The sequence below is a fragment of the Bombina bombina genome, chromosome 5 (assembly GCF_027579735.1).
Source record: "Bombina bombina isolate aBomBom1 chromosome 5, aBomBom1.pri, whole genome shotgun sequence".
Lineage (NCBI taxonomy): Eukaryota > Metazoa > Chordata > Amphibia > Anura > Bombinatoridae > Bombina > Bombina bombina.
Genome location: NC_069503.1, coordinates 402,987,306 through 403,059,394, shown reverse-complemented (window position 1 = coordinate 403,059,394; position 72,089 = coordinate 402,987,306).

The following is a 72,089-nucleotide window of genomic DNA, read 5'->3' as shown; positions in this document are numbered from 1 at the left end:
TGTACATCTTATGTGGGCTATTCATAATAATGCTTTTGGCACCCTAACCTTATTTTCAGTTCCTTGAAGCTCCGCAACTAGCCGATACCTCCGGGAAGGGAATTCCCCAGCACCACTCCTACGTCACTTCCGGTAGCTACCGCATCAAAGTGACACATCGCTATAGAGCAGCACGGAGCTTGGGCAATCCGTCCCGGAATCCAGCCACCAACCTATGAAACCAGGTACTTGTTAGCCACTTGGCACCTAACTACCTATCTCTTAAAACGCTTGAAGACAAGTTGAATTAACACTTTGTACTGACACTTTGCACAATGAGCAGCCAGACATAACGGCTGGTAATTAGAGCTGGTTTGTATTTCCTAACTTATTGCTACTTGGCATTTGCAATTCCTGCAGAAGCTACTTCTCCTTTAATGAACTCACTGGCTAAATGAGCTATTAAAAAGGACTGTAATTTTTCTGAATATCAAACTATCGGCGAGATTACGAGTCTTGCGTTAGCCTTAAAAAGCAGCGTTGAGAGGTCCCAACGCTGCTTTTTAACGCCCGCTGGTATTACGAGTCTGGCAGGTACAGGTGTACCGCTCATTTTTTTTCCGCGACTCGAGCTTACCGCAAATCCCCTTACGTCAATTGCGTATCCTATCTTTTCAATGGGACTTGCATAACGTCGGTATTACGAGTCTTGGAAGAAGTGAGTGGAAGACCCTCTCCTGTCAATACTCCTACCGCATTTAAAAGTCAGTAGTTAAGAGTTTTATGGGCTAACGCCATAACATAAAGCTCTTAACTAAAGTGATAAAAAGTACACTAACACCTATAAACTACCTACTAACCCCTAAACCGAGCCCCCCCCCCCCACATTGCAAACATTTAAATAAAGTTTTTAACCCCCAATCTGCTGACCGGACATCGCCGCCACTTTAATAAATATATTAACCCCTAAACCGCTGCACTCCCGTCTCGCAAACACTAGTTAAATTTTATTAACCCCTAATCTGCTATCCCTAACATCGCCGACACCTACCTACATTTATTAACCCCTAATCTGCTGCCCCCAACGTCGCCACTACTATATTAAATTTATTAACCCCTAAACCTAAGTCTAACCCTAAGTCTAAAACTAAATAAAATAACTATCATTAACTAAATTATTCCTATTTAAAACTAAATACCTATAAAATAAACCCTAAGCTAGCTACAATATAACTAATAGTTACATTGTATCTATCTTAGGTTTTATTTTTATTTCACAGGCAAGTTTGTATTTATTTTAACTATGTACAATAGTTATTAAATAGTTATTAACTATTTAATAACTTCATAGTTAAAATAAGTACAAATTTACCTGTAAAATAAATTCTAACCTAAATTACAATTACACCTAACACTACACTATCATTAAATTAATTTACTAAATTACCTACAATTAACTACAATTAAATAAAATAAACTAAAGTACAAACCTCCCCCACTAAATTACAGAAAAAAAAAAAAATTACAAAAATTTTAAACTAATTACACCTAATCTAATCCCCCTAATGAAATAAAAAAGCCCCCCCCCAAAATAATAAAAATCCCTACCCTAGCATTGCCCCAAAGTAATCAGCTGATTTACAAGAACATTGAAGGATATATATTATGCCCTTGTCTGTGCACCTAATAATATCTTTGATCTCATATATTTTACCATTACTGGTTTATGTGTAAGATTTCATTTTCTTGTTAAATGAACATGCCTTACAGCTATAACACAGTTATAGTTTTTGTCCTCTAAGGTCTATTGTCTGTTTTCCCTTACTTTTCCCCTATATTCACTAGGGGTTAGTATGTTTCTAAGATTTGGGGCCTTCCTATATATATATTTGGGATTGTCTGAAATGTGTTTTCCCAGAATAGCATTAGATTTAACCAGGTGCCAATATTTACATATAACCTGCTCCACATTCTTATAGTTACAATTACAGTTGGTTATAAATGGTACTACCAACTTCTCATCAGTATTCTGTTGAACCTTTTGTTTTCCTAACATGTCTTTTCATCCCTTTTCATTACCTAATTTTAAGCTTTTTAAATTAATGACATATATATACATATCATATATATTAATGACATATATGCATATCAAAAAAATTTAACTTTTTAACCATCTTGAAAAAGCCTGTTGAAAGGTAAAACGCGCTGATGGAACTGAACTGAGTAACTTATCTTGATTATATAAAGTCCAAGGGACGCTCTGCGCAGAGTTAGATAATATACTCTCAAGTTTAGCAAACTATTCCCTGCACAGTTGGGCTGTTTAACAGAAGACGTGATTCTGGAATGCTGATTGGATGCCAAGTCCCACGTGACTTCTTTCACATAACGTACAGGAAACACGGAACTACAAAGGATTATATCTGAGCCCAAGCGGCGAGAAGAACTATACCGCATCCTCCCATTGCGAGTGTAAAGTTTGGCGAGACACAGGTATACCCAGACCAGGGAGAAAGGTTTGTGGAGGTGTAGGCTTTGCGGTCTATGGACTGTAACATACGATACCCATTGTATGCCATACAGATTGGGACTCAATACCACAATAGTATATATCCTTGTCCTGCTGTGAAATTGAGCAGCCTTGTCAGTTCGTTTATACCGGACATTCTCTCACTGGAACTGTACATTCACTTATAATGGGTAGTCTACAAGATTCAAGCACCTGTTATATGTTCTTAAGTGCTTTGTTTTTATTACTTTTGAGCCTTTTAAGTGGAATTTTTTAGTGCTAAAACATGCTGATTATTCATAATTGATATGTTCTAGTGACCGGTCACTTATTTGTTGTATTGTAAAATTTTTAATCATATTAACTGTTTTTTTTATATATACTTTATATTGTCTGCCTTTACTATATAGTTTTATTATAATTGGATTTATACTAATTACTCCCGCAGCTGCTTAGCACTTCTCAGATACATTTTCTTTGGGCCTAATCGATTTTAGTCTAAGGGGGACTTTTCTAGTTTCTGAGAGGCTGTCGGGTAGCTAAGTGAGCTCAAGAGTTTAATAACTGTTTTTTTATCTATCTTACTAGGTATTTCACAACTTTTCCCTAATTTCTTATATATTGCACATATTTTCTCCTTTCTTGTAATTTGCTTCCCCCCATGAGACTTTTTTTTTGATGGTCACGTTGTGCCTTGTGAACCGATCATAATCTAAGCCATACAGATCGCTATTTTTAATTTAGCTGTAATAAGGCAAACACATGTATATGTTATCACTTGTTCTAATGGTGTATATAACATATGTTCATAAATTGACAAAACCCCCATTAAAAAATTATACTTTTTATAATAAACTTACTCAAATTCTCGCTCTTTAAGGGTACTGTAAATGTTCTCCCCACTATGTCTTGCAGCTAAACTCTCCATGTAAACACTGTATCTTGTGATTTAATGTTTACATTGGAGCGGCTGAGGGAATGATCTGCATATTCTTAGGAGGGCAAATTTACTAATACATATAAAGGGGGTGGGACCGCTCTATTCATCACTTCACCACATAAAAGAAATTTCAAGATGGAGTAGTGAAAACATTAATAAGGAGTCATTTATATTTAAAAAAAAATTAAATGGATTGTTTCTGTGTAACATTTAACAGGTAATGAGCGAAAAACAAATGATTAGTTGATTCGTTCATGCTGTTTGGGGAACAAATGATGTTGTTTTGTTAATAAGCTCCATTGTTTGCAATGGTATACATTTACCTTATATTTTTCTATTGTCCCCTGTCCAATTCTGCCATAGTATTACTAATAACTGATATAAGGGACAGCGGCTTAGGGACTAAATGCTGGATTTTAGTCATATAGGAGGTGTATCTTCTTTTAACATTGAAAAATAGGTTATTTTAATTGTTGGAATCCTATAATGTAAGTTTTTTGTTAATATTAATTGTCTATATTAGCTGTTCCAATGGAAATAACAGTTATGAAGCCAAATCCAATATTTGTCTGAACCAAATGCCTGCATGGACGATATTCAGCCAAACTGAATGTTTCAAAAAATTTCAGAAACAAATCTTTTGGACAAAACAACAGCATTTCTGCTGTTGCGTTCTGGTAGTGTTAAGGGATATTCCACATTTCAAAAGACACTGGTATTCTGCAGGTATTGCTTAGCTCATATAAATATATATCAAAAACTTTTTGTGTTCATGGGTGGAGCTGGCTCCTGCAATGTTCATAGAAAGAATGAACAGGGCCTATAAACAATAAAGGAATTTCAAATGTTAATGTAGCCTGAATGGATCATAATGTTTGAAGATACAAGCACATTGAGGTATATTAAATGGACAAAGTCAATGTTAAACTTTCATAGAGCATGCAATTAAAAAAAAATCCAGTTTACTTTTATTATAAAGTTTTACTATTTGTTAAGAAGCATACTACTTGCCTGCTACCTTAGTCAGTTTAATTTTGATGTTTTATGTCCCTTTAGCTAAAAACTATCTTCAGACTCTCCAAGCTCTTCATACCCACCAGCTAACTGTATAGATTAACTAAAGAACTGGAGAGACTGTAGTGGAAAATATTTTATTATAATACACTCAACTAGTTAATTGCATGTGGGAGATTACCTGCCAAAGTTTCCAAGATAGTATCTTTGACCAAATGATAGTGGCTAAGTTATGGCAGAGTCTAAAAAGGTGGGGTAGATTCATAGGTTCTCCATGGGCAGACAGTGACTATCCTGCAAAATGCGGGCCAATTGAGAGCTCTTTGTGTGTCTGTGTATGTGAGTACATGAATACAGGGTTATGTGGACACTAACCCTCCTTTTACAGAAACACTTTTGTTAACATATGAGGTAATCCCCTGGTGGAGGGTTTCTAAGAACCCTCATTTTATTAATTTTCCTGACATCTGTAGTTTTTTAATATGCTGGAAGCTTTTGTCTGTTTTTGCTGCAGGGTAATTCAGATTAGGCTATTGCAACATAAGTACATTATTATATTTGTACTTCACAATGTATTTTCCGTTTTATATTTCTTAAAATTAAAAATAGATGTTTCTTTTTATTTTCATTTTATACATTTCTATACAATGTGTTATCTGCAATTTTTCAATGGACCTGTACATCATTATTTAAAATTTAATCTGTATATTTTAAACATTTAATTACAAATAACTGTCTTCAATTGAATATTGCATGTTAGTGATAGTGAAACAAAATATTATTTTATTACTATAATCCAAAGAATACAACCCCCACAAAAGGTAAGGGGTTGGAATAATTTATTCAAGCATGCCTTTGTAAAGTAAATAAGATTCAGCTATTGGTGGAATGAAGTAATGAGGTGTGAAATAGCTTTCCCTAAATTTGAATAACAATTAGAAGCTGGAATTGCTTCATTAAAGCAGCAAGATATTTTATTATACTGCTATAATAAATTGACAATGTGAAGTTACTAAATTAAGCTATAGATTTTTAGTATCTCCAATGTTTGTATAAACCTATATAAGCATAAACCATATTACTAAACTGTGCAACATAACTTTGCAGATCAGCGGTACTGATCTCTCAATCTGAAAATGTAAAAAAGTAAAAATTCCTCACTCAGACAACAGTTTGGATTGTTAAACCTTGTGGATTCCATGCAAAATAAACATCTGACAAACAACTGATGGCTTTAACTTTTCAGCATCCTGCACCGCTGAAAAAGACAAATTCAAACTCCGTTTAAGAAAACACAAAATAAATGTTGTGTACTCAGCTCTGTTTAAGTCATATTTAACTCTGGTGTCGTAATCATATTCTTTGATCAGTTTCATTATCTTTCATACACTATATGGCTAAACTATGTGAACACCCATAAAATCCAGCACAAAGCCATGAAATCTCCATAGATAAACACTAGCAGTACAATGGGTCATACTGAAGAGCTCAGTGACTTTAAATGTGCCACTGTCAAATTTACCACAACACCCTCTGCACCCGCATACACGACGCCGACATCCGCAGCAAAGCCCTGGAATGGATCACCTCCTTCCTCACGGGCAGGACCCTGAAAGTCAGACTCCCACCCTTCTCCTCCAAACCCACACCAGTCAACTGCGGTATACCGCAAGGCTCTTTACTGAACCCCACCCTCTTCAACATCTACATGGCCCCTCTCGCTGCAATCATCCGACTCCATGACCTCAACATCATCTCCTACACCGTTGACACCCAATTAATCGTCTCACTCACCCGAGATCCCACCACCGCCAAAAAGAACATCCACGACTGACAGCAGTCGTCGCCTGGATGAATGACAACCGACTCAAACTGAACACAGACAAAACCTAAGTCCTCCTCCTCAGACCCAATAAATCCACATGGGATGACTCCTGGTGGCCCACAGCCCTCGGTCACCCTCCAAACCCAACCTACCATGCAGAAAATCTAGGCTTCATCCTGGACTCTTCACTCTCCATGGACCGACAAATCAATGCCATCACCTCAACATGCTTCCACATTCTCCACCTGCTATGAAAAATCTTCAAGTGGATCCCTACCAAAACCAAGAAAACAGTCACCCATGCCCTTGTCAGCAGCAGGTTGGACTACGGCAACGCACTCTATGCCGGCTCCACCATCAAACTCCAAAATAGACTCCAACATATCCAGAACGCCTCAGCCAGACTCATCCTCAACATCCCTCGCCAATGCCACATCACCGAACACCTAAGGAACCTTCACTGGCTCCCCATCAAAAAGAGAATCACCTTCAAGCTTCTTACCCATGCGTTCAAGGCCCTACACATCATCAGACCCGAATACATCAACCACTGCATACATTTCTACACCCCCGCCAGACAACTCCTATCAGCCAACCAAGCACTTGCAGTCATCCCCTGCATCAGCAAATCCACAGCGGGCGGAAGATACTTCTCCCACATGGCAACAAAGACATGGAACACCCTCCCACTGCAACTCAGACAATCCACCTCCTTTACAAAGTTCAGAAAGTACCTCAAAACCTGGCTCTTCGACTGAACAACCATCCCCTCCCCCACTCCTATCCACTTTCCTTAGCGCCTTAAGACCCTCACAGGTGATTTGTTTGCGCTCTATAAGCACCAGATTAGATAGATAGATAGATAGATAAAAAGAAAGAAAGAAAGAAATGATACCACTTATGCCTCAAGTCAGTTTGTGAAATGTCTGTCCTAACAGATCTGCCGCAATCAACTGTAGGTGCTATTAATGTCAAGTGGAAGCATTCTTTCAGCAACAATAGCCCAGCCATGAAAAGCTAGACCAAACATACTTACAGAGTGGGGCTGAAAAGTTCTGAAATGCATAGCACATAAAATATATCCTATCATATGTTGTTTCATGAAGTTCTCGATGCACAGTTCTTGTGCTGATGTTGCTTCTAGAAGCAGTTTGGCACTCTATATAGAGTGCCAAACTGCCTCTAGAAGCAACATCAGCACAAGAACTGTGCATCAAAAACTTCATGAAATGGTTTTCCATTGCCAAGCATACACAAACTTTACATTAATGTGTGCAATGTCAAGCATTGACTGGAGTGGTGTAAAGCATGCCATCACCGGACTCTAGAGCAGTGTAAATGTGTTCTCTGGAGTTATGAATGATGCTTCACTATCTGGTCTGATGGAAAAATCTGAGTGTTACGGATGCAAGGAGAATTCTACCTACTGTAGTAGTAGTGCCTACTATAAATTTTGGTGGAGGAGGGATAATGGTTTATACAATTGGGATTCCAATTCTGTAGCAGCATTTTGTGGAAGGCACTTTCAAGTTCTAGTATGTCTGTGCCCATCTGCACAAAGCAAGGCCCATGAACGCATGTTTTGACGAGTTTGATGTTAAGGAACTTAAATGACCTGTACCTTAGGGATAAATTGGAACTCAGACTGCAAGCCAGACCTTCTCATCCAACATCAGTGTCTGACCTCACAAATGCTCTTTGCCTGAAGGAGGCACAAATTAATACAGGCACAGTTCAAAATATTGTGGAAAGCCTTCTCAGAAGAGAGGTGGCTGTTACAGCCACAAAGGGGGGTTCATATTAACGCCTATAGTTTTGGAATCGGAAGTCCAACAAGCCCATATAGGTGTGATAGTCGGCTGTCCTCATACTTATGGCCATATATTAGATTTCTAACAACCACACAAGCATTTCAAATGTACTATACAGCAGATCTTTCTCTGTATTGCAGAGGTGAAGAGCTATAAAAATGCACTAAAAGCTAAACATTGCTTTAAAGTAACATTAAACACTCTTAGATTATAATATAAAATATTTAATTAAAAGTAGGTTAATAAAAAAATAGCAATACATTTTAATTTTGTCCACTTTTCCTATAATTTAATAGATACATGGAAACAAAAAAGTTTCTTCAATGAATTAGTTTGAAGTATAATGTAAAACCTAAAACTTTCCAAGTTACTATTATTACAAACTGTATTTTGTTCTCTTGGTATCCTTTGTAGAAGAGCATACCTAGATAGGCTTAGCAGTATGTGCTTACCTGGGGCACTTTATGGTAACAGTTTTACTTAAACAATATTATACATTTTTGAGCACTAAATGTACAACAGTGTTGGAACAATTTGGGCTAGATTACAAGTGGAGCGAAAAAATATTAGCTATTGTGCTCTAACGTTGGTTGAGTTTAATCAATAGTAATGAAAAGTAATATTTTATTGCTCAAGAGAAAGTCAAATGCACGTTAACATCTGGATGCCAGACTTCAATGGTAGCATGCTGAAAACTCATATCGGATAGTGCTCGAGCACTAAGCTGAAGGTGCACTAAAGCAAAGCTCAATTAGTGGAGTTCTTTACTTACTTTTATACTATGGTTTTGTATTGAAATATAAGTTAAACACTGCACAAGTACATACATATACCACATACATACACATATATATATATATATATATATATATATATATATATATACAAACATACACATATATAATACATGCACACTTAGATACACATTTGAGCCCATCCTAGTACCACATCTTGTCAATCAGTGCTTTAACCTTTTTACAATAGTAAACATTATTTCAAATTTAGGGCTAGATTACAAGTGGAGCACTAATTTATCACACGCCCGTAACTGGGCAAACTTGCACGTTTACGGGCAGACGATAAACAGCCACCCATTACTAGTGGTCAGATCTCTTGTTCATTTTCAAAATGTGTCCCAATTGCACCCAAAGTTAAGTGTAGTGTAGTTTTTTTTAGGCATTTATTGATGTCGTGCAGACATGATTACGTTACAGCGGATCATTTCCGTCCGACAAATAATAAATTGGTCCCTATATCTCAATGGTTTCCAATCTGTGTCAGTGCTTCAAATCATATTTTTTTTTTTTTAATTATAACCAGAGATGCTGTGAGAGTAACTCTTTTGGACTCATTTGGTTTTGTAAGGTGACATTGAGGCCAAATTATCAAATGTCTGTCGGACCAGGTCCGACAGACATCGCGAGTGCGGTGAGCAATACGCTCTCCGTATTCAGCATTGCACCAGCAGCTCTTGTGAGCTGCTAGTGCAACGCTGCCCCCTGCAGACTCGTTGCCAATCGGCCGCCAGCAGGGAAGTGTCAATCAATCCAATCATACTCTATTGGGTTGAATTGTGGCGATTCCTGTCCGTCTCATCAGAACAGGTGGACAGGGTTATGGAGCAGCGGTCTTTAGACCGCTGCTTCATAACTGCTGTGTCTGGTGAGTCTGAAGACTCGCCAGAAACACGGAGCCTCAAGCTCCATTCGGAGCTTGATAGATAGGCCCCTAAGTGTGCACTCATTAATCTCTAACTTGTTTGATATGTATATAGAACGAGGAAAAAGTAAAGCTGAGTCTTGGAGTGAGTTAACAGAGTTAATTAGGAGCAGGCTTCCATAAGACACAAGGTAAGCTCCTATCTAATGCGTTTCGCGCATGGGATTTGTATATCAGGGATTTAGAATGGGGGAATTATTGATTTTTTATCATAATGCAGATTCTTCAGCATAGGGAGTACAATAAATAAAGACAAAACAAAAAGGGCTTCAACATACAATATCCAAAATTACTCCTCATTATTTTATTTTAACAACTACTATAGCTCAAATGTAGACATATATACCTCCTAAAAACATGCTGAACTGTTTGATGTGTTAACGTTGAAAAAATGAAAAAACAGGAGTGAAATCTACTTAAAACCAGAGAGAAATATAAGTGAAATAGCTGAAATACAAGAATAATTTTCCTGTCAAATATGATACAAAAATCATCTCATTGTAACTGAATATAAAAGAAGGAAAATTAAAGGTCTGATTCTCACAGACCTGACCCTATTCTCAGACCACGCTAGCCTCATTTAGATACAATTTATAAATCCATATATCACAATATAACTAAATCATCCGCATTAGTATATTTCCAATAATTACTAATAATTTCTTGTTACCTACTATTACATACAAAAGTTCACTTTCTGTGATATGATATACTAATAACTTCTCGACCCCCATACTTATAAGATTATATATTTTTCCAACTAAATTCCCTAATTCCATATTGCACCATTCAGTAGCATTAGCTGCTCAGGATGTCCGATCTTACTACATTCTAATTTCAGTACGTAAATCTATTAAGAACATAGAAACACTTTAAAGGGACAGTTTCTCAAAAATATTCAGCCATATGAAAAAGCAGCATTTGATATTTTTATTGGCTGAATAAATGTGATGTAAAAGCTGTTTAAATTTCAATTAAAGGGGCATTCTAATAGAAAAAAAAGCATGCACTGATCGGTTAGAACATGTCATTTTTTGCATTACTGACCCTAGGTAACTATGGATTCAACCCCTGTAAATGGATTGAACCAACTTCACTAACTTATATATAATCTCAAACCTTTTACCACATAGTTTGTACCTCCAGGTATTTCCACCATGTTTGCAGGATTGTATACAACGAGAGAGTTTTAAAGTGACCTTCACGGAAAAATGATTTTCAGCTTAAAGAGTTATTGAAACTAAATGTTTAATACTAGAAAAGGCACTTCCCACACAATGCATTTATCTACACAAAGTTCTCAAAGACATCTTTCAAGGCATTTTAGTTTGTTATAACAGTAATGTTACAGTGATCTATTGCTCTTAGTTAATTATGGTCACTGCTAGAGTTCTGTAAAAAAGTAACAAAAATTTCTTCAAAGACAGATTAAAATAAGGAGTTTGTTCTTCTAATATTCAATGATACAGTTCTCCCCATTTTAAATAAACAGAATAATAGAAGAAAACATATTTTAATACTTAAGTTATAAATTCAACCACTACCCAATGCGTTTCTCAGCATGTCCAAACGCTGTTTCATTAGTGTTAACCTTAGTTAACCCTTAAATATATGAGCTCTACCAATCAATAATCACACCTTGGCGCCCACTTTTAACCACATATATGCACTTTAAACAAAGGGTTAAGGTTGATGGGTTTCCTCCCCTGTGAAGGAGGCACCCAGGTGTGATTATTGATTGGTAGAGCTCATATATTTAAGGGCTTACTAAGGTTAACATTATATGCCTGATGAAACAGTGTTTGGACACACAGAGAAATGCGTTGCATTATTTAAGGAGGGTGAGCTAGCAGACCCTACCTCTTATTTTGGTTCCTGTTTTTTACTATTTGTCATTTTAAATAAATTGATTTTATTCTGCTAAATTGGAACAATGTGTTACCTTATACTATGAATCACTCCCACTGAGAGGCCAGAGCTTTGAGGATTCAGCACTTCTGGAGCCTGGAGATCAGTTAGCTGGATTGCTGTAAAAACATCCAGCCTGCACCTGATAGCACTGTCTGTGTGCTCTGAAAAAATATGAGTACCTTGCACAAGGGGTCATTTGTGTTATTTTAATCTTCCAAACCGACACAATTTCAATATTTTGTTGAAGGAGCAGCAATGCATTATTGGAAACTAGCTACACAGATCAAGTAAATCAATAACAAGAGGAATATATGGGCAGCCTTCAATCATAAGATAGCTGCATCGCTAATCCTGAGCCTACCTAGGCATGCTTTTAAACAAAAGATACACAGAGAATAATGTAAATTAAAAGTAGAAGAAACTTGGAAATTTTTTAAAATTGCATGCTCTTTCTGAATCATGAAAGTTTAATTTTGACTTTATGAATAAATACGGGGGAACATATGCGCCCCACAATCTGATATGTAATGTGGACAGGTTCACAACATGATGATGTGAATCCTGTCCATTCACAGATTAATAAATCTTGCCCAATATATATATGTTTATATTTCAGTGCAACATTCAACTTCATGTAGAACTAACAAGAATTAGTGATGTCGCGAACTTAAAATTTTCGGTTCGCGAACGGCAGACTCGAACTTCCGGTATTGTTTGCGAACCCGCGAACCGCGCGAACCGCCATTGACTTCAATAGGCAGGCGAACTTTAAAACCTACAAGGACTCTTTCTGGCCACAATAGTGATGGAAAAGTTGTTTCAAGGGGACTAACACCTGGACTGTGGCATGCTGGAGGGGGATCCCTGGCAAAACTCCCCTGGAAAATTACATAGTTTATGCAGAGTCTGCTTTTAACCCATAAAGGGCCTAAATCACCTAACATTCCCAAATTGTTTGCAATAACGTGCTTTCAAACATCAGTTATGATGTCGTATCTATCAGGTAGTGTAAGGGTTACTGCCGCATCACAGTGACAGAGCAAACTCCAAGTGTAACGCACTTTTGGTGCTTGGGGGCACTAATTGGCTAGTTTGGGCCTGGCACACAGGCTGGCAGGCAGGAGGAAACTGCAATTCAATGGCACTAGGAGACTGAATATTTGCAGTCAAAAAAATTAGGATTTTAAATTTTTTATATACTGTTACAAGAATTATGATTGGTGCCACTAATTGGCTAGTTGGGCCTGGAAAACACGCTGGCAGGCAGGAGGGAAGTGCAATTCAATGGCACGAGCAAACTGATGAATCACAAGCAAACAATTTGTAATTTTAAAGATTAACAATACTGTAACAACAACTAGGATTGGTGGCACTAATTGCCTAGTTGGGCCTGGCACACAGGCTGGCAGGCAGGAGGGAACTGCAATTCAATGGCACTACTAAACTGCAGATTGACAGTAATAAAAGTGATGATTCACAATGTTTTCAATACTGTTACAACAACTATGATTGGTGGCACTAATTGGCTAGTTGGGCCTGGCACACAGGCTGGCAGATATGAGTCGTGGCTGGTAGGTAGGGCAGCAATTTAACACAGTATGCTGTGTAAGTGACAAATAAACACAGGCCTGATAGAAAATTAAGTTAGATTACACTAGCAAAATAATTAAAATTTTTATATTTTAATATTAAAATAATGTTAAGAAGTGCAATGCACATATGAGTGGTCGCACTGGCTGGCTGCTACGTAGGGCAGCAATTAACAACAGTATGCTGTGTAAGTCAGATAGACAGTTAGACACAGGCCTGATAGAAAATAAAATTAGATTACACTAGCATAATTATTTAAAGATTTTTTTGGGAAATTTAAAGAAAAAGGTTAAGCACCTAGATATGAGTCGTGGCTGATAGCCTTGGAAGGGCAGCTATTAAAAACAGTAGGCTCTCTAAGTCAGATACACACACGCCTGATAGAAAATACTTTCTGAAATGACAGATACCCAAGTTGAATGAGTTAAATAAAATATTAACAATGTTATGTATAGACTCCAGTAGGATCACTAGGATAAAAAAAGGCTTCCCAAGCTCTCCAGTGACCTTAAAGGGACAGTAAGTCGTAATTAGACATTCATGTTTTAGATAGAGCATACTATTTTCAACAACTTTCCAATTTACTTAATTTTTTTAATTTGCTTCCTTCTCTTGTTATCCTTTGCTGAAAGGTTTATCTAGGTAAAATCAGTAGTAGTAAATAACATAGGTTCTATCTGCTGATTGGTGGCAATATATATATATATATATATATATATATACATGCATACTGTATATATAAATATAAATACATACTGATTGTCATTGGCTTATCCATGTGTTCAGTTAGAAACCAGTAGTGTATTGCTGCACCTTCAACAAATGATACAAAGAGAATAAAACAAATTTGATAATAGAAGTAAACTGGAAAAAAATTATGTTCTACCTAAATCATGAAAGAAAATTTTTGGGTTTCATGTCCCTTTAAATTCTTTTTTAGAAATCAATTTATATAATAGGCTCCAGAGAGCAAAACAGGAAATAAAGAGATGCCATTCAAACACTTGTGAACCTTAGGGGCATGTGTGCAAATATAGTATAAAACAATGTGAAGGTATCACATCAAAATACACCACTAGCAATGCATTAAAAATAGTGAAATAAGAGAAAATGTGATTAAACAATAACATACATTTTTTTCTACTCAGAGAGGGAATCAAGCACTCTTTTTAATTTGTATCCAAAAAATATCAAACAGCCAGATTACGAGTTTTGCGTTATGAGTGGCTCACTACTAACTTGCAAGTTATTTCCACCGCTCACCTTTAATAGCGCTGCTATTACAGGTTTGCAAAAAAAACGGCATTTGTGGGCAATATGGCAGCATTGAGCTCCATACCGCACACAAATACCAGTGCTACTTTGAGCTGCTTTGACATGCTCGTGCACGATTTCCCCATAGACATCAATGGGGAGAGCTGGCTAAAAAAAAGCCTTACACTTGCAATGACGGAGCGTAAAGCTCCGTAATGTAGCCCCATTGATGTCTATGGGGAAAGAAAATGTATGTTTAAACCTAACACCCTAACATAAACCCTGAGTCTAAACACCCCTAATCTGCTGCCCCTGACATTGCCGACACTTACATTACACTTATTAACTCCTAATCTGCCGCCCCCAATGTCGCCACCACCTAAATAAATTTATTAACCCCTAATCTGCAGCCCCCAATGTCGCCGCCACCTAAATAAATTTATTAACCCCTAATCTTCCGCCCCCAATGTCGCTGCCACCTACATAAATGTATTAACCCCTAATCTGCCACACCCAACATCGCTGCTGCCACTACACTAAAGTTATTAACCCCTAAACCTCTGGCCTCCCACATCACTAACAGTAGATAAATATATTAACCCCTAAACCTAACCCTAAGTCTAACCCTAACCCTAACGTAACCCTAACCCTAACACCCCTAACTTTAACATAAGTAAAATAAATCTAAATAAAACTTACTATTAATAACTAAATAATTCCTATTTAAAACTAAATACTTACCTGTAAAATAAACCCTAAGCTAGCTACAATATAACTAATAGTTATATTGTAACTATCTTAGGTTTTATTTTTATTTCAAAGCTAAGTTTGTATTTATTTTAACTAGGTAGACTAGTTAGTAAATAGTTATTATCTATTTAATAGCTGCCTAGTTAAAATAAAGACAAATTTACCTGTAAAATAAAATTAAATAAATTAAATTAAAAAAATAAATTTATCTAAATTACAAAAAATAATAAACACTAAATTACACAAAATAAAAAAAGAAATTATCAAAAATAAAAATGAATTACTCCTAATCTAATAGCCCTATCAAAATAAAAAAGCCCCCCTAAAATAAAAAAACCCTAGCCTACACTAAACTGCCAATAGCCCTTAAAAGGGCCTTTTGCGGGGCATTGCCCCAAAGAAATCAGCTCTTTCACCTGTAAAAAAAAATACAAACAATCCCCCAACAGTAAAACCCACTACCCACACAACTAGGCCCCCCAAATAAAATCCTATCTAAATAAACCTAAGCTCCCCAATGCCCTGAAAAGGGCATTTGGATGGGCATTGCCCTTAGAAGGGCATTTAGCTCTTTTACGTTGCCCAAAACCCTAAGCTAAAAATAAAACCCACCCAATAAACCCTTAAAAAAAAAACTAGCACTAAGACTGGACATCCATCCTCATCCAGCCGGCAAAGTCTTCATCCAAATGGCAAGAAGTCCTCAACGAAGCCGGGAGAAGTCTTCATCCAAGAGGCAAGAAGTCGTCCTCCAGGCGGGCAGAAGTCTTCATCCAGACGGCATCTTCTATCTTCATCCTTCTGACGTGGAGCGGCTCCATCTTCAAGACATCCGGCGCAGAGCATCCTCTTCATACGGTCCCAGCTGTACACTGAAGGTTCCCTTTAATGGACGTCATCCGAGATGGCGTCCCTTTAATTCCAATTGGCTGATAGAATTCTATCAGCCAATCGGAATTGGAATTAAAGGGTAAAAAATCCTATTGGCTCACATTCTATTGGCTGTATCAATCTGCCAATAGGATTAAATGATTGGATCACCCAATAGGATTAAAGCTCAATACTATTGGCTGATTGCATCAGCCAATATGATTTTTTACCCTTTAATTCCAATTGGCTGATAGAATTCTATCAGCCAATCGGAATTCAAGGGACGCCATCTTGGATGACGTCCCTTAAAGGGAACCTTCAGTGTACGGCTGGGACCGTATGAAGAGGATGCTCCACGCCGGATGTCTTGAAGATGGAGCCGCTCTGCGCCGGAAGGATGAAGATAGAAGATGCCATCTGGATGAAGACTTCTGCCTGCCTGGAGGATGACTTCTTGCAGCTTGGATAAAGACTTCTCCCGGCTGGATGAGGATGGATGTCTGGTCTTCAAAAACTGTAAGTGGATCTTCGGGGGTTAGTGTTAGGTGTTTTTAAGGGTTTATTGGGTGGGTTTTATTTTTAGATTAGGGACTTTGGGCACCGTAAAAGAGCTAAATACCCTTTTAAGGGAAATGGCCATCCAAATGCCCTTTTCAGGGCAATGGGGAGCGTAGGTTTTTTAGGTAGGTTTTTATTTGGGCAGATTGGTTGTGTGGGTGATGGGTTTTACTGTTGGGGGGTTGTTTGTATTTTTTTTTTTTACAGGTAAAAGAGTTGATTTCTTAGGGGTGTTGCCCCACAAAAGGCCCTTTTAAGGTTTATTGGCAGTTTAGTGTAGGCTAGGGTTTTTTTATTTTAGGGGGGCTTTTTATTTTGATAGGGCTATTAGATTAGATTTGATTTAATTTAATTTATTTAATTTTATTGTAATGTTAGGTTTAACTGGAAGACAGGTTAGGTTTTATTTTACAGGTAAATTTGTATTTATTTTTTACTAGGTAGTTAGTAAATAGTTAATAACTATTTACTAACCAATAAACCTAGTTAAAATAAATACAAACTTACCTGTGGAAAAATAAAACCTAAGATAGCTACAATGTAACTATTAGTTATATTGTAGCTATCTTAGGTTTTCTTTTACAGGTAAGTATTTATTTTGAAATAGGAATAATGTAGTTATTAATTGTAATTTTTATTTGGAATTATTTTAATTATGTTAAATTTAGTGGGTGTTAGGGTTACGTTAGGGTTAGGTTTATGGGTTAATAACTTTACTATAGTGGCAGCGACGTTGGGGCAAAAGATTAGGGATTAATGAGTGTATTTAGCTGGCAGCGATTTTGGCAACAGATTAGGGGTTAATAAGTGTAATAATGTAGGTTGCGTCGATGTTAGGGACAGCAGATTAGGGGTTAATAAGTGTATGTAGGTGGCGACGACATTGGGGCACCAGATTAGGGGTTAATAATATTTAACTAGTGTTTGTGATGCAGGAGTGCAGCGGTTTAGGGGTTAATATGTTTATTATAGTGGCGGTGGTGTCCGTGGGTGTTAGTGTACTTTGTAACACTTTAGTTATGGGTTTTATGGTACAGCTTAGTAACGTAAAACTCATAACTACTGACTTTCAGGTGGCGATACAGATCTTGTAGTTATAGGCTGTACCGCTCACTTTTTGGCCAGACAGGCAAACTCGTAATACCGGCGTTATGGAAGTCCCATTGAAAAAGGAAGGTGCTGTAGTTATGTTGTGTGATGGCCAAAAAGGTGTGCGGTACAGCTATACCTACAACACCTGTAATACCAGCGGTAGTGAAAAAGAGCCATAACGCTGCTTTTTCACCATAACGCAAAACTCGTAATCTAGCCGAAAGTTAATTAATTAAGAAATATTTATACAAAAAACATTTATTTAAATTTTAAGTAAAATTCACTCCCCCAATATAGAAGTGAGAAAGTGCATGACATGAAAATAAGTATTTATGACAAATTAGTACATCTTAAGTGAATACAAACTGTAAAATTAATTCAGCTGCAGCAGCAAAAATGACAGTAAGTAATGGTATAATTAGATTGCTAGAAACAGCAACTTCTAGCCGACATTGGACCCCATTGTATGATTGGGTAGCGTCCAAGTGTGTATAACGCTGGATATGCATATCTAGCAAGAAATCACTGCTCAGTACTTAAATGAACAAGCAGAAACATATGAACGTATCACATTTAGATGTTCAAAAGTAATATGCAGTGACAAGAGAGTTGGAATCTCTCAGTCACCCAGCAGACTGACGTCCCGTGATGGGAAGCCAGTTTGCTGGGTGACCAAGAGATTCCAGCTTGCTTTGTTTGCACCATCTCTCAAGGGTGCTATTTTATACGTGAGTGCATTTTGACATCTTGTACCCATATCATTGTATATCTGGCAATACTAGGCCATGTGGTGCTTCTGTTTCTGTTTATTATCTACAGATTGCTGACTCTGGGATTTGGACCACATATCCCTCCACAAAGAGCTGCCTGGGCCTGGATACACAATTATATTGGACTCACTATATTGTGAATATTCTACTTTTTCACTTAATTTTTGCTTTTTAATTATTAATATTGATAATTTGATTGTAGGTATCTTTTTTTTGTATTACTAGTTTGTGATTGTATCCTCTATAGATCACTTGATTACAAGTTTTTGTATATTTGACCTTGGGTGCCCCCTATCTCTCCACATTGAAAAAAGAGTTGTAGTAAAATTGCCACAAACAGCAACACTCAACCAACATTAGACCCCACCAAAAAGTCGGTAGCGTCCACACAGAATGGCAAATGGGATCTATGCTATTTGAGCAGCAAGTTTCTACAGAACATTAAATGGCAAGTACACATGCAGTATAGACACAGTTGATTACAAACCTCACATTCAGGGCTAGATTACAAGTGAGGCACAAACAGTTTTACACAAGCAATATCATGTTCTGCGAACCCTTTTCATTACAAGTTGAGCAAAATCACGATTTCACTAGCACAAACACCATTTACACTTCAATCCTTACCGTAATCTCAGAGCTGTGGTTAATTGTTTTTTGAAACAAAAAAATTTAAAAAAACCATAAAAAATACATTTCAAAGTACACCTATACTCATATTAATACTGTCTAATAAAAATTATTTAAGAAAATATATTGCACAAAAAAGTTATAAGGGCTCAAAGATATGAGTAGGGATGGGCGATTGTGTTTATATTCGAATTTCAATGTTAGAATGAATGTTATTGTAGAAATTTGATTTACATAATAGAATGTTGAAAAGAACGAATATTCTTAAAAATTCTAATATCGAATGTTATTTACAGTTTTCGAATGTCACATTCAAATTCGAATATTACATTTATAAAACACAGTATTAGACTAGAAATACTAATTCGAATTCAAATGTCATATTCAAATTCGAATGTCACATTCATATTCGAATATTACATTTAGAAAACACAGCACTAGAAATATTATTTTGAATTTGAATGTGACATTCGAATTTGAATGTAGCATTCGAATTCGAATATTACATTTATTAAACACAGTTGTAAATTAGAAATACTATTTAGAATTTGAATGTCACATTCAAATTCGAATTATACATTTAAAAAACACAGTATTAGACTAGAAATACTATTTTGACTAATAGTTTTTAGCACTAAGACTGGTCAATTGTTATTGTTTTAATTGTATAACACAATAAATGTTTTAATATGCTTTAATATACTTTCACATCGTAGTCCTAATATATTCATATTTTTATTGAGAATTTTTTAGACCCTTTGCCCACTTTGAGGCGCTTCTTAGATTACACATTTTCTACACATTTTCTAGGAATTTATTAAACACAGTAGACTAGAAATACTATTTCGAATTTAAATCTTACATTCGAATTCGAATGTCACATTCAAAATTCGAATATTACATTTTGAAATTGAATGAATAAATAGCTAAACATTCTATTATTTGAACAAATATTTTCGAATTTTATTGAAAAATTGTAAAACGAAAATAGAATGTTAGAATGTTATATAAACATTCGAAATTCGTTTCGAATGAATGTATCAAATTTCGTTTTAAATTTCGAATTTTTAGAAACATTCGCCCATCCCTAGATAAGAGATCTTGGGTGTTAGAATAAAAAAGGCAGGCTAATGGCTTTGACATTGAGACACACTGTCAGGATTCTTGTTACTGTTCCTTTAAATCCTACTTGTCTTCCTCTAACATCATGATTGGCTGCTCCTCCTTTAAAACAGGTGTTTAGCCATCATACCTTGCTTAGTATTTTGAATAGATTCTCAGTTCTACTGAAATCCTGAGCCTTGGATATCATCTCTAAGAATTTCACATATTCACCTAAAGAAAAACATCTAACCGCTGCTCTCTTAGCAGGCCTACTACCTGATAACCTCTACACAATTTGGAGTCAACCAACTAACCTCTCTGCTCAGCTGATATTCATATGCTCATATTCTCAAGTCGCAAGTATCAGCATCTGTCTGTGCAAGTGGGGTACTGTACATCTTATGTGGGCTATTCATAATAATGCTTTTGGCACCCTAACCTTATTTTCAGTTCCTTGAAGCTCCGCATCTAGCCGATACCTCCAGGAAGGGAATTCCCCAGCACCGCTCCTACGTCACTTCCGGCAGCTACCGCATCAGACAACAACTAGACAAACTAGTTGTAACTGAGAGTACAACAAAGTTTTAAAGAGAGAATAAATCCACTTATGTATTATCAAACTTTTACTCTACTAAATTCATAAAGTGTTCAAAATAATAAAATCGTTCCCAATCATTCATACATTATAGTTTATTGATTCAGCTAAGGAACTCACACTCATACAGTAGCAAAAGCTGTGAATTAAAACCACTTGAACTCTGTGGTTTGCATAATAGCCATTAAGTAAATATGCCACTATTAAATATCCTCAATCCATTTAATTTAAAGTTAACTAGGCCCTTACAATCCGAGGGCTGTATTAATTTTTACATATAGCAATAAAGGATAAGAGGATATAATATTAACCACTTAGCAAATTAGTTTCCACAAGAGTCAGCAAAATTAAAAACGGACGACAGTTCCTTAGCTGAATCAATAAACTATAATGTATGAATGATTGGGAACGATTTTATTATTTTGAACACTTTATGAATTTAGTAGAGTAAAAGTTTGATAATACATAAGTGGATTTATTCTCTCTTTAAAATTTTGTTGTACTCTCAGTTACAACTAGTTTGTCTAGTTGTTGTCAGTTGTTTCAGTGAATAATCCACTCCAGGTTTTGCTTCTTTACAAATCTAAAATTCTAGTATTTTGAATATCATTTGCAATAAGTAAATTCATGTAAAACCTGGTACTATTTCTACAACTCTACTCCCCCCAACCCCTTATCTCTAAACAGCTACCGCATCAGAGCGACACATCGCTACAGAGCAGCACCGAGCTTTGACAATCCGTCCCGGAATCCAGCCACCAACCTATGAAACCAGGTACTCGTTAGCCACTTGGCACCTAACCACCTATCTCTTAAAACGCTTGAAGACAAGTTGAATTAACACTCTGTACTGACACTTTTCACAATGAGCAGCCAGACATAATGGCTGGTAATTAGAGCTTGTTTGTATTTCCTAACTTATTGCTACTTGGCATTTGCAATTCCTGCAGAAGCTACTTCTCCTTTAATGAACTCACTGGCTAAATGAGCTATTGAAAAGGACTGTCATTTTTCTGAATATCAAACTATCGGCGAGATTATGAGTCTTGCGTTAGCCTTAAAAAGCAGCGTTTAGAGGTCCCAACGCTGCTTTTTAACGCCCGCTGGTATTACGAGTCTGGCAGGTACAGGTGTACTGCTCACTTTTATTCTGCGACTCGAGCTTCTCGCAAATCCCCTTATGCCAATTGCGTATCCTATCTTTTTAATGGGATTTGCCTATCGCTGGTATTACGAGTCTTGGAAGAAGTGAGCGGTACAGACTCTCCTGTCAAGACTCCAACCGCATTTAAAAGTCAGTAGTTAAGAGTTTTATGGGCTAACGCCGTAGCATAAAACTCTAAACTAAACTGCTAAAAAGTACACTAACACCCATAAACTACCTATTAACCCCTAAACCGAGGCCCCCACACACATCGCAAACACTTATATAAAGTTTTTAACCCCCAATCTGCTGACCGGACATCGCCGCCACTTTAATAAATATATTAACCCCTAAACCGCCACACTCCCGCCTCGCAAACACTAGTTCAATTTTATTAACTCCTAATCTGCCGTCCCTAACATCGCCGACACCTACATACATTTATTAACCCCTAATCTGCCGCCACTAACGTCGCCACTACTATATTTAATTTATTAACCCCTAAACCTAAGTCTAACCCTAAGTCTAACCCCCCTAACTTAAATATAATTTAAATAAAACTCAATAAAATTACTACAATTAAATAAATTATTCCTATTTAAAACTAAATACTTACCTATAAAATAAACCCTAAGCTAGCTACAATATAACTAATAGTTACATTGTAGCTATCTTAGGGTTTATTTTTATTTTACAGGCAAGTTTGTATTTACTTTAACTAGGTACAATAGTTATTAAATAAAACTATTTAATAACTACCTAGCTAAATAAATACAAAAGTACCTGTAAAATAAATCCTAACCTAAATTACAATTTCACCTAACACTACACTATCATTAAATTAATTACCTAAATTACCTACAATTAACTACAATTAAATAAAATTATTTAAAGTACGAACCACCCCCACTAAATTACAGAAAAAAATAAAATAATTACAAGAATTTAAAACTAATTACACCTAATCTAATCCCCCGAATAAAATAAAAAAGCCCCCAAAATAAAAAAAATCCCTACCCTATACTAAATTACAAATAGCCCTTAAAAGGGCCTTTTGTGGGGCATTGCCCCAAAGTAATCAGCTCTTTTACCTGTAAAAAAAATATCTTCACCCAACCGGGCACAAGTGGTCCTCCAGAGGGGCAGAAGTCTTCATCCGATCCGGGCAGAAGAGGACCTTCAGAGGGGCAAAAGTCTTCATCCAGGCGGCATCTTCTATCTTCATCCATCCGGAGCGGAGCGGTCCATCTTGAAGCCAGCCGACGCGGAGCATCCATCCAGACCGACGACTACACGACGAATGATGGTTCCTTTAAATAATGTCATCCAAGATGGCGTCCCTTGAATTCCGATTGGCTGATAGGATTCTATCAGCCAATCGGAATTAAGGTAGGAAAAATCCTATTGGCTGATGCAATCAGCCAATAGCATTGAGCTCGCATTCCATTGGCTGTTCCAATCAGCCAATAGAATGCGAGCTCATTCCTATTGGCTGATTGGATCAGCCAATAGGATTTTTCCTACCTTAATTCCAATTGGCTGATAGAATCCTATCAGGCAATTGGAATTCAAGGGACGCCATCTTGGATGACGTCATTTAAAGGAACCGTCATTCGTCGTGTGAAGACGTCTCACGGTAGGGTGACCTTCAAGGGATTAGTGTTAGGTTTTATTAAGGGGGGATTGGGTTGGTTTTAGAGTAGGGTTGGGTGTGTGGGTGGTGGGTTTTAATGTTGGGGGGTATTGTATTTTTATTTTACAGGTAAAAGAGCTGATTACTTTGGGGCAATGCCCCGCAAAAAGCCCTTTTAAGGACTCTTTGTAATTTAGTATAGGGTAGGGAGTTTTTTTATTTTATTAGGGGGATTAGATTAGATGTAATTAGTTTAAAATTCTTGTAATTATTTTTTTTTTCTGTAATTTAGTGGGTTTTTTTTCGTACTTTAGTTTATTTTATTTAATTGTAGGTAATTGTAGGTAATTTATTTTAATTTAGGTAAATAAACTTTAGTTTATTTAATTTAATTGTATTTAATTGTAGTTAGTTTAGGTAATTAATTTAATGATAGTGTAGTGTTAGGTGTAATTGTAATTTAGGTTAGGATTTATTTTACAGGTAAATTTGTCTTTATTTTAACTAGATAGTTATTAAATAGTTAATAACTATTTAATAACTATTGTACCTAGTTAAAATAAATAACAATTTGCCTGTAAAATAAAAATAAACCCTAAGCTAGCTACAATGTAACTATTAGTTATATTGTAGCTAGTTTAGGGTTTATTTTATAGGTAAGTATTTAGTTTTAAATAGGAATAATTTATTTAATTGTAGTAATTTTATTTAGTTTTATTTAAATTATATTTAAGTTAGGGGGAGTTAGACTTAGGGTTAGACTTAGGTTTAGGGGTTAATAACTTTATTATAGTGGTGGCGACGTTGGGGGCGGCAGATTAGGGGTTAATAAGTGTAGTTAGGTTGAGGCGACATTGGGGGTAGCAGATTAGGGGTTAATAAATATAATATAGGTGTCGGCGATGTTGGGGGCAGCAGATTAGGGGTTCATAAATATAATGTAGGTGGCAGCAGTGTCCGGAGCGGCAGATTAGGGGTTAATAATAAAATGCAGGTGTCGGTGATGTCGGGGGCGGCAGATTAGGGGTTAATAAGTGTAAGATTATGGGTGTTTAGACTCGGGTTCATGTTAGGGTGTTAGGTGTAGAAATAAATGGAATCAATGGGGCTGTGTTAGAAGCTGAACGCTGCTTTTTTTTGCAGGTGTTAGTTTTTTTTCCAGCCGAATCAGCCCCATTGATTCCTACGGGGAAATCGTGCACAAGCACGTTTAGCCAGCTTACCGCTACCGTAAGCAGCGCTGATATTGAGGTGAGATGTGGAGCTAAATTCTGCTCTATGCTCACCTTTTTGCGGCTAATGCCGGGTTTAAAAAAACCTGTAATACCAGCGTTAATTTAGGTGAGCTGAAACTAAGCGTTAGCAATGCACCCCTGTTCCCGCAAAACTCGTAATCTCTGTGTATATTTGTATATCCATTTAATAGAAATATCAGTCCCACTGGGACAAGTAATGTAAATAATATTCACTGATAAGGAGGAATACATTTGTCAATAGTGGATTAACTATCATCAATTGTTGAAACATACTATATATATATATAAAATAAACTAAAACGGCAGTTGTGTTCCACAATCTAGTTACACTTGCAATCTTACACACACATATATATGTTGCTAAAGATGTATTTGCATGTATATATGTATGTTTATATATATGTACATATATTAATGTATTTATATGATATGTGAATATATGTATTAACAGTCATATATACACATATAAAGACATTAATATATATGTACACATATATAGACATTTATATAAGTGAATTAGAGATCTTTGAAATTAAGTAGATGAAAACATGATAAAACATTGTTTTCAATATTCATATTTAATAAAGATTTTAACTATATATTTACTGTAAATATTTCACATTTGCTAATGTAAATATGCTATGTTGCTTGCGCGATGGGTGTTTTTTTTTCAACTATTTTTTTTCTCCATTTACTTCTATGGGGAATGCGATGGAGTTTGCCTGATCTCGGGTGTTTTTTTTTCCCACTTTTTTTTCTCCATCGTTTTCTATGGGGGGATACATGCAAGCACACACAGAAAGTTAAGTTATTTTTTTGTCGCTATTCGGGTTACCGCTAGCGCAAAATATGTTGTTTTTTTTAAACGTTTTGCGATTGCAAAACAGAAATAAAAATACTGTGCCACTTGTAATCTAGCCCTCAGTGTTTGTATAGTGGCAGTTTAAAGATATCACCTCAACCTGGAAATTGTCCTAGATAGATCCTCAATTGACTTACTGGTCAGCAGGAACACAATAGACAGTAATAAAGACTGTGTCCCCCTGCCAAAGTAAAACATGCTCAAGCTGCTCCTGCGGCACTTGCTGGGGGTCCCACACTGAACAGCTGTTGATAGGCCTAGCAATAAGCCAAACTTCTTATACACTAGTGCTGACAACTCCTTGGACCGAATCAAGACTATTAAGTATATCATTATTAATGTAATCTACCCTCATCCCAGAGTTAATAACATAACATTTGGCTGCACCTCACTGACAAGGCACAAAGTAGGCCAAAGCAGAGGAGGATTGCCTGGTATTTCGGGGCTGGACTGATCTTGTTAGGTGGGATCAGACTGATATACTTCAGGAAAGTTCAGTGAAAAGCCCAATTGTAATAAAAGAGGCTGCTCCCAGGTCGTAACTCACCATAGAACACACTACTATTGTCTATTCTATTTTGAGGAATGTGTATTTAGGTGAAAGTAAAGGAGAAACAAGGGAGGTTAGATGTCTTCCAGGAGCTACTGCTCACAGGGATAAGAATCGTATTTTGAGAATTGTTAAGGCAGCAGGAAAGGGAAGTGAGTTAGATGTGATTGTTCATTTAGGAACAAATGATCTGGCTAGCAATCATGTTGCTGCTGTTCAGAAAGAGTTTTGTGACCTAGGTAATCATTTAGAGACTGTGGCATCAACTCTATCATTTTCTGCTATTTTACCTGTGTATGACCAGGAAGCAGGAAAGATGGAGCGGATAACAACATTTAATTCTTGGTTAGATAAGTGGTGCAGGGAACGAGGATTTGGTTTTATTGGCCATTATAGCTCTGTTTGGAAAGATACTAGGTTATTTAGGAGAGATGGCTTGCATTTAGATGCTAAAGGAACAGAGTATCTGGGAGAGGAGTTCAAATACTTTATTAGAAATCATTTAAACTAATAAAGGGGGGTAGCATTAATATATCCACCTGCCCCCCACAGCATGCCAAAACTGTTAGTCCAAGTAACAATTCTAGAAATTCTAGTAGAAAAATTCTTCGTGCCATGAGCAAATGCTCGCAGCTTAGGAAATAAATTACCTGAACTCATTTCAATAATGACTAGGGACAACTTGGATTTAGTAGCTATAACAGAAACATGGTACAATGATTTGTATGACTGGGACATAGTCATACCTGGATACAGGTTATTTAAAAAGAACAGAGTAGGAAAGAAAGGTGGAGGAGTTGCTTTGTATGTAAATGAAAATATAAAGGTTACTGAAATTGTAGGAACAAATGATGAGGTGGAAAGTATTTGGGTGACTTTGGAAATTGGAGATAAAAATGTTTTTAGAATAGGGGTTGTATATAGGCCTCCATTGCAGGATGAAAAACTGGACAATCTGTTATTAGATGAAATAACCAAAATGACCATGAAGGGTAAGGTTATAGTACTGGGGGACTTTAATTTGCCAGATATAGACTGGAAGATTCCTTCTGCTAGATCGGCTAGAAGCAGGTATATTCTTGAATCTCTGCTAGGGGAATCACTTGAACAATTAGTCAAGGAACCACTCTTAAGGAAGCTATATTAGATCTAATATTTACAAACAGTGATACAGTTTCAGATGTGTCTGTAGGTGAGAACTTAGGATCCAGTGATCATTAATCTGTTTGGTTTAGTATTCATGTGCAGGAACTGTCCACCCAGACTAAAACAAAAGTTTTAGACTTTAGGACGGCAGATTTTTCATTAATGGGAGAATACCTAAAAAACTATTTAAAGGGGAAAACTCTTATTACAGGGGTTCAAGAACAGTGGGAATTTGTGAAAGGTGCCATTTTAGATGCAACCGCACACTGTATTAGACATGTCTGTAAAAGTAAAAGAAAGCGGAAACCAATTTGGTTTTCCAAAGAAGTAGCACATGCTGTAAAGACAAAAAAGATAGCTTATAAAAATTACAGACACACACAAGCAGATGATGATATGAAAATATGGAGACTCCAACAAAAAAAGACTAAGCAGTTAATTAGGAAGGTTAAAGCTCATGCAGAAGAGAAGATAGCACAGTCAGTAAAACATGGGGACAAAACATTCTTTAGATATATCAGTGAAAGAAGAAAAAATAAGGTAGGAATAGTAAAATTGAAATCAGTAGATGGTAGAATAATAGAAGGAGATAAGCAGATTGCAGACTGTCTCAATGATTACTTCTGTTCTGTTTTCACTAAAGATTGTGAAGATACAATGTCTACATTAAGGGATGCTACGCAAAATAGAAACAAGCTTAACAGTAATCTTTTTACAGAGGATGAGGTTTTGTTAGCATTATCAAAAATAAATGTTACAAAGGCAGTGGGTCCTGATAATATTCATCCAAGGGTTTTAAAAGAACTTCGATCAGTGCTAACTGTCCCATTAACTGATCTGTTTAATCAGTCACTATTAACAGGAGCTGTCCCAGATGATTGGAGAATAGCAAATGTAATACCTCTTCATAAAAAGGGCAGTAGAGAAGAATCTGGCAACTACAGGCCAGTTAGTTTAACTTCAGTAGTAGGGAAATTAATGGAAAGCCTCTTAAAAGAAAGAATTATGACTTACATAAAGACAAACAATTTAGAGGACCAAAATCAGCATGGTTTTACTTCAGGGAGATCATGTCAGACTAATCTAATTGACTTCTTTGATTATGTAACAAAAGTATTAGACAAGGGAGGAGCAGTTGATGTAGCATATCTAGATTTCAACAAAGCATTTGACACCGTCCCACACAATAAACTTATTCACAAACTATATCTCCTTGGTCTAGATTCAAAAATTGTGAACTGGGTGGAATGCTGGCTTAAGGACAGAAAACAAAGTGTCTTAGTAAATGGAGTTCATTCAGCAGAGGGGGCTGTTACTAGTGGTGTTCCTCAGGGGTCAGTTCTGGGGCCTGTTTTGTTTAACATATTTATCTGCGATATCAGCAAAGGGCTACAGGGGAAAGTATGTCTCTTTGCAGATGATACAAAAATTTGCAACAGAGTGGATGTTCCAGGGGGGTAGACAAAATGAGAAGTGATATACAACAATTGGAGGATTGGACAAACGACTGGGATCTAAAGTTTAACACAGCAAAGTGTAAAATAATGCATTTAGGGAAGAAAAATCCAAATGTTAATTACAGACTCAATGACACTTTACTGACTGTTACAGACGAGGAACAGGACTTGGGAATTATTATTGATGATTGATGATTTAAAACTTAGTAAACAATGTAGTAATGCAGCGAGTAAGGCTAGCAGAATGCTTGGATGTATTGGTAGAGGTATTTGCAGCAGAAATAGTAAGGTTCTTATGCCACTTTATAGATCATTAGTTAGGCCTCATCTTGAGTATTGTGTGCAGTTCTGGAGGCCATATCTTCAGAAGGATATTAACAAACTTGAATCTGTGCAAAGGAGGGCTACCAAAATGGTACATGGTCTAAAAAATAAAACTTACCAGGATAGGCTCAATGACCTAAATATGTATAGCTTAGAGGAGAGAAGGGAAAGAGGTGATATGATAGCAACTTTCAAGTACATTAAAGGGTTTAGTAAAACTGAGGCTGTGGGTATTTTACATAAAATGGAAAATTCAAGAACAAGGGGTCATGAGCTTAAGCTAAAGGGTAGTAGATTCAGGAGTAATTTGAGGAAGCACTTCTTTACAGAAAGAGTGATTGATTTATGGAATAAACTTCCTCAAGAGGTAGTAGCAACAAACACTGTGGGGGACTTTAAAAATGCATGGGACAAGCATAGGGCTATCCTACGAACTAGATAAGTTTATACTGTTAGGTAAGGTCGGACAGACTTGCTGGGCCTATGGCTCTTATCTGCCATCAATATCTATGTTTCTATGTTTCTATTCCTGCTTCTCTTTCTGCATATATTTGCAATATGACCCTTGGGAAGTCTCCATAATGGTGGGGAGAACCAGATATAGACTCCTTGCCCAATGTGCTTAGAGGAATATTGCTGCACCTCACTGATGAGGTCCAAAAAAGGCTGAAACGATCATCCTGGGTTGCCATGTTCCCTGTTCAGAGGATGATTGCCTAGTATTTGGGGGGGGGGGGGGGGTGGACTGACCTTGTTAGGTGGTATCAGACTGATATACTTCAGGAAAGTTCTCCTCTGCCAAATATGTACTTAAAGTATTTGAAGCTGTAATTAGCTCAAAAATGCATGCATTGCTTGCCTATACCTGCCACGCTAGTGTTTTCCCTATCGGTTTTGCAGCATTTGGTTGAATCGGAGCAGAGAGTACCTGTATACACTTCAGAATTCATCCAACTGCTTCTAGCAGCAGTCACATCATCAATAAACACAAGTGACAAAGTTCCATTGGCAGCCATACATGCCCATACCATAACATTATCTCCACCATGTTTCACAGATGATTTGTTATGCTTTGGATCATGAGACATTCCTTCCCTTTCTCTATACATGCCCATACCATAACATTACTTCCACCATGTTTAACAGATGGAGTAGTATGCTACGGATCATGAGCCATTCCTTCAATTCCCCATACACTTCTCTTACGGTTGTTCCGATCAGGTTGATCTTAGTTTAATATCTCCAAATAATATTGTTCCAGAATTGGGCAGAGTGTTCATATATCTTTTCTGGTCATGTCTAATCTGGCATACCCATTCTTGAGGCTTACCAATGGTTTGAACCTTGTGGTAAAACCTCTGTATTTTTTTTCATGACGTTTTCTCTTAATTAAAGACTTTGACAATGATATGTTTAGCTTCTGGAGAGTGTTTTTGACTTTGATATATGTTTTGAAGGGTTTTTTCTTTTTTCTTCACCAAGGAAAGAACTTTGTGATCATCAAAAAAACTGTCTTCAGTAGTTGTCCAGGCCTTTTGGTGTTGTAGAGCTCACAACTATGTTCCTTCATGTTTATAAAACTTTCATTTTTATTTCATACTGTTACATTAAATTACATTATTTCATTTTTTTAATGTGATATTTTTCAACCCTCATGTCGTCATAAATGGGATAATACTGTTGGCAAAGGTTTGTTTCTCCAACATAGGTGTGTCCGGTCCACGGCGTCATCCTTACTTGTGGGATATTCTCTTCCCCAACAGGAAATGGCAAAGAGCCCAGCAAAGCTGGTCACATGATCCCTCCTAGGCTCCGCCTACCCCAGTCATTCTCTTTGCCGTTGTACAGGCAACATCTCCACGGAGATGGCTTAGAGTTTTTTAGTGTTTAACTGTAGTTTTTTATTATTCAATCAAGAGTTTGTTATTTTGAAATAGTGCTGGTATGTACTATTTACTCAGAAACAGAAAAGAGATGAAGATTTCTGTTTGTATGAGGAAAATGATTTTAGCAACCGTAACTAAAATCCATGGCTGTTCCACACAGGACTGTTGAGAGCAATTAACTTCAGTTGGGGGAACAGTGTGCAGTCTCTTGCTGCTTGAGGTATGACACATTCTAACAAGACGATGTAATGCTGGAAGCTGTCATTTTCCCTATGGGATCCGGTAAGCCATATTTATTACGATCGTAAATAAGGGCTTTACAAGGGCTTATTTAGACTGTAGACTTTTCTGGGCTAAATCGATTCATTATTAGCACATATTTAGCCTTGAGGAATCATTTTATCTGGGTATTTTGATATAATAATATCGGCAGGCACTGTATTAGACACCTTATTTCTTAGGGGCTTTCCCAAAGCATAAGCAGAGTCTCATTTTCGCGCCGGTGTGGCGCACTTGTTTTTGAGAGGCATGGCATGCAGTCGCATGTGAGAGGAGCTCTGATAATTAGAAAAGACTTTCTGAAGGCGTCATTTGGTATCGTATTCCCCTTTGGGCTTGGTTGGGTCTCAGCAAAGCAGATACCAGGGACTGTAAAGGGGTTAAAGCTTATAACGGCTCCGGTTCCGTTATTTTAAGGGTTAAAGCTTCCAAATTTGGTGTGCAATATTTTTAAGGCTTTAAGACACTGTGGTGAAAATTTGGTGATTTTTGAACAATTCCTTCATGTTTTTTCGCAATTGCAGTAACAAAGTGTGTTCAGTTTAAAATTTAAAGTGACAGTAACGGTTTTATTTTAAAACGTTTTTTGTACTTTCTTATCAAGTTTATGCCTGTTTAACATGTCTGAACTACCAGATAGACTGTGTTCTGAATGTGGGGAAGCCAGAATTCCTATTCATTTAAATAAATGTGATTTATGTGATAATGACAATGATGCCCAAGATGATTCCTCAAGTGAGGGGAGTAAGCATGGTACTGCATCATTCCCTCCTTCGTCTACACGAGTCTTGCCCACTCAGGAGGCCCCTAGTACATCTAGCGCGCCAATACTCCTTACTATGCAACAATTAACGGCTGTAATGGATAATTCTGTCAAAAACATTTTAGCCAAAATGAACCCTTGTCAGCGTAAGCGTGGCTGCTCTGTTTTAGTTACTGAAGAGCATGACGACGCTGATATTAATATCTCTGAAGGGCCCCTAATCCAATTTGAGGGGGCCAGGGAGGTTTTGTCTGAGGGAGAAATTACTGATTCAGGGAACATTTCTCATCAGGCTGAATCTGATGTGATTACATTTAAATTTAAGTTGGAACATCTCCGCATTTTGCTTAAGGAGGTATTATTCACTCTGGATGATTGTGAAAAGTTGGTCATTCCAGAGAAACTATGTAAAATGGACAAGTTCCTAGAGGTGCCGGGGCTCCCAGAAGCTTTTCCTATACCCAAGCGGGTGGCGGACATTGTTAATAAAGAATGGGAAAGGCCCGGTATTCCTTTCGTCCCTCCCCCCATATTTAAAAAATTGTTTCCTATGGTCGACCCCAGAAAGGACTTATGGCAGTCAGTCCCCAAGGTCGAGGGAGCGGTTTCTACTTTAAACAAACGCACCACTATACCCATAGAGGATAGTTGTGCTTTCAAAGATCCTATGGATAAAAAATTAGAAGGTTTGCTTAAAAAGATGTTTGTTCAGCAGGGTTACCTTCTACAACCCATTTCATGCATTGTCCCTGTCACTACAGCTGCATATTTCTGGTTTGATGAACTGATTAAGGTGCTCGATAGTGATTCTCCTCCTTATGAGGAGATTATGGACAGAATCAATGCTCTCAAATTGGCTAATTCTTTCACTCTAGACGCCACTTTGCAAGTGGCTAGGTTAGCGGCTAAGAATTTTGGGTTTGCTATTGTGGCGCGCAGAGCGCTTTGGTTGAAATCTTGGTCGGCTGATGCGTCTTCCAAGAACAAGTTACTAAACATTCCTTTCAAGGGGAAAACGCTGTTTGGCCCTGACTTGAAAGAGATTATCTCTGATATCACTGGGGGTAAGGGCCACGCCCTTCCTCAGGATAGGCCTTTCAAGGCAAAAAATAGACCTAATTTTCGTCCCTTTCGTAAAAACGGACCAGCCCAAAGTGCTACGTCCTCTAAGCAAGAGGGTAATACTTCTCAAGCCAAGCCAGCTTGGAGACCAATGCAAGGCTGGAACAAGGGAAAGCAGGCCAAGAAACCTGTCACTGCTACCAAGACAGCATGAAATATTGGCCCCCGATCCGGGACTGGATCTGGTGGGGGGCAGACTCTCTCTCTTCGCTCAGGCTTGGGCAAGAGATGTTCTGGATCCTTGGGCGCTAGAAATAGTCTCCCAGGGTTATCTTCTGGAATTCAAGGGACTTCCCCCAAGGGGGAGGTTCCACAGGTCTCAGTTGTCTTCAGACCACATAAAAAGACAGGCGTTCTTACATTGTGTAGAAGACCTGTTAAAAATGGGAGTGATTCATCCTGTTCCATTAAGAGAACAAGGGATGGGGTTCTACTCCAATCTGTTCATAGTTCCCAAAAAAGAGGGAACGTTCAGACCAATCTTAGATCTCAAGATCTTAAACAAATTTCTCAAGGTCCCATCGTTCAAGATGGAAACCATTCGAACTATCCTTCCTTCCATCCAGGAAGGTCAATTCATGACCACGGTGGATTTAAAGGATGCGTATCTACATATTCCTATCCACAAGGAACATCATCGGTTCCTAAGGTTTGCATTCCTGGACAAACATTACCAGTTTGTGGCGCTTCCTTTCGGATTAGCCACTGCTCCAAGGATTTTCACAAAGGTACTAGGGTCCCTTCTAGCGGTACTAAGACCAAGGGGCATTGCAGTAGTACCTTACCTGGACGACATTCTGATTCAAGCGTCGTCCCTCCCTCGAGCAAAGGCTCACACGGACATCGTCCTGGCCTTTCTCAGATCTCACGGCTGGAAAGTGAACGTGGAAAAGAGTTCTCTATCCCCGTCAACAAGGGTTCCCTTCTTGGGAACAATTATAGACTCCTCAGAAATGAGGATTTTTCTAACAGAGGCCAGAAAGACAAAGCTTCTGGACTCTTGTCGGATACTTCATTCCGTTCCTCTTCCTTCCGTAGCTCAGTGCATGGAAGTGATCGAGTTGATGGTAGCGGCAATGGACATAGTTCCTTTTGCGCGCATTCATCTAAGACCATTACAACTGTGCATGCTCAGTCAGTGGAATGGGGACTATACAGACTTGTCTCCAAAGATACAAGTAAATCAGAGGACCAGAGACTCACTCCGTTGGTGGCTGTCCCTGGACAACCTGTCACGAGGGATGACATTCCGCAGACCAGAGTGGGTCATTGTCACGACCGACGCCAGTCTGATGGGCTGGGGCGCGGTCTGGGGATCCCTGAAAGCTCAGGGTCTTTGGTCTCGGGAAGAATCTCTTCTACCGATAAATATTCTGGAACTGAGAGCGATATTCAATGCTCTCAAGGCTTGGCCTCAGCTAGCGAGGACCAAGTTCATTCGGTTTCAATCAGACAACATGACGACTGTTGCGTACATCAACCATCAGGGGGGAACAAGGAGTTCCCTAGCGATGGAAGAAGTGACCAAGATTATTCTATGGGCGGAGTCTCACTCCTGCCACCTGTCTGCTATCCACATCCCGGGAGTGGAAAATTGGGAAGCGGATTTTCTGAGTCGTCAGACATTGCATCCGGGGGAGTGGGAACTCCATCCGGAAATCTTTGCCCAAGTCACTCAACTATGGGGCATTCCAGACATGGATCTGATGGCCTCTCGTCAGAACTTCAAAGTTCCTTGCTACGGGTCCAGATCCAGGGATCCCAAGGCGGCTCTAGTGGATGCACTAGTAGCACCTTGGACCTTCAAACTAGCTTATGTGTTCCCGCCGTTTCCTCTCATCCCCAGGCTGGTAGCCAGGATCAATCAGGAGAGGGCGTCGGTGATCTTGATAGCTCCTGCGTGGCCACGCAGGACTTGGTATGCAGATCTGGTGAATATGTCATCGGCTCCACCTTGGAAGCTACCTTTGAGACGAGACCTTCTTGTTCAGGGTCCGTTCGAACATCCGAATCTGGTTTCACTCCAGCTGACTGCTTGGAGATTGAACGCTTGATTTTATCGAAGCGAGGTTTCTCAGATTCTGTTATCGATACTCTTGTTCAGGCCAGAAAGCCTGTAACTAGAAAGATTTACCACAAAATTTGGAAAAAATATATCTGTTGGTGTGAATCTAAAGGATTCCCTTGGGACAAGGTTAAGATTCCTAGGATTCTATCCTTCCTTCAAGAAGGATTGGAAAAAGGATTATCGGCAAGTTCCCTGAAGGGACAGATTTCTGCCTTGTCGGTGTTACTTCACAAAAAACTGGCAGCTGTGCCAGATGTTCAAGCCTTTGTTCAGGCTCTGGTTAGAATCAAGCCTGTTTACAAACCTTTGACTCCTCCTTGGAGTCTCAATTTAGTTCTTTCAGTTCTTCAGGGGGTTCCGTTTGAACCCTTACATTCCGTTGATATTAAGTTATTATCTTGGAAGGTTTTGTTTTTAGTTGCAATTTCTTCTGCTAGAAGAGTTTCAGAATTATCTGCTCTGCAGTGTTCTCCTCCTTATCTGGTGTTCCATGCAGATAAGGTGGTTTTACGTACTAAACCTGGTTTTCTTCCAAAAGTTGTTTCTAACAAAAACATTAACCAGGAGATTATCGTACCTTCTCTGTGTCCGAAACCAGTTTCAAAGAAGGAACGCTTGTTGCACAATTTGGATGTTGTTCGCGCTCTAAAATTCTATTTAGATGCTACAAAGGATTTTAGACAAACATCTTCCTTGTTTGTTGTTTATTCAGGTAGAAGGAGAGGTCAAAAAGCAACTTCTACCTCTCTCTCTTTTTGGATTAAAAGCATCATCAGATTGGCTTACGAGACTGCCGGACGGCAGCCTCCCGAAAGAATCACAGCTCATTCCACTAGGGCTGTGGCTTCCACATGGGCCTTCAAGAACGAGGCTTCTGTTGATCAGATATGTAGGGCAGCGACTTGGTCTTCACTGCACACTTTTACCAAATTTTACAAGTTTGATACTTTTGCTTCTTCTGAGGCTATTTTTGGGAGAAAGGTTTTGCAAGCCGTGGTGCCTTCCATTTAGGTGACCTGATTTGCTCCCTCCCTTCATCCGTGTCCTAAAGCTTTGGTATTGGTTCCCACAAGTAAGGATGACGCCGTGGACCGGACACACCTATGTTGGAGAAAACAGAATTTATGTTTACCTGATAAATTTCTTTCTCCAACGGTGTGTCCGGTCCACGGCCCGCCCTGGTTTTTTAATCAGGTCTGATAATTTATTTTCTTTAACTACAGTCACCACGGTACCATATGGTTTCTCCTATGCTATTATTCCTCCTTAACGTCGGTCGAATGACTGGGGTAGGCGGAGCCTAGGAGGGATCATGTGACCAGCTTTGCTGGGCTCTTTGCCATTTCCTGTTGGGGAAGAGAATATCCCACAAGTAAGGATGACGCCGTGGACCGGACACACCGTTGGAGAAAGAAATTTATCAGGTAAACATAAATTCTGTTTTTTGTTTTGTTTTTGTTTTTTAATCAGAAATCCAGAAATTGTGCTTTAAATATTTGAGATTGGCAACATTTTGTTGTTTGTTTGTTTTTTTATGTCACATTAATTTGACTTTTTTTAAAAGAGTCCTTAATGTAAAAAAAAAAAAAATGTAAGGAACTTAGATTCAACATCTCACAGTGAATCAGAAGAACTAAGATTCACTACTTGTGGAGATGATTCACTTGCTTTAGTAGATTATATGCTTTACCTAGTTGGGATTCCAGCTGAGGGTGCAGAGTTAACTTGTTCAGCCAATGTCCAAAGATGTCAGTGTACCCTCCTTACTTATGCTGACTTTTGTTATGAGAGATACTGCCATATGACACCTCACTGTCTATGAGAGGGGAGCTGAAGCTTCTCTAAAACTAGTGGCAGCCTTGAACTGTGTGGCTGATTGCTGCCAGTGGATTCCTAGTAACAATCAATCTCAGGAGACAATGTGACAGGGCACCCTTTAACACACCTATACAGAGACCCAACCTCTATATAATTTCTAATTTTTAAACCATAGCTTGCAGTTGGATATGGAAAATTGCCTAGAAGTCAGGCTACAAAGGATTATTTTGGAGGAGTCCCACCCCTGGAGGTACCTTACAAAATCCCATTAAGAAACATTTTGATGAATGCAGAGTAGAATAATAGATGTACTCTGCACTCGATGTACACAGAAGATTTAGACCCTTTGTTCTGATGGTTATTCAATAACACTGGGCTATTTATTTTTATCTATGTCTAGCTGCTGAATAGATACAATGTCTCAATGTTATGAACTAATGCAATAGTCTAGAGTGGAATCTGTTAGCACTCTAGAAATAAATAATAATAACACAAAATAATAACTGTTTAGTCCAGCCACTTCATATTTTTCAGCGTAAGCTGTTGGCATTTATCGATGTGCAGCGGACATGATCCGCAATATCAGATCATGTCTGCTTGCACTATGATAATTAGGCCCCATAATGTTTAGTACTCCTACTGTGTTTTTTTTAAAGTTCAAAATCAAGGCCAAAGTGTTAATATTGTCAGAAAACTTTCACATTTAACTAGTTTGCAACAAACAAGACCACAGAAAGAAAAATTCAAACTGCTTTATGTCCCTTTAAACTTAATGTAAGAATAATATTTCAATTACAATTCATAATATTTTTTTAATTACTACATGTTACTCAGTGTTAAATAATAAGCATTGTCCTTCATTTTATTCTGTGAAATCCTTGTTAAAAGGTTTTCAGACCTATTGTAGTTATAAAAGCAATTGCCTGACAGATAGCTCAGCATGCTAATGCACTGTGGGCTGAGCTCTTTAGCATCCTGAGGATTGCAGGTTTTATTCCTGGCAAGGTCCATTCAGCCTTTCATCCTTCCGAGGTCGATAAAATTAGTAGTGCCTTGAGTCCCTTACGGGTGATTAGCCGCGCTTTACAAGTATACAATACATACACCTAAATACTTAATCGGAAATTTTTACAGGAGCCTATGCTGTAAACAGCTCTTCCCTTTGAAGCGAGGGCACTATGATCCCAGAACATAAAAAAGGTCACATGTTATATTTTCAGTAAGTAGTTCTTAAATGATAATGCTGGAAGCTATATATAATATAGACATTATAAAATAATATCAAATAAGAATTATATTCTGTTAATTAATAATAATTTGTGCAAACAAAATAGCTATACGTTTATTTAGTCCATAAGTACAAATACTAGTTTTTAAAAGGCTCTATTGGAAATAAAATATATGCATCACATTTTAGTGAGCAAGATACAAGATTGTGCAGATTTGCATATATTTTTAATCCAATGCGTCCATTGTCCAGTCCCATTAAATTTATAGTTTATCTTTATTGTCAAGGTCTTGGAAGTAAGTGTATTAAATAATTCTAAGGGTCAATTTATTTTTTCTTACCTTACTTTATGGTTTTATGATGTTAATATCTAGGATTCCTTTTCTAAGATTGTCTTAGTGTATCTATTATTTGTTCTATATCATCAATAACATAATTATTATTTTATTTTTAAAATATTTGTAAATGTAATTAATTTTATTGTTCTGAATATACACATAAGTTTGTTTGATGATAAATTGAATACATTGATTTAATTATGTATTGAATTAAAGAAGTGATTGTGTTAAAGTGGTTTGAACTAAAGTATTATTTCTACTAATATCCTCTTATGAAAAGAAAATGGAAAAACCTTAAGGATGCACACAGCTGATATTTCAAAATTGACTGAAACACCTTTTAAAAGCTGTAACCAATAAGTATTCCATTTCCATAGCAACCTTGCATACAGTACACACTTGTGGTTTTCTGGCTATGTCTCCTTCCCATTCTTATTAGCGTATAAATCTGACAAATAGTACACTCACATGTTAGGAAAAGAAAACAAAATTGCTAAAAAAAAATATATATTTTTTTACTATTCATGCAATAATAAAGTGTCTATTTAAACTATAATAATTGTAACCTTGGGGGCGGAGTCAGCCAGCAGGGAGACCAGACGTGTTTTGCAGGAGCTCCCGGATCCTATAATTAAAAATGTGGGTTCTTTTGCATATATGAGCCTCAACTTTTTACTCAGTGACTCATCCCATCTCCAATATCATTGATACCCGTGGAGAGACTGATTCGGGGTTGAACAACTATTGTATGACATATAATGGCGCCATATGTCATGGCGTCTGTGAGAAATCTGAGTGGCCTGTCTGAACAGATTAACAAGGAGATCAACAACTGGGAATATAATTCCCTGCAGTTTATTGCAGTTCGGATAGGTGCCTTCAGACAGCAGATGAGAGAAATCTTCTCAGAAACACCCATCCAAGTTACAGATTGCCCTACCAGCCACCCTGAACCCGACACAACTATATGCTGTCCACGTGGGCTGGATGAGCGAGCAATCAGCCGCGGGAACACTGATGCGATGCCTAGAATGGCGGCTCAGATAACTGAAAGCCTGGAATTAAAAGTCCTCACACCAGTCAGCAGCGGTCCGATTGATCCACAAATGCGAACCGGAACCCCAGGCAGGAGCCTAGAGGACGTTACAACGGCTGCCGAGGTACTAACCAGTCCCCTGTACAGGAAGACGCTTATACAGACTGGAGACTGTTCGACTGACTATCGGATAAGGATTGCGGAGGAGATGCGGAGCGGAGTGCTTATGCCCGAGTCACTAAACAGCTTTACCTCCAATGTGTTAGCCCATATCCTTTCCGTGTGTTTGATTTGGCTGCCCAGCGCTTTACATCCCAGCTCAGAAGGAACTCAGACTCATTTGACTGCTTTACTATTAATAGGCCTTATATGAGAGAAGGCATTGGCTAAGGTCTCTAAGAATACAGGACGGATCCTGGGGCTCAACCAGACGATCTTTTAGCAAGCCCCAATTGTGCTTCTGATATGACCTGCTTTAGATACTTTAAATGCATCCAGCTCTCTCCCTGGGACAATCTGCTCTTTTACTCCATGTTCAAAACGGTATATCCACCATTGCACTCAGTTTATTATAGATAGCGTTTTACCATAGTTTCTCTCCCTCATGTGACATTCTAAAAGATAAGATGAGGGGCCCTATAGTTAACTATTTTGTAATTAATAATGTTTCAGCTTGGTTGACGCCTATGTCTGCAAGTTACTATGGGGTGATTCATTCCTAGTTGCCATATAAAATAGAATACTAAGTTTTAGATTAGATAATAGTCAGAATCATATGAGACAAGGATTTACTATGCTTTATGATTCCTGTTGCTTATGCATACAAAGAGAGAAGCGCTCTACCAGGAACGAACAACAGCTCAGTGGCTTGTTCTATGGCGATTTACCACCCGAAAGTAGCCTCTTTTAGACCAGTGTGCTTTTCACAGAAGAAAACTTTCCTGAAGTATATCAGTCTGATCCCGCCAAGTAAGGTCAGTCCAGCCCCGAAATACCAGGCAATTCTCCTCTGAACAAGGAACATGACAACCCCAGACGATCGTGTTGCTTATGAACATGTGGCTCTAAACCTAACATTGTATAGACCTGTTACCTTCTGCTGAAATGCTTATGTTTATGCTTACACAATACTAGATACTGATACTACAATCCCTGGGACATTGAACACTTAAGTCACATGTAGGGGTCTCTATAGTGTCATCTATACTGACGATCCCCTCAAGATGTAACTAGCTGAGATCTACTAATATAGTTAAGTTGCTAATTGCTATATACAGAAGCAAAGTTTATGCTATGTAGGGCTAAATTACCCATATTCTTTATATTACTTTTAAGTGTGTGAATGTATTCATATTTGTGCACTTCTCTTCACTACAACCTTTCTTATTGTACAAGATATGTTAAAGGGTCATGATACCCAATTTTTTTCTTTCATGATTTAGAAAGAGCATGTCATTTTAAACAACTTTCTAATTTACTTCTATTATCTAATTTGCTTCATTCTCTTGATATTACTTGCTGAAAAGCATATCTAGATATGCTCAGTAGCTGCTGATTGGTTGCTGCACATTAAGGCCTTGTGTGATTGGCTCACACATGTACATTGCTATTTCTTCAACAAATGATATCTAAAGAATTGAGCAAATTAGATAATAGAAGTAAATTGGAAAGTTGTTTAAAATTGCATGCCCTATCTGAATCACGATAGTTTAATTTTGACTAGACTGTCCCTTTAAGACCTCCGCTAAAATAGCACTCAGCTATATATTATAAACCTGGTCTAAATTGTACTTTTTTAGCCTCAGTAATGTTTATACTATTTTTGTGTGTCTAAGCTGTTCTATAATCAATGTGATATTATTTAACCACAGTTCTGTCCACTAATAGTGTTATCTATACTAATGCTATATCTCTACTGTTTTTCCTGGTCTTGGTATATGTATACATGATTGTTTGGTTTTTGCATTTTAGTTTTAATACGCAGTGACTTACTTGGCGTATGTGAATATACTGTTAGTATTAGTTTATAGACATAAACTGGCCTAGCATTTCTAATATAGTTCTACACAGTTAGGTGTCCCATATGATGACACAGCATGGACTGCTGCTGGTTTGCCATGTTCTCTTCAGGGTGTACTGTGCTGTTTATGCTTTATTAGTTGCTAGTCTTCTTATTTTATCTAGTTTACTGTATATCAACTGCCTATAATGTTTGCGCTATTGCTAGATCTGAGACAGTTCCATAGTTGATTGTCTGTTCTGCTGGGTTGCCTACGGCCGGGGTGACCTAGCACAGATAACATACATATACTGACATTGTTGTACTTTAGGACATACTGTGTACACAATCCCACTAAAGTCTCCTAGGCCACTTCCATGAAGACAAATAATAGTAGTATAGAGAGAGGTTTTTTTTTTCTATCTGAGCATTATCATAGATATGGCTTCCCCAGTTGGGAAATTTTATAACATGCTTATGTATTTGCCACAAACAGCTCTCAGATCATATGAATACCTAGCTCATAGCCTTAATAATAGCTGGGATTGGCGTATCTCTCTTAATCATAAAGTTAAAGAATTGTATCTATACGGTAGTGAGTTAATACCATACTATATAACGCCGATGTTGTGGATTCAGATTTATTAAAACATCGGCTCCGCCCCCCCCACTTTGGGGTTAGTTTACTAAGTAAACATAGGAACGTAGATTCCCTAGAAAATTCCCTTATTATTCTTTACAGTGTAATATAGCGGCTATGGATATCCCCTATCCTTTACCACCCTCTATGACAGTACTGAACTATACAATAATATAGCTAAGTTTTTTATTTTTCCCATATTTTTCTATACATGTCCATGAGATGTTTCCGAGTGGCCTGGGAAATAATATGTCATAGTTATAAAAGAGGTCAGCATTCCAATACACAGGACTTGTTTATATATCTATAACCATAAGAGCTTATTTTTGGAACGGTTTATCTCCTCTGTATGTTAGATGTAAATTATGGGCTCTCTTTACTATTCATATCTTTGTTGGGACATGTGCCAATGTCCATTATCATTCTGTAAGCTTGTTTATGTTTGATGTTGTTTGTATGACCTCAATAAAAATAAAAAAATAAAAAAAAATAAAAAATTATTGTAACCTTTACAATTCAATAGATCCATATTTTAAAGCAACAACCTTAAAATTGATTTAGTAAATATCTGACATGGCTACATGAATCACTTTAATTTACATTTAATTTTTTCTTTGTTTCGTTCAAAAGAGGGCCCTTCACAATCTACTACACTTTTTTGAGAAAATCCAAATACCTGTCTTTAATAACCCAATATTTTCTTGTTAGGATTGCAAATGTGTGATTCTCAACCAGTGATAAGTTGTAGGTACATTTGTGGTAATACAGTATTAGTTTACAATTAAATATTATTGTTTTATATCATTTTCTCATGTAAAACGTCTTTCATATGCAAAGTAGAGTATTTTTTTTATATAATGTGACTTTAATGATCAAAGATCAAATTACTTCAATAAGGTTAGAATAACCTAGATTAAATATGACTTCCAAAAATTTTGATTCAAATCTCTGATAATTTTTTTTTATCTATGACTAAGTCATTTAAAAAAAAGAAAAAAAAAGTTTACTACAGGTTTAAATCCCCAAATCCAGAACTCCAAAATCCAGAAACATTGAAAAACACATACTTTTTCATTACCATTTTCCCAACCATAAAGTCACAATATTCTCTGCCTGAATCTTTAGGGTTAAATTGCCTACATGATTCAACTCATGGTCACACAGTTTACAAGTTCAATTATTTAGGTTTAGGTTTACTTTAAAATGCACTCTCATGACGGTGTTTGGAGGCGCTAAGGCAGATACAATGTTTCAAAGTAGTGGGTTCATGATTTACATTGTCAGTAATATTAAAATGCATGTTTTCAGTTCACAATAAAATAGAATCTGTGCTTTAACAAACAATTGAATTAAATATTGTCAAAAACAATACTTGTCAAAGTTGGAAAGCAACCATATAACGATAGAAAAATGGGGCACATGTGCAAGATAATAGGCATGAACTGATTGCAAAGATGTCCAAACTAACCTCAAAAAGTGTTGAAAAGTTAGTTGAACATGGATTGTGATAACAGAGGACTTTTTTGGCCCCATAGGAGAAATAGGGCTTTTAGCAAGGATCCAAGAAAAAAATTGTGAGTGCAGGAAAGAGCCAAAAACCTGTTATTTGTGATTGCGTCAAACAAAATATTAGCCCTTTTCAGGCCAGAAAATGAGCTGAAAATACACAGTCGATAAGATTGTGATCAAGACCTTAATTGTTAACAAATATGTGTTATCACATAACATTTCCATGGATGTTAATCATATACCCATTTTTCTTCATATATTGTGTGTGTATACATATATACTAGGCGATAAGCCTGCTCAGAAGGCAATCTATGTTTAAAAAATACAAACCCCCAAGTTACATAAAATAAAAAAATAAAAATTACAGAAAAAAAAAATAAACAAAGATATCCAAAATAAAAAATTTAAACCTAAACTAAAATCCCTATAAAATAAAAAATCCCCCCCAAAATAAAAACACCCCTAATACTAAACTACCAATAGCCCTTAAAAGGGCCTTTTGTAGGGCATTGCCCTAAGTTAAACAGCTCTTTTATCTCTAAAAAATACTAACTCCCCCTAACAGTAAAAAACCCCACCCACCAAACCCCCCAAAATAAAAAAGCCTAACACTAAAAAAAAAACTAAACTACCCATTGCCCCTAAAGGGGCATTTGTATGGGCATTGCCCTTAAAAGAAAAACCCTAAAAATTTAAATAAAAAAGCCTAAACCTAAGCCCCAAATAGGTACTCACTGTTCCTGAAGTCCGGCAGAGAAAGTCTTCTTCCAGACGGATCCATCATCTTCTATCTTCATCCGGAGTGAAGGTGGCGCGGAGCGGAGGTGCGGAGCTGTGTTCCCGATGCCTGGATCCTCAGCAGTGGTCCTCAATGGCAGCGGCGTTCGGCGGCATGGAGACTGAAGATTGAATGCAAGGTACTGCAATCAATTTGGGGTACCTTGCATTCCTATTGGCTGAAATGTTAAAATCAGCCAATAGGATTAGAGCTACTGAAATCCTATTGGCTGTTCAAATCAGCCAATAAGATTTCAGTAGCTCTCATCCTATTGGCTGATTTCAAAATTTCAGCCAATAGAAATGCAAGTTACACCAATAAATATGGGGTACCTTGCATTCAATCGATGGACGATCGCATGAAGAGGAGCCTCCATGCCGCCAAGGACCGCAGCGGCCGAGGACCAATGCTGTTCAGGCTGCCACTGAGGTTCCATATTTTAAATATGTTATTTACGGTTTAGGGGTTAATAACTTTTATTAAACCCTAAACTCCCCTATTTATTATTTTGCGATGTTGGGGTTGATAGTTTAGGTGTTTGTTAATACTTTGTGTGGGAGGTTAGGTTTTTTTTGTTATACTTTGTTCAGGACACTTGATGTCTCTAGACAATTGTCAGGGTTTTTTCCCTGTTTTGTTTACCATGTGCTGCTGGCAGCAATTTTACTCACATCTCTTGCTGACTCTGGTGCATACTGTGTGATGCTTCTCATTTCCTGCACTTCCTTTTATGGCCAGACTGGTGTAAATCATCCGCGTGAGACAGGATGCAGTCTCAGAATTGATGTCATCACTTATTATTTAAAGGGCCTCTGTTCAGTATGCTTTGCCCTTGTGTTGTCTCAGACCTGTTTGTGAGAGCTCCTGTGTATTACCTGGCTGTCTGATGTCCCTCCTGGTTCCTGATCTCTGGCTTGTTCCTGACTCTGCTGTTTTCCTTGTTCCTGATTCCGGCTCGTCTGACTACTCGCTTTGGCTCCTGACTCGGCTCGTCAGAATAGCAGCTCTGAATTTGATTTCTGGCTTGTTATTTGACTTGTGGACTTTTTATTATTTTTTGCTATTAATAAAGGTGTGATTATTTTTGCACTTCTTGTCTCAGTCTGATTCCTGGCACCCTGACATTACGCAAGGGCCATGAATCCTGATGGTGCTAATAATCCACCTTTACCTACCATAATTTCCAGGATGGAGGAACAGGATCACCACTTGGATCAATTTGCACTAGCCCTGCAAACCCTGCTGACTCACACTGCACATTTAGACCAACGTATCCCGCAAGTTATGGCTGCTCCTGTTTCCGCTGCTGCACCTAGTCCTACCAGGAGCATGTCCGGTTCTTCACCACTACCTCAGCGATATGGAGGTGATCCTAATCAGTGCAGAGGGTTTTTGAACCAGGTGGGCATTTACTATGAGATGTTACCTCAGGCGTTTCCCTCTTAAAGAGCTAAGGTGGGATTTCTCATCTCGTTACTTTCTGACACAGCTCTTGCCTGGGCTAATCCCTTGTGGGAGACTAATAAACCTCTGATTTCAAATGACCTTGAAATCCGTTTGAAGGGTATTTGATGTTCCGGCTCGCTCCTCCTCTGCTGCTAAACGACTCATGTCCATTCAACAAGGTACAAGATCTGTTGCTCAGTATGCCATTGAGTTCTGTACGCTTGCCGCAGAGGTAGGTTGGAACAATGAAGCCCTTGTTGCCGCCTTCTTTCATGGGCTCTCTGATGCGATTAAAGATGAAGTTGCTGCCAGAGATTTACCAGAAGATCTCAAGGCATTGGTGTCTTTTATGATCCTAATTGACATCAGACTAAGTGAGAGGCCCTCTTTCAAGGAGCGCTTGTGGAAGCCTCCTGTTCCGCTGTCTCCTACGTGTTCTTTCCCACCCATGCCTCCCTCTCCTCCCATGCCTCCTGGTCCCGAGTCACCAGGAACTGCTGAGGTGATGCAGTTGGGATTCACGCATCTCTCCATGGCGGAGAGGGCCTCTAGGAGGAGGGAGGGGCTTTGCCTCTATTGTGAGTTACAGGGCCACCTTTTGAAGTCTTGTCCTACATGGCGGGGAAACGCTCACACCTAAGATCCTGTTGGGGGCAGACCTTGGGTGGTTTATCCTCTTCTCCGGAACCGCTAAAGGAGAAACCTTTGGTCATGGTTGTCCTTTCCTGGGTGGACTCCTCCATAGTCACCCAGGCTCTTGTTGACTCCGGTGCTGCGGGCTATTTCATTGACAGTGCTTTTGTATCAAAGCACTCCATTCCTTTTTTGCCTCGGTCCGTTCCACTTGCTATTGAGGCCATTGATGGCAGGCCCCTTCAGCCCACACTAGTTACTCATGAAACTGCTCCGTTATCCATGGCTGTTGGGGCTCTCCATTTTGAAACCCTCCAGTTTCAGGTGATAAACTCTGCGCATTTTCCAGTTGTTCTGGGTTATCCCTGTCTCCAAAAGCACAATCCCAGTCTCGACTGGCGCAGGTCCGAAATGTTGTCGTGGTCTCCACTATGTATTTCCACTTGTCTTCGGAAACCAGTTAAAGTCTTGTGCACTTCTTCGGTATCTCAATTGCCAGTGGAGTACTGAGAGTTATTAGACATTTTTGAAAAGGTGCATGCCGGTACATTGCCTCCTCACCGGTCTTACGATTGTGCCATAGACCTGCAACCCGGAGCCATTACTCCTCAGGGCCGGATTTACCCTCTGTCTGTTGTGGAGAATTGTGCTATGGAGGAGTATGTTGCTGATGCTCTGTCATGGGGGATCATCTGCAAATCCTGCTCTTCTGCAGGGGCTGGCTTCTTCTTTGTGAAGAAAATGGGTTGCGAGTTAAGACCATGCATCGATTATAGGTGTCTTAATCGCCTTACCATTAAGAATGCTTACCCTATTAAACTCATTACGGAACTCTTTGACCACCTCAAGGGAGCTAAGGTCTTTACTAAACTTGATTTGAGAGGAGCGTACAATCTCGCTCGGATCAAGGAGGGTCATGAATGGAAAACAGCATTTAACACCAGAAGTGGGCATTATGAGTATCTTGTAATGCCCTTTGGCCTATGTAATGCTCCTGCTGTTTTCCAGGAATTTATTAATGATGTCCTACGAAATATGATGCAACAGTGTGTTGTGGTGTACTTAGACGACATCCTCATACACTCACCCACACTTGAGGCTCAAAGACTACGTGAGAACGGCCAGTTTTGTAAACTCAAGAAATGTGAGTTCCATCAGACTCAAGTAACCTTCCTAGGTTATGTTATCTCTGTTGCAGGGTTCTCCATGGATCCTGACAAGTTGTCTGCAGTTCTGCAGTGGCCTCGCCCTGTTGGTTTTTGGTCTATTCAACATTTTTTGGGGTTCGCAAATTACTATAGAAAGTTTATTAAAAACTTTTCTTCCTTGGTCAAACCTATCACAGACATGACCCGTAAAGAGAATTATCCACTCCATTGGTAACTTACTGCCATTAAGGCCTTTGATAGTCTTAAGACTGCCTTTGCTGCCGCTCCAGTTCTGGCTCATCCTAACCCTGTCCTGACTTTCGTTCTTGAGGTCGATGCGTCTGAGACTAAAGTAGGTGCTCTCTTGTCTCAACATCCTATGCCTGATAATTCCTTGCATCCATGTGGTTTCTTCTCTAAGAAATTGTCTCCAGTGGAGTGCAATTATGAAATTGGTGACAGGGAATTACTGGCCATAATGTTGTCACTCAAGGAATGGAGACATCTTCTCAAGGGTACTAGCATGCCAGTGCTCATTCTTACTGTCAGGAATTTCTCTACTTCCTCATCATGCAGCATACTAATTGACAGCTGTCTCTTTCACCTGCCTACCTACTCTATTTAAGTTGCTCTCTGATGTCACGCAGGTGCTTAGTTATTGTGTTTGTAACTTTATGCTGAGACACTTCACTCCTTTTAGGAGATTTCCTTGCTTATCGAAGCTATTGGATTGCAATTTGCTACTGTATTTTTTTATTTTTTTTTTAATTTTTAAAAGTTTTTATTTGAAAAGTTGCATATACATAAAGAACCCAACATCTCATCAGGTATAGACATATACATGAAAAATATCTCTTTTATATCTAAAAGTCCATCTTTCAAAAATCTCTGTAGCTGATTCGGGTATGTCAAAACGACTTGAACAAAACATACAAACATTTTCTCTTAATTCGGGCATATAGTTTAGAAATAGTTCAGTTTTGCATCAGCGTCCTTGCTATATGCCCTCGAAATCAAAGTTTGAAAATATCTATGTATAATTTCCATGTACTTATCAAATCTAATTAGCAGTTATGCTAGGACTCTATCGTGACAAGAATATTTAAATATACAGGAAAAAAAAAGAAAAAAGAAAGCAAATACAAAAAATCAACAAATAACATAGACCATTAACTCGTATGATCAACAATTACAATACTTTCTAATATATGTTTCAACTATGCCCAGGGCAGCTCGGAGGCTCATGTCTTATGACTCTTCTCTATTTAGATTAATAGCTTGTACAGCTTACCGCTAGTTATTAATCACCCAATGATCACAGGACACCATAATGAGATCTAAAGGGGAGCTGTGTTTTTTTTTTTTTTTTTTATATTTAAAAAAGCCCTTGTCTAAAGCAGTCACTATCTGCTGCTTGTTAAGGTATTTCAGCAAATTTGTATTGTTCCCATAAGAAAACAACATCATAGTATATATTTAATCTATTATGAGAGAAATAAAAGAACCGTTCCATTTTAATTATAAATTCCACTTGTTTTTTCCAATTATCAAGAGAAGGGATTTGCGGGGATTTCCATAGTCTTGGAATCAATCTTTTGGCTGCATTAATCATAATCTGAATTAGAATACGTCGTAATTTACAAGGGACGTTGGAAAGATCATTAAAAATTGCCAGATTTGGAGAAAATTCTAGTCTAAGGCCGTAACCTTCTCCATTTCTTTATAGATATCTCTCCAGAACTGACGTATGTGTATACAATCCCACCAGATATGACACATATTGCCCTCTGTCTCACAACCCCTCCAACACTTATTACTAGCAGACCTGAACATATGTTTCAGTCTGTTGGGTGTTAGATACCACCTCAGCAGCACCTTCAGGTTAGTTTCTAGACAGTGAGATGAGTGTGAAGATTTAGCCGTGAAGGAAAACCAACGTTTCCATTGTTGGGTGGAAATTTGCGTATTCATCTCTTTTTCCCATCTCTGTGTGTAAGTGGGTCTGGTCGGGAGGTGTATGTCTCTGATATGTTTGTAAATGGTGGAAACTATTCCTGTCAACACTGGAGACGTACCCAAACATAGTGACTCAAATGCAGTTGGAGCCCGCAGAAAGTCTGTCCTGTTTTTATGTGTTGATATGTAATATCTAATCTGGTGATAAGTATACCACGACTGGAAATAATTATAACCTTGCTCCAGTAAAACCTGTCTGCTGAGTAATTTTCCATCCTTTACTAGACTAGATATCGGAATTAAATTCTCCAAATTACTCTTTTCACTATAAGTCCATCTACCCCCAGGTCTGCTTTCTTCTAATTCTCTATTACATAGCAATGTAGTCAATGGTGCGTAAGGTGTGGATATCTTAGCGAATCTATTTCTATAGTATAGCCAAGTGGACCAAGTCTCATTACAAATGTTATAAGGTTTGCTTATATGCAGCAAAGTTGCTGAGATTGATGGCGCCCAGCATATTCCACTCATATGTGGTATATTTAATACTTGACTCTCTAACTGGACCAGTTTTTTGTGGGAGAACTTATTATGTCTACACCAGTCCACTACTCTACCCAGGGAAATGGCTACTTTATACCAGTGTAAATTAGGGACTCCTAGGCCGCCTCCCTCTCTGGGGGTATAGATGGTGCTCTGTGGAAGTCTAGGTGGTCTTCTCTGCCAGATATACGAGTTTAATATTTTCTGTAAGGTATATATATCTTTAGTTACATTCCCTATAGGCAGTGCCTGAAGAAGATATAAAGCTTTTGGTAATAAAATCATTTTAGCTGCCGAGATTCTTCCCAACCACGATATATTTTGCTTTGGTAACCATCTAGAGGTCAAAGATTGAAACTCCGTTATGAGTCTCCCATAATTTAACTTACGCAATTGACTTTCATCTGAAGTTAAATAGATACCCAGATATTTTAATGATGCGGGATTAATTTTAAATGGGCTAATTAGTTTTATGTCTCTCAGCAAATCCTCTGAAATATTAATCGGGTACACTTCAGATTTCGTTGAATTAATTAAAAAATTGGATACTTCCCTATATTTTAACAGTTCCTCTTGGGCTTCTTTTAAAGAAGCTTTTGGATTGGACAAGGTCATTAGCACATCGTCCGCAAACATAGCTAGTTTATAAGATGTGTTATTGATTTCTATGCCTACAATATCTGGATTATTACGAATACGACTCGCTAGGGGTTCCAGTGATAGCACAAAAAGCAGGGGGGACAGTGGACACCCCTGTCTTGTCCCATTACGGATTTCGAAGGCATCCGACAGCTGACCATTGACCCTTACCTGTGCTGATGGGTCAGAATACAGGGCTATAATTTGGGAAATAAATTTAGAGGGGAAGCCAAATTTAATTAGAGTGGAGTGCAAAAAGGTCCAGTCCAGCCTGTGCTACTGTATTTTTTTCTCAAGTATCCTGTTCTACTATTCATACTAATTGTTATCTCTGGAGCTCTGTGTTTCTTCCATCAGCAGTAAGCTGCCTCTCTGCCCTGCTGACTCCAGGCTCATTGAAACCAGATACGGACTTTCCACTACTACACTCCTGTGTTACCTGTTGTAGTTAAAATATTGCCTGCTGACTTTCGTTACACTGTATGCACTCCGTTACCGGAGTTGGACACACCCACCTGTGACATCGCTCCATCATCCTCTGAGAGCAGCACTCCGTTACCGGAGTTGGACACACCCACCTGTGACATTGCTCCCTCATCCTCTGAGCGCAGTACTCCGTTACCAGAGTTGGACACACCCACCTGTGACATCTCACCCTCACACTGAATGCAGTACTATGTTACCGGAGCTGGACACACCCACCTATGATGCTCCCCTCTCAGTGATTCTGTTCAGTATACTGAAACTGCTGTTGGACACTTACACCTGTGACATCTCTCTCTCTCAGTGAATGTGTTCACAAATCTGCATTACCATATTTAGTTTTATATTTACCTCCTATACTTGTTACTACTTAATAACACTTGTGTTATTGATCTGATACATTGTTCTACCTTATAAACTCACTTTAAGCACCTCTGGATTATTATTCCTATACTAATCTTGTGCCAAGTGATACATACCATATATTTATTGATTCTGCAGTTGAGATCCACACACTAAGTTGCCTGAAGCATTACATTTACTGACCACAAGAATTTAACTTATCTATCTGAAGCAAAACGTTTGTCGCCCTGACAGGCCAGATGGGTGCTATTTTTGTCTAATTTGTCTAATTATTTGTTCTCCTACCTGCCTGGTAGTAAGAATGTTAGAGCTGATGCCCTCGCTTGACAATTTTTGCCTCTGTCCAAGGTGGAGTCTGTACCTACTTCAGTTATACCTCCTGACCATATTATGCCTACTATACATACTAATTTGACTTCTCCTTTGGGGGAGGAGATCCTGGCTGCACAAACCAATGCATCTCCTGAGAAATCTAGTGGTAAGTGTTTTGTTCCTGAAAATTTTCGAACTAAACTTTTGCACACTTACCACTATCCTAAAGCCACAAGTAACCCAGGCAAGAACCAAATGATTTGGTCTGTCACTCGACAATTCTGGTGGCCAGGTCTTCGTTCTGATGTTGCTGCGTATGTTGCCTCCTGCTCAGTTTGTGCACAGAATAAGACTCCTCGACATCTTCCTGTGGGTCTTCTTCAACCTATTGCTAATGTTGAGCGTCCTTGGACACATCTTTCCATGGACTTCATTGTCGAACTCCCTGTTTCCAATGGCAATTCTATTAACCTTATGGTGGTTGACTGTTTTTCTAAAATGTCACATTGCATTCCTTTGAAGAAGTTGCCTACCACTAAGGAGCTTGCTTCAATTTTTGCCCGGGAGGTCTTCCGTTTACATGGGTTACCCAAGGAGATAGTGTCGGACCGGGATAGCCAGTTTGTATCCAGATTTTGGTGTTCCTTTTGTGCTCAAATTGGGATCCAGCTTTCCTTCTCCTCGGCATATCACCCTCAATCCAATGGGGCTTCAGAACGGTCTAATCAAGCTCTGGAACAGTTCCTACATTGCTATGTCTCAGATCACCACAATAATTGGTCTGAACTGTTACCTTGGGCAGAGTTTGCTCGTAATAGTGCTATTAATGCTTCCTGCAAGTTATCCCCGTTCATGGAGAATAATGGGTTTCAACCATCCTTGTTGCTCATTCATGTCTCAGGGTATTCTGGCTTTGAAAGCATCTCCGGCAACTATGTTCCATGTGGGTACAGATTCAGGATTGCCTTCATTTTTCTATGCAACGCCAAAAGTTCCAGGCTGATCGTAGGCGTCTGCCCGCGCCTTCCTACCAGGTTGGTGAGAGAGTTTGGCTTTTCTCCAGCAACTTGAACCTTCTTGTGCCTTCCAACAAACTGGCTCCTCGTTATGTTGGTCCTTTTGGAATACTCCAATGGGTCAATCCTGTGGTCTAAGCTCTTGATCTTCCTCCTGCAATGCGCATCTCCAATATTTTTCATGTCTCCCTCTTGAAACCACTGGTTTGTAATCGGTTTACCACTGTGTTGCCTCATCCCTGTCCTACCTTTGTTGACAACCATGAGGCGTATTTGGTCAGCAGCATTATTGACTCTCGTATGTCCAGGGGCTGCATACAGTATTTGGTTCACTGGAGGGGCTACGGTCTGGAGGAGCGTTCATGGGTTCCCTCCTCTGTGCCTTCCATACCCATTTCCCCAATAAGCCTTTTGTCCTCCCGTGGGGGAGGGGTCATTGAGGGGAGGGTACTGTCAGGGTTTTTTCCCTGTTTTGTTTGCCATGTGCTGCTGGCAGCCATTTTACTCACCTCTCTTGCTGACTCTGGTGCATACTGTGTGATGCTGCTCATTTCCTGCACTTCCTTTTATGGCCAGACAGGTGTACATCATCCGTGTGAGACAGGACGCAGTCTCAGAATTGTGATGTCATCACTTATTATTTAGTTGAAATATTTATTTATTAATATGGCTAACAAGGAATACATATCACAATATTACAGAAAATTCACCAATATCCAACATTGGGTAATGAGTGATGTCACAAATAGTATCCCTTTGATGTATGAGAAGCTTTAGCACCTCCCCAAATCCCGCTCAAAGTGCTACAAGAATTTTTTCGGAATAAATTATCCTCCTTGTCCCCCCTCTTTTTTTTCATTACAAACCCATAACGAATAAAAAAACTAAAGTAACATTTCCTAACTTAACTAAAACCTTTCAGTGGTACTATTAAGTGGCACTACACCCTTTTCCATTAGTGTCAAGTCTCCTTAGTCCTAATATAAGATAATGGCTAAGACTTGAGCCTTAATCTTCTAGAAGGGAAATTCCTTAGACATCTCTGTCTGGTCAGTCGTCCCCCTACAGCCTCCTTCTTCTCCACTATTCTATTTTCTCCTGCATCATCCAGTAAAACCAGATTTTGATGAACTGTTCACTACCACCCTGTATAGACGTAGCTATCTCCGACATGGAATATATGTGTCTTATTTTATCTAGCACTTCAGTCCAGACTGGGGCTCCCACCTTCCAGTGTCTGGGTATACAGATCCTGGTTGCTGTACATAAAGTTTTAATGAACGTATTTATAGCCTTGTTGTATGGTTTGAGTCTGTGGTTTAACAGAGCATGTTCAACTCTCAGGGTTATAGGATCCCCCAGTACTCTGCTTAGAAGTCTCTGTAGCTGGTCCCAAGTAGCTCTAATTCCTTGGCAATCCCACCACATATGCATGTATGTCCCCCTAGCCCCACATCCCCTATAGCATCTTATGGTTCCCTCAGCGGAGAAGTGTTGTGTCTGCTCCGGGGTGAGATACCATCTAAATACCATCTTAATACAATTTTCTCTTAGGTCAGCGTTGATTAGCCCCTTACTTGAGTCATGTAGGACCTTATCCCATGTATGACCTGGGACGTCTAATCCCGTGTCTAATGTCCATTTATTAGTTATTGTCGAGTAAGTTCAATTTTGTGTTCCTTGAATAGCTAGATAAAGTGTCGAGATTAAGCTTTTTGTTCTATCTGGGATAGTACACAGACGTTCTAACGGCGTCATTGTTTGGGAAAACCCATGGGAAACAAAACTTATGAACAGCTGAGGAAAGCTGAAGGTATAGAAACCATTGTAGTTTCAGAGGTTGGATTTTGTTTTTTAACTGTGAAAACATTATTATTCGAGTACCAACCACAAAGTCGGCCACTCTGTAGAGTCCCTTGTTAGCCCATTTCACCACCTGTGTATGTACGTCTGGGTGTAGAAGAAGTTTAATTGGTTTTGACCTAGATTGTGTATTGATTAGTGTTCCAGTGAATAATTTCCAGATCTTTATTGTTTTACCTGTGGCTGACGCTTTGAAATCCTGGCTATTAAATGTGTGCTCCAATTCCCATAAGATGTTATCAGGGGCCCTGTATCCCCCCTGGTCCGCCTCTAATCTGGTCCACAGAATACTATGGTCATTTTTACTTAATAAGGAGGCCTGCGCCAGTCTGGCCGCCTGATAATAGTCTGTCAAGTTTGGGAGGCCCACTCCCCCTAATTGTCTATGTCGCGACAGTATGTGTGAGGCTATTCTTCCCCTTCTGTCCCCCCTCACAAATGAGTTCAAAGAAACCCTGCAGTTTTTGTAAGTCTGCTTTAACTATCTTGATTGGGAGGACCCTAAAGAGGTACAAAATCCTTGGGAGAATGTTCATTTTAATTGCCTGCCATACCAGGAGAATCTGTGGGCTCTCCATTTTTTAAGATCTCTATTGATTATACTATAAAGTTGGACATAGTTCAGATCATAGAGTCTATTGTATGAGCCTGAGAGTTTGATACCTAAATACTTAATTGATTTTGTGGCCCATACAAACTCAAAGTTGGTCTCGATTAATTTTTTTAGTATGTGGTGGGATGTGTATAGGGAGTGCCTCACTTTTCTCTAAATTTATTTTGCAGCCTGAGATCAGTGAGAAATTGTGCAATGTTTGGTATAGGTTGGGTAGAGAAATCAGGGGCTTAGTCAGGGTCAAGAGGACATCGTCCGCAAATAATGACAGTTTATATTCCAGGTTGCCCACTACCACCCCGCAATATCTGGGTTGTTCCTAATACTTGCAGCCAGTGGTTCCATACACAGGGCGAACAGCAGTGGGGACAAGGGGCATCCCTGACGGGTACTTTTCAAAATCTTTATTGTTTTAGACTAGTATCCTGCAGCCCTTATAACCGCCATTGGGTGAGAATATAGACCCTTAATTGCCATCATGAAGGCACCCCCAAAGCCCATCTCAATCAAAACAGTACGCATCCAGAGATAGGAGCAGAGAAGGCGTTTTTTCCCCCCAACTATTCTACCAAAGTTATGGTTTTCCTTACGTTATCTGGTGCTTCCCTATACGAGATAAACCACACCTGGTCCGGGTGAACCAACTGTGGGGACAGTTTCTTAAGCCTATTGGCTGATTTATCAGGGAAATTGGCCTGTAGTTCTGGCATTTCTCAGGGTTCTTACCAGGTTTTGGAATCACTACAATCTTTGCACTCAGTTCTTCTGGTGGGATGGTATTACCTTGCATAATGTTGTTGCAAAATTTTGCAGATGGGGGATCAGTTCAGACCTGAACACTTTATAATATTCCCCCGAGAAGCCGTCTGGGCCCGGGGCTTTACCTGTTTTTAGATCTTTTATTGCCATTATGATTTCTCACCTAGTGATCTCTGCATTCAGTTCCTGACTGTTTTGTTGGCTTAGTCTGTTTAACTTTGCATCTTTCAGAAATTTTCTAAGTAGTTTCTGTGTGTGTGGGGATTGTTCAACTTTTCTCCCATCATAGAAAGTGGAATAAAACTCTGCAAATGTGTCTGCAATCTTCTGGGGGTGAGAAGTAATTTTACCATCCTTTTTCTGTAATATAGATATCGCAACAATTTTAACCTTTTCTCTGATCTTATGGGCCAGATATCTGTCAGGCTTATTAGAGTAAATAAATTATTGGGCCTTTAATTTTTGGACAGCTCTGATTGAATTAGTCTAAAATTTTGGACAGCGTTTGCCTTTTCAATTCAAGTGTTTTGAAAGTGGATGTGGCAGAGGTTTTCTGGTGTTGTTTTTCCAATTCCTTTATTTCTACCTCTAGTTTATTTATTGTGTCAGTGGCCCTCTTAGTAGCTATTGCTTTCTGTTTAATCAACAAACCCCTAAGATATGGTTTGTGGGCTGCCCATGTATTGATTGAGTTAGTGGTCGATCCTACATTCAAAGTCCAATATTCCTCTTTAGGCCATCTAAAGGAACCCAAGGAAGGAATACACGCTGTACCCGCAATCTCCTTCTTCTGACAACATTTTATATGGCATCAGGTTACCAAATTTGCCTTCCCCCCCTAATTTGCATCAGACGAAGAATATATAGCTGAAGAAGTGTCTCCATGGTTAGAAGGATCAACAGTGAGTAAAGATTACAGTTTATTGACCTTCTTTTATATGACTTGTAGGCGTATATCTTATAGATCCTATTGTTTATTATTGTGCTCGCCACCTTTAAGCTGGCGAGGGATTTTTCACAAGCTAGGTGCGGAAAAAGTAGCGTGCGTAGAAATAGATTGTTTAGTAATTACTGTTTATTGCGAGATTTCTGTCGAGCGAGGATTTTTTAGCTACAAAAAAGGCTAGAATATCAAATAAGCAGAGAAATTCGCTCAACACTTGTAAATGTCAGTTGACCAATGAATTCGGGGCATAGTACATACGATGTTCGATCCGCACGCAGAAATTTAGATGGAAAAAATCACGAAGACCTCGCAGACAGTACATCGAGACCTAAGATTAAACATATAGAACCAGATCAAACTGGTCCATCAATTTCCAAGACCATTATTATTATTAATATTGAACACAATTGTATTTTTACTATCAATTTATAAAAGTAATATGATTAAAAAATAGGAATATTATATCCTTTTCTTTTCTACTGAGTTCACACATTTATGACAAAATAATAAAACCTTGGTTAGACATATGCCACTAGCTCATACTAGCATGGTATCTGGTTATTTTAAATGCCCTTTGGGGAGAACTGATCCTTTCCTATTTGGATCCTTATACACAAATGTTCCAGTCCACATAAAGGAAATTTGATAAACCATTGAGACTAAATATATATTTTAGCAAATTGAATCTTCATTTATAAACAACAGTAACTTATTTGCTCTTTTTATAATTAAAGGGAAATGAAAGTCAAAATTAGAGTTTCATGATTCATATAGAGCATAAAATTTAAAAAACAAAATTAGAATATACCTTAATTATCAGTTAGTATAACATCTTATTATAAGCACAGTTTCTTGGGCAATAATGTCTGAGAGCATGTGCAAGAGCTCACAGTATATATTAGTTTGTGAATGACTGATGGACGTCACATGATACAGGGACATGGAAGTAAAATTTTACATTTGTTAGAAAACGTTTTATGAAGTATTCATTGCCTATGCTTTTATACTGTACTTACTGGGTTTTAAAGAACTCATTTAAGATGATAGGACACTGAAAACTGTATTAGAGACAAAACTAATACTAAAACATACATTAGTTTATAGTTATTTTAAAATATATCTGACAATAATTAAACTGGGACACAGCAGTTTTGTACTTTTTTTGTAGTAGTAATTACTTTTGTTAGAATTTATTCTAGGAAATTTATTTTATTGCAATCCAAATCATTAGGAAAAAAGAAATGGTCGCCATTTAAATTTTTCTTACATGTCTTATTCTCAGGCCTAAAAATTGTAACAAATCAATGCTTGTCACTTAGAAATATGAGTCTTGATCACAATCCTTCTGCTATCAGCTCCCAATAACTCAGTTCCAGAGATATGGGAAGCATTTTCGGGTTATCACAAAGAAAAATGGATTTGGCAGATAAAACCCCACAGACAAAAATGAGACTTCAATACAAAAGATGCAAAGAGTGTGTTTTTGGTTTTTAAGTACAGTGGCCCTTTCATAACTTTTAAGGTTACCTTACAGTTCTTTTGAATTAACCCATTTGTTCAGTTTGTAGGGCAAATACACATTTACATGTATGAGATTAACTTCTAAGCAGTATATTAGTATGTCTGTCCCGGGACAACTGAAAGGATGAACTTCGTGCACTCTCATATTATTTCACCAATCAGGTAAAGGAAGCTTACTATGAAATCTCATGAGAGTTAAGTCAAATCTCATGAGATCACAGTAAGAGTTCATGACCTCAGCACTGCTGATGCTGATTGGCTGCTGTTCATTTTTTCATTTTTTAAATTTTTTACCTGCAGCTGGGAGCAGCTGAGTATAACTTTTTACACAGAACTTACTCTGGTGAGCTGAGGAAATTGTGAGGTAAAATATCTTCCTTTTTTACATAGAGATACTCAGGTGAAATTTTCCTGTCAGCTTTTTACAGTTATACTGCATCAGTTTCAAGTGATTTAGCATATGAGTATTATGTCCCTTTAATGGGGTAAATTTCATAAGCAGCGGATGATGCTATCTACTCCCGTAATTTCCAGCTCACCTGAAACAGAAATTAAGAAGCAGCGGCCTTAACTTCTCCGCCACATTTTAAGTGGTGGACTACAATCATCCCGATCAGATACAATCGGACGATTGACACCCCTTGCTAGCGGCTGATTGGCTGCGAATGTGCAGGGAGCAGCATTGCACATTCATTTCACAATAAATACTTGTGCAATGTTAATTTAGTGATGTTGGGTGGACATGGTTCGCTATAGCGATTAATTTCCGCTCGACATTTGGTAAATTGGCCCCTGATGTGTATACTGGGCAAGTTTGTTCAATGATAATATAGAAACTTTTATTATTTTAAAAAAAAAATTCTTGATATTTCCAATTACTGATTGAAAAGATTTACTGTTTGGCAAAAAATAATACTGAAAGGTTTTACATTAGAAGGAAGTGGCCGCAACTTATATCATCTTCTAAAATGAGATTTTAACAGTTCTCACACTGTAAACCATGAAAATATTCCATTGCAATATTGTAGTTTCAAAAGATGTTGTGCATATGGGATCTCGCCTTTGTAACTGGGCTTTCAAAAGGAAATGCACCTCTTCGACTCGGCTTTCAAGTGGAATGGAACCTTCATGACCAGGATCCCAATAATGTAGATGCAAAAAAGAAATTGAAACTGCATTGTCACAAATGGGTTGTGTCTCTACAGTCACAAAGGTGCAATCCCGTTTAACATCCTAGTCATGGTGGCACAATCCCATTTGAAAACCTGATCACGAAAGTGTGATCCCATTTAAAAGCTCAGTTATGAAGATGCCCTTACTGAAAGTGAAAACTATGACAATGTAAATGTGAATTGGAAACAAAAAAATTACAGCACGTGATTGCTACAAGTCATTTCTAGATGTTGGGGTCCTGATCTTTCTTATCTTGAAGATCCTCTAAACACACACACACACACTCACACACACATATATATATATATATATATATATATATATATATATATATATATATATATATATATATATATATATATATATATATATCAAATACAACAATCAGTCCAGCACTTTTTTTCTGTAACCCCTCAATGGGTATTACTTTTTACAGGTTTACCTTTGCAGTGCACGTTTGCCTAGGAGGCCTGCCATACTCCCATATATAATTCCATGCGTGAGTAAGGGTCCAAGAGGCTTGAAACGTTGCTATGTTTTTATCTTAATGTTGCCTAAATAAAGAAGAAGTATTTTAAAGAAAGTGCTGTTGCCATCGTCTACTTTTGGAATTATATATATATATATATTTTACATGCACACACAGTTTATATAAATGTGTGTCCTTGGATATTTTCATTTCAAATGCCTTTGGGTGTTGCATATAATAAATGTAAAATGGTCTTGACAAACTGGTGAAAAGATCTGGAAAAAATTATTTATTGCAGTCGTCAAGAAAATGTTGGCTCTATGTTCAAGCCAAAAATGTGCTTGTGATTCCAAGAAACAGCCATAAACCTGCTATTGTGTTCATGTTAAAATGAAAAGTACCCATTTCTGGAAAAAAAACACTGATTTCCTTTTTTTTATATTTAATAGATTATGATCAACCCCATAGTATGCTATTTAAACAAAAAATTTAATACAACTAAAAAAAAGTATAAAGTATGTTTTAAAGGCAAAAATATGGCAAAAACATGAGTCTGTCAAGAAAAAAAAACAGAGCTGCTATATATATATATATATATATATATATATATATATATATATATATATATATATATATATATATATATATTTATATATAATTCAAATAATAGCTAATTTTTTTGAGTTACTATAGTGCAAAAAAATATAAAAAATAACAAATCAGAGGGTTTTTGAACATGGAATTGGAATGCTGTTAATGTTATGGAATTTTCTTCTTATTTTCTACAAAAGTGTTGCAAAAATATTTAAAATGTCATGGATAATAAATAATATCTCAACCAGAAGCTGATGCTACTAAATAAGTTGACATTACTTTATTTTCCTCAGAAAGAGTAATTCATCTTTCACCTTGTAAATGTGGTCAGACTACTTAGCCAAATGTATGTGGCCAGCTTTATCTTCTAATGACCTCAGTGTTGGAAACAAAATCTAATTTATTCTACTTATACCCTAAATTCACTTGTCAAAAATGAACTTTATTTTTCATTTTAATTATTCTACTTATAACCTTCAACACATTCACATTACACAAATGTAAGGAACACTAAAATTAAACTTTCATGATTCAAATAAAGCATGCAACTTTAAACATAGTAACATAGTAGATAAGGTTGAAAAAAACCCGAAGTCAATTGAGTTCAACCTATACAAAACTAAAATACTTACAGAAAGCTCCAGTTAAGCTTAAATAACCCCACTAAAAGGTGACCTATTTAATACTAGCAATCATATCCATGAATTTTGTTTATATACAGAAATGTATCCAGACTATTTTTAAATGTATCTATGGTATTGACATTCACTACCTCCTTTGGTAATGAGCTTCACAATTGTATTGCATTTACAGTGAAAAAAACGTTTCAGTTGCAGGAGATTAATTCTCCTTTCTTCCAACCTTAAATTGTGACCTCTTGTCAGAAACAAGCTTCTGCCATCTCTGTATAAGGGCCTTGAATATATTTATATAAAGTAATCATGTCACCTCTCAAGCTCCTTTTTTTCTAAAGAAAACAGACCCAGTTTGGCTAGCCTTTCCTCATAGGTTAAATTCTCCAGTCTTCTTAATAGCTTTGTTGCCCTTCTCTGAACTTTTTCTAGTTCTACAATATCTTTTTTTGCGATCGATCCCCAGATCTGCATTCCATACTCAAGGTGAGGTCTTACCCGGGCTTTATATAGTGATGGAATTATTCTTTCCTCCCTTGAATCGATGCCTCTTTTAATAATGCTAGTATCTTATTAACCTTTAAAGTTGCTGCCCTACATTGTGCACCCATCTTTAGCTTGTTATCTATTACTACTCCCAAATTTCTTTCCTCCTCTGTTTGGCTAAGTCTTGTCCCATTTAAAAAATACGTTGCCTGCTTATTTTTACTTCAAAAATGTAGAACCTTGCATTTTCCCGTATTCAATCTCATTTTCAATTTACTTGCCCATACTTCTAATTTTTGCAGATCCCATTGTAATGAACGTTCATCCTGCTCTGACCTAATGACCTTACTTAACTTAGTATCATCTGCAAAAATAGAGATGTCGCTATTTAATCCTTGCTACAAGTCACTTATAAAAATATTGTAAAGAACAGGGCCCAATACTAATCCCTGGGGGACTCCACTGATTACCTTTGTCCAATCTGAGTATGATCCATTTACTACTACTTGTTGCTCCCTATCTTTTATCCAATTATTTATCCATGAGCTAACATTTTCAGCTATTCCCAGTCCCTTCATTTTGTGCATTAATCTCTCATGTGACACTGTATCAAATGCCTTTGCAAAATCTAAGTATATCACATCAATTGATTCCCCTTTATCTATATTTTTACTTACTTCCTCGTAGAATCAAATTAGATTAGTTTGACATAATCTATTTCTCCTAAAACCATGCTGATTAGAACTCATAATCTTGTTTACACTAATATGTCATCAATCCCTTATAATGCCTTCAAATTGATGTCAGTCTAACTGGTCTATAGCTTCCTGGATCATCCCTGCTTCCCTTTTTGAAGAGTGGCACCACATCAGCTTTATGCCAATTCTGGGGTACCAAGCCGGAGGATAATGAGGTTTGTCTATAACAGTGCTAAGTTCCCTTAACACCCTTGGGTGTATTCCATCTGGGCCTGGAGTTTTATTTACCTTAATATTATCCAGTTTTCTCCTGATATCCTCTAAACATAACCCAGTTAATGGTATGGACTGGCATTTTTTATTTTGTTCCAAAGTATCATCCAATGGTTCCTCTCTTGTGTATACTGAAGAAAAAAAACTGGTTTAGTACCTCAGCCTTCTCCCTGTCACTGTTAATCATGCTATCCCCCCGCTACACATTTTAATCTACCTATACTGTCTTTCTTAGATTTTTTGCTATTTATGTACTTAAATAACTTTTTAGGGTTAGACTTAGAATCCTTTTTGCATGCTTTGTTACATTCCTTATAAATATGGAATGTTGAGTCATTGCTATTTTCTTTGAATAATTTAAATGCCCTATGTTTTTCCCTAATTTCTCTTAACACATTTTTATTTAGCCTCATTGGCTTTGATTTTTAATTTTTTAACCATATGGTATTTGTTGATATGTATATTTTTTTAACAAAGTTTTAAATATTATCCATTTATTTTCTGTATTTTTATTAGAAAATACATTGTCCCAATTTATATAATTTAATGATTTCCTTTAAATCGTTGAATTTTGCTTTCTTATAATTAAACCTTTAAGACACTGCATATGTAAAGAGATTTCAAATGTGACCATGTTATGATCACTGTTACCCAAATATTCTTTGACTTCTATTTTTGATATTATATCTGTATTGTTTGATAGCACTAAATCCAATATAGCTTTACTCCTAGTTGGCTCCTCTATTAATTGTGACAAGAAGTTATCCCTGAGAACATTTAAAAATCTATCTCCCTTAGCCGAATTATCAGTTTCATTGGCCCAGTTTATATCAGGGTAGTTAAAATCTTCCATAATTACTGCACTGTTATTAGCAGCTTTACCTATTTGGATTAGTAGTTGAGTTTCCTCCAGGTCAATAATGTTGGGGGGCTTGTAACATATTCCTAGTAATATTTTTTTTTAGGATTTTTCCACCCACTCTTTATTTCATTGTCACTTGTATCTTCCCTTATTGTAGGTTTAAGGTTAGGTTTAGTATACATGAAGATTCCTCCACCCCTTTTATTATTCCTGTCCCTCCTAAATAAAGTATACCCCTCTAAGTTAACTGCCCAGTCATGTGAATCATTCCACCAAGTTTCAGTTATACTGATAACATCATAGTCCTCTTCTGAACTAAGAGCCCCAGCTCCCCCATTTTACCTTCTTGCATTTATACTTTCTAATGTGACATTTCTTAAGTCATCCCTTCCTAGAGATATTAATGGAGTGACATATTCACAGACTGATCTCTTTGTTCTATTGTGTTCTAACTGACCCCCCCCCCCCTTTGCCTAGTTTAAAAGATTCTCTAAATGTGCTACCATCCTTTTCCCCAACACACCTGCACCCATGTCATTCAGGTTCAATCCATCCTTACTGTACAAATTGTACCCGAGTGAAAAGTCAGCCCAGTGCTCTAAAAAGTCAAACCCCTCATTTTTACACCATGTTTTTAACCATGAATTAACAGACCTTAGCTCATTCTGCCTTACTGAGTTAGCACACGGCACTGGTAATATCTCTGAAAATATTACTTTGGAGGTCCTTGCTTTAAGTTTGTTACCAAACTCCCTGAAGTCATTTTTTAGGACTCTCCATCTCCCGCTGATTCCTTCATTAGTACCAATATGTACCATGACTGCAGGATCAGACCCACATCACTCTAACAATCTATCAATACGCTCCACAATATGCCTAACACGAGCCCCTGAAAGACAGCAAACTGTTCTATGTAAAGGGACTGGATGACAAATTACCCTATCAACCTTCCTAATAATAGAGTCTCCTACCACCAATATCTGCCTCAGACCCTGACTTGTATGCCCCTCTACCATGTCTGAAGGACTGCCCACCATAGCATGCTCCTCTTCCACAACTAAAGGACTGTTCACTATACTAGGCAAAACAGCCCTCTTTGATACTGCCACCCCTGAACTGATATCCCCAACATCTTCATTTAATCTGGCAAATCTGGTGGGGGGGGTACCAGCTCAGAACTGGCCTGTCTCTTCTGCTTACCTTTACTTCGCCCTCTAACTGTGCCCCCGCTACATCCATGAGTTTCTTCATCTGAACCCTCCCCATTCCCACTGCTAGAATCATTAACCACCAGCTCAGTCCTATCCATTTCCATTTCAAGTGTCTGAATTTCATGCAGTGTTGCAATTCGCTCCTACAAAACTCCAATACGAGTTTCTAAAGAGACAACATGCTCACATTTGCTACAGACATATAATCCCTGAAGTGGCTGCTCCAGTGATGCAAACATGTGGCGAGCTGTACACTGAATGAGATTCTCACACATACTTACTAAAAGGTTTAACTTAAAAATATTAAATATATTAATTTCCCCTTGGTTACTCCAAATCCTTGTTTGCCTAACTACCTTGGTTAGCTAACTGCTATACTTAAATAGGCAATCTTACTTTAACATAATCAATACAGTACTTTAGACCCACTCAGAGCAGGCTCACAGAGTTACTGTGCTAATAAACACCTTTCCAATTTCATTCCCATTATGATGTACGCAATCTTTTTATAAACACACTTTCTAAAGCACCAGCTATTCAGAGAATATACGTATATGCCTTTTCAGATTTGCTGATGGCTGTCACATGGTGCAGGGGCAAGGAACATGGAACCAACTGAAAGGTATTTTTCTTTACAATATGTGTATGTAAATGATCAGTTTATAGAACTAATAAGAGAAAAAATAAATAAACGTTTAAAAATGTATTTGGTCATGATAAGTAAAATAAAGTGAATAATGAAAAGGTTTTCAAATGGTTTTCATCATTTTGAAATCCATATACATGTTTCTGCAGAACACTGTTTGAACACACAAGCCGATGGCTTAAAGGGACAGTCAAGCGAAATTAAACTTTCATGATTCAGATAGGGCATGCATTTTAAACAATTTTCCAATTTACTTTTATCATCAATCTTGCTATGTTCTCTTGATATTCTTTTTTGAAAGCTAAACCTAGGTAGACTCAAACTGATTTCTAAACCATTGAAGGCTGCCTCTTATCTTATCTGCATTTTGAAACTTTTTCACAGAGGCTTAGATACAAGGTAATCAGAGGTAAAAAGTGTATTAATATAACAGTGTTGGTTATGCAAAACTGAGGAATGGGTAATAAATGGATTATCTATCTTTTTAAACAATAAACATTTTCAAGTAAGTTGTCCCTTTAAGTATCTACATCATGATCTTACTTTGTCTTTTTCTTAGTCCCAGGTCCCCATCACAGTCTCTGTTCTCTAAACTTGAAGTCCACTCTCTATTTTGTGAGCAAGTAGCTTTTCAGCCAAACCTTTATTCAATAAACTGGGTCTGCACTGTCTATGTTCCAAGCAAGAAGTCATTATGCCGCTGCTTCTTACACCCTAAGCCACCTCTGAGGTGGCGAGGGAAAATCAACGAGAGCTTGCTCACTCTCGGTCATTGAAAGCCCCTTGAGTCGCGCAAATGAAGCGGCGGGCATTACACACTCTGATGAGTGTGCAATGATACATACAGGCCAGCGGATCAATAGATCCGCTTCCCATGTGTAGTGAAGGCGGGCAGACAGCTTCGCGAGTTGAGAAGCTGTCCGCCCACCTCTTAATACATGGAGCCCACTGAAGCCAATTTTTCTTTCAGTCAATAAAATGTGAAAGCTAAATCTCTTAGATCTATGTGTCCCACGGGGTGTCATTTCAAGTAATTTTGAAAGAATAACTTTACAAGCAATATGCATTTAAAGAATCATGAGAACTTAAAATAATTAAACAATAAGGGTTCTTTAATGCAGAGGACCATTTATTTTTATAATCTTCACTGAGTTTAATGCACTTTAAAGCAGCTGTACGAAAGCTATATAGCTGCTTTTAGGACTCACAAAGAGAAACCAATGCTTACACGCATATTAGTGATAGTCATCATAATTACCACCCGCTCATTATAGCAACATTTGTAGAATATTGCTGATCAACTGTCATTATCAGCAGCCGGTCACATAGATTCCAGCATAGGTTTTTAATAATGATTTTAGCCTGTAAGACAGACAAATAAGTAGTTTTTGCTCTCTCAATGCTGGCTGATAATATTCCATGCCAGGAGGCATTGTTTTCAGTTTAGTATTGCTGCTTGATGTAATATCTGAATTCATATAAGCAGTATTTAGGTATACCGTGGGACATATGATCCATTATTTCATTTTGAATTACATCTTGCACAGTAGAGAGTATAGTTGTGAGGCTTGTGGGATACCCCTCTATCAGACCAAACTCGGCCAGTAGTCTTGTTATCCCGGCGTTGAGCCGGAAAGATAGGGAATATCCCAGAGCAGGAAATATTAGGAAAACGAGGAGAGCGGCACTCACCACAGGCAGGACAGCAGAAGGCAAATAGGCAGACAGGATGCAGCAACAGAAAAGCAGACCAGCAATTCAGGGGTTAATCAGGTAGTGTAGTAAGACAGGCAGGGTTTCGGCAACAAGGTATCAGTCCAGCAGATTAGGGGTTAACCAGTTAGCGTAGTGAGACAGGCAAGGTTCAGTAACAAGTATCAGTCCAGCAGGTTAGGGGTTAACCAGTTTGCATAGTGAGACAGGCAAGGTTCAGTAACAAGTATCAGTCCAGCAGGTTAGGGGTTAACCAGTTTGCGTAGTGAGACAGGCAGGGTTCAGTAACAAGTATCAGTCCAGCAGATAAGGGGTTAACCAGTTAGCGTAGTGAGACAGGCAGGGTTCAGTAACAAGTATCAATCCAGCAGATTAGGGGTTAACCAGCTAGCGTAGTGAAACAGGCAGGGTTCAGTAACAAGTATAATGCAGCAAACGATCTGTCACTCCCAGGGGTACACAAAGTAGCACCTATACTTGGGCAGTGACAGGTCATTTGCTGCCTGTTTAAATACCCTTGGCAAGGCGCCAAAAAAACGGCCGGCATAAGGAGCGTGCGACAATGACATCAGCGCCACACACATACTGAGCCGACACAGCCCTAGGCAACGAGCATGGAGAGGATGCCGCGCCCCTAGCAACAGTGCGGCGTGACAATAGTTTTGTGGTATCTCCTTGTTTATAATAAAAATATTTTATAAACAGATTTCTTATATGACAATGGATCAGGGGCATAACATCAGGTTCTTAGAGGTCTCCACTGCTACTGGGCCAGTCCATTTAGGGGACCCGCTGCTGCTCAAGCAAAATCAAATTTAAGAGCAGTTTGTTTACAGACTGCAATTTTTCTAATCACCACTAAACTTATGGTGACTGAAAAACATCTGGGGAAAAATGAGGAAAGCTCTGCACAAAAAGCAAGCAGTGGTGATTTTCTTAGCCCTCTTGTGTATGTGTTTGTGTGTGTGTGCATGTGTTTGTGTATATATATATATATATATATATATATATATATATATATATATACTGTATATATATATATATATATATATATATATATATATATATATATATATATATATATATATATACGTGTGTGTGTGCATGTATTTGTTTGTGTGTGCATGTGTGTTACATTGTACATGTGAAAGAGAGATAATTCAGTGCAGCTGGCACCTGAGGTATAAGGGTGTAAAGCACTCACTCATATCTTTGGACTAGTGAATTTTGTACTGGTGATTGGGATATTGAAAGGGCTTGCCAAATATATTTTCTGAGAGTACATTCATGCAAAATGACATCCTCATCACCCTGGCTCTTGTGGTCTTAACAACAATCTCAATAAGTCTGAATCATATACCATGCAGCACTAACCTCAGTTAAGCTTATTCTCCCAGAAGACTAGCGGCTAGATTTAGAGTTTTGTCGGTAACGACCCGCGTAGCTAACGCTGGCTTTTTTCTGGCCGCACCTTTAAAATAACTCTGGTATTGAGAGTCCACAGAATGGCTGCGTTAGGCTCCAAAAAGGGAGCGTACAGGCATATTTAATGCCACTGCAACTCTCGATACCAGAGTTGCTTACGGACGCGGCCAGCCTCAAAAATGTGCTTGTGCATGATTCCCCCATAGAAAAAAATGGGGCTGTTTGAGCTGAAAAAAAACCTAACACCTGCAAAAAAGCAGCGTTCAGCTCCTAACGCAGCCCCATTGTTGTCTATGGGGAAACACTTCCTACGTCTGCACCTAACACTCTAACATGTACCCCGAGTCTAAACACCCCTAACCTTACACTTATTAACCCCTATTCTGCCGCCCCCGCTATCGCTGACCCCTGCATATTATTTTTAACCCCTAATCTGCCGCTCCGTAAACCGCCGCTACTTACATTATCCCTATGTACCCCATATCTGCTGCCCCTAACACCGCCGACCCCTATATTATATTTATTAACCCCTAATCTGCCCCCCACAACGTCGCCTTAACCTGCCTATACTTATTAACCCCTAATCTGCCGAGTGGACCGCACCGCTATTATAATAAAGTTATTAACCCCTAATCCACCTCACTAACCCTATAATAAATAGTATTAACCCCTAATCTGCCTTCCCAAACATCGCCGACACCTAACTTCAAACATTAACCCCTAATCTGCCGACTGGAGCTCACCGCTATTCTAATAAATGTATTAACCCCTAAAGCTAAGTCTAACCCTAACACTAACACCCCCCAAAGTTAAATATAATTTAAATCTAACGAAATAAATTAACTTTTATTAAATAAATTATTCCTATTTAAAGCTAAATACTTACCTGTAAAATAAATCCTAATATAGCTACAATATAAATTATATTTATATTATAGCTATTTTAGGATTTATATTTATTTTACAGGTAACTTAGTATTTATTTTAACCAGGTACAATAGCTAAAATAGTTAAAATAATTACAAAATTACCTGTGAAATAAATCCTAACCTAAGTTACAATTAAACCTAACACTACACTATCAATAAATTAATTAAATAAAATACCTACAATTACCTACAATTAAACCTAACACTACACTATCAATAAATTAATTAAATACAATACCTACAATTAAATACAATGAAATAAACTAACTAAAGTACAAAAAATAAAAAATAACTAAATTACAAAAAATAAAAAAATATTTACAAACATCAGAAAAATATTACAACAATTTTAAACTAATTACACCTACTCTAAGCCCCCTAATAAAATAACAAAGACCCCCAAAATAAAAAAATGCCCTACCCTATTCTAAATTACTAAAGTTCAAAGCTCTTTTACCTTACCAACCCTGAACAGGGCCCTTTGCGGGGCATGCCCCAAAGAATTCAGCTCTTTTGCCTGTAAAAAAACACATACAATACCCCCCCCCAACATTACAACCCACTACAATTTATATTGTAGCTATATTAGGATTTATTTTACAGGTAAGTATTTAGCTTTAAATAGGAATAATATATTTAATAAGAGTTAATTAATTTTGATTAAATTATATTTAACTTAGGGGGGTGTTAGTGTTAGGGTTAGACTTAGCTTTAGGGGTTAATACATTTATTAGAATAGCGGTGAGCTCCAGTCGGCAGATTAGGGGTTTATAATTGAAGTTAGGTGTCGGCGATGTTAGGGAGGGCAGATTAGGGGTTAATACTATTTATTATAGGGTTATTGAGGCGGGAGTGAGGAGGATTAGGGGTTAATAACTTTATTATAGTAGCGGTGCGGTCCGCTCGGCAGATTAGGGGTTAATAAGTGTAGGCAGGTTGAGGCGTCGTTGAGGGGGGCAGATTAGGGGTTAATAAATATAATATAGGGGTCGGCGGTGTTAGGGGCAGCAGATTAGGGGTACATAAGGATAACGTAGGTGGCGGTCGGCAGATTAGGGGTTAATTATTGTAGGTAGCTGGCGGCGACATTGTGGGGGGCAGTTCAGGGGTTAATAAATATAATATAGGGGTCGGCGGTGTTAGGGGCAGCAGATTAGGGGTACATAAGTATAACGTAGGTGGCGGTCGGCAGATTAGGGGTTAAAAAATTTTAATCGAGTGGCGGCGATGTGGGGGGGCCTCGGTTTAGGGGTACATAGGTAGTTTATGGGTGTTAGTGTACTGTAGAGCACAGTAGTTAAGAGCTTTATGAACCGACGTTAGCCCAGAAAGCTCTTAACTACTGACTTTTTTCTGCGGCTGGAGTTTTGTCATTAGATTTCTAACGCTCACTTCAGACACGACTCTAAATACCGGAGTTAGGAAGATCCCATTGAAAAGATAGGATACGCAATTGACGTAAGGGGATCTGCGGTATGGAAAAGTCGCAGCTGAAAAGTGAGCGTTAGACCCTTTCCTGACTGACTCCAAATACCGGCGGTAGCCTAAAACCAGCGTTAGGAGCCTCTAACGCTGGTTTTCACGGCTACCGCCAAACTCTAAATCCAGGCCTAGGCTAGGCTAGGCTAGGCTGTGCATCAATGTCCTCTTGGTTATATGTGTGTCTGCATGTGTTTGTGTACATGTGCGTGTGCATATGTGTATGTATGTGTGTATATGTGAAAGTGTGTGCATGTATGTGTGTGCGTATGTGTTTGTATGCGTGCAAGTGTTTGTGTGTAAATGTGTGTATGTGCATGTGTTTGTGTATATGTGCATGTGCATATAAGTGTGTTCATATGTATGTGTGCGCATGTGTGTACATGCATGTATGTATGTATGCAAGTGATAGTGTGTGTATATATGTGTGTGTGCATATCAATATACACACACATATAGATGATAGATAGATAGATAGATAGATAGATAGATAGATAGATA